Raw genomic sequence first — 72,089 nt, 5'->3', positions numbered from 1 at the left:
TTATACTAAGTAGTTCAGCTGATTTTATAGGAGTACAATTTAGTGGCAAAGGTGAAAGTTTTTTGGTCAAACTGCGCGTTGCTGCCTTGAGCGGAAGATATAGGGGTAATCGTGAAATGTAAACAACTTTCTTTTGCCGAAGAACTAAATACAGCGCTATAAAAACGTCATATTGCTGAAAGAACTAGTCTGGCGACCACCTGAGTGGCCACGTGAGTTGTCGCCCGGAGGGAAATCTTGCCTATTCTATTTAGTATATTCAGTACATTCAACTGTGGAAGTCAATTGTAAACAAGTACATGGTTGCGGAAAATGGGGCGAAAAGCGAAGGCTTATTTTAAAAAGAGAAATCAACGGCAAGAGCAAGCTCCTGAAACGGTGATAAGAAAACATTGAAAGATCCACCTGACGAATTAAAATGATGTCTTGACCTATGGAATACTGAACAAAGACTGGGGCATCTTAAATCCGCAAAATAGGCAGGTGTTCTGGAAATCCCTCAGGAATGATACCTGATTTCTTGTCTCCAGATGTGTACCGCAGTTTCTGACTTGTGCAGATGCTCAGCTCTGTCATCCTTGGCGAGGTATGAGAGACCTTTAGATTCGAGGACGATCGAGATTTGATTTAGTTTTGGCCGCGAAGACATCAGTCTAGTCCGGAAAGTCACATTGTACTTTTTTTCACCAGAAAATTTAGCACGGTTATTTTTATTGGAGGTTAAGCGCTCACCTGATCGCAAAATGATAAAACTTCCAAAATGAGATAGCTTGTTTCTGGCATAACTTCAAAATGCTACTAATGGCCCTTAAGAAACGATCCAGCGACGGTGACGACGCACGGCGAATACGTCGCTCAAAAGTGAGTTCGCTTTTGTTCAATGTTCGTCGCGATTATTGTAACTCACTTATTCACTTTTTTTGCCAATTCATTGGAATTCTTCTGGAGGTGGAGGCTTAAGAGCCATTTCCAAATTCAGAATCTCCTCCATAAAACGTAAAATAAAACATTTTCAGGTCATAGTTGTGCAGTAACGACAAAGAGATGACGAAGTGCCGCACGTGCAGACGCTTTTTTGACGTTCTCTTCGCCGTCGTCATCTTCGGATCGCGTCACAAGAAAATCGTCCTCGCAGTCGCCTCTTAGCCATGCTTGATTCGCCAAACGTCGCGCAATTTGTACCACTCGTGCAAGACAAATAGTTTCGTCTCAGATTTTCAGAATAGGCTGATTTAGTAACAGAACGGGAACGTGAGTTGACGACTGTGCCCGCAAATTAAAAAACTGGCTTGACCAATGGCAGAGCGGCAAATTGGGCACCTGAAGTCGAGTTATTACAGTCCTTTCTGCGCGCTTTCTCGTCGTCAAATGACGTTCCCGTTCTGTTGCTATATAGACCTTGTCACGGTTTTCGAGGCCATCTTGACGAGTAGGCAAGCGCGTGAGAAATTACAGTGTTTGTATGAGAATCTAATGTCGAATAATTTCCTTGGAACGACTGTTCTGAAAAAAATATGATTTGTAAACTAAAGCTTCACTCCTAAGGATTCTCCTGAAAACTTTTGAGGGCGTTACATGCACTAGAAGACCTAGAACCCCTTTTTAAAATTTTCCATACATTTGTCTGTAAGAAAGTCCTGGGAAAATTACAGACAAATATATGGAAAATCTAAAGAAAGCCTCTGGAGAAATTTAAGCACAGGGACGCCCCCAAATTGTTTTAGGACAATCCTTTGCTTTGTAGCTTTAGTTTACGATTGATATTTTGTTCAGAACAGCCGTTTTACGGAAATTATTCGACATTAGATTCTCATACAAACACTGTAATTTCTCACGCGTTTGCCTACTCGTCAAGATGGCGTCGAAAACCGTGACAAGGTCTATTTCATACGAATTATTTTAAACTCTTGACTTCCTATCTACTAAATTCCTTCTTTGAGAAATTGTCCTCTGATGTTTGCCGCAAACGTGATTCTAAATCCCTCCAGTTGTAGGGAGCAGTCAAATCTCTGATTCCCCAGTCAAGGAGCTGATGTCTGTGATGTCAACTTTTCTTTCGTGTCATCGCTTAACAAATTATCCCAGGGGTATGTCTCCACCGCAGGTGAGGCTGAAAGGGGCTTTTCATTTCGGAGAATTTGTTTTGTGGAGAGAAGTGATGACTGTAATTAGAGCGGGAAGAACTTGACAGTTTCAAGAAAAACTGATAAACCGGTGGCCCTCAATTGAGGCTGGTAGACAGTGCACCGTGTGCTAGTAAGTCTGCTAGAGTCTTTAGGTTGACGTGCCTGCGCAGTCTTTTTACGCAGAAGAAATCCGTAAGTAATGGAGATCGAGGGGGAAATAGCATAGCTTTCAATAGGACAGTCTCGAATAGGCCATTTCTGAGTTGCAAAATCCCTCACTTTCCAACCGAGGCCAAGTGCAAAATCTCTCTTTTTAAAATGAGTTTTTTTTTGCACGAAAGTAAAAATAAAATCTTTTTTTTATTATTTTTATATCACTGGCCTCGCACTTAGCCTCGCTTTGGAAGAGAAGCATCATGAGGATCCACAAGCGATTTTTTTTTGCGATCAACATGATTTCGCGGGTGACATGACTCGCGGGTGCCCAACAGGTTTTAAGGGATCCGGGATAAGGCTTACTGTGGGTCGGGATCCCGTGTGTTAGGGGAAAAGGGGTGCGAGATTTAGGAAGTAATATTATGAGAAGGGGAAACAGGATCTTGCGATATTATGTCGCGGAATTTAGGAATAATGTTTCATCAACCGAAATTCGGTAAGGAAAGTGAACTGGCTTTTGTTATTGCTGCGGAGCGACCGAAGGGAGCGAGCAGCAACATAATCAGGATTTAAAGGAAATATATAAGGGGCGACGAATTCTCGAATTCAACACTTTTTACCACAATGCATTGCATTTAACCACACTTTTTACCACAATGCATTGCATTTAACCAGAGTGTATTGCGCCACGAACAACTCAAAGAAAAACACGGGGAAGTTCGGTGGGTGAGAGAGTGCATCGTTCGCTTCTCAGATTTAGAGTTTTCTTTGTGGCAAATTTTCTACAGCACGGTTAGAGGTCTTACCAAATTTTAAGACACGCAGGAGTCTTTTAGATGAGTACGATGGTTAACTTGGGGATTGGATTTCAATTCAAGAGCCTTTGACTCGTGTGTTAAACCTGACGAGACGATGAGCATTTGCTCTTCGACTCCGCACACGGGGGATATACAAATTCCAGCTTGCTAGAAGGTGATGTGAAAGTTAGAAAATGTCATGCAGTGCTATTCTTAAGAAACTGTATGAGCCGAAAATGGATGTGATTTTGACCAATCGCTTCAAAATAACAGCGAAAATCGAGATAACAAAACATATGTTTTGTGTCCTACTTTGCAGACGAGGACGTGTATCGGCGTTTTGAAAAGCATAATTATGTTCTTTCATTCATTCATTGCCATGGAATATGCGTTTACATTGTTTTTTCACTGTTAATAGCTCGGTTAATGCGGCTGGCGATCATCTTGCCGGCGGAAGTTTCATGGAAAAGGAATAAAATCAAGACTTTTCCTACAACTTACGTAATCAGCCTCTGTTGCGTAGCGGATAGGTGTAGTCGCGTCGAGCCGAAGGTGCAGGGTTCGAGTCCTACCGAATTCCTTATTCCTTCATTCTTTTTTTTTTCCGTTTTTTGTGTTGTTGTTTTCTATAAATGTATAGCTAAATAACTGTTACTTGATAAAGTGCAACAAACAGCAAAAAAAGTATTGTGTTTCCAGAGAAAATATCGTGCACCGTATATTAAATATGTGGATAAACAATCTGAATTTCTATTATTTCCTACAATTTACTGTGGGAAAACCAGAGTTATAACCACTTGATCATTTTCTAAACAACGTTCCCACGAGTTCTTTCTATAGACTGATAGTAAATATTCTAGTACTTTCCAACATGTGAATAGGACATTCAATGTCATTTTCGATTCTTTTAAGTCTCACTGCCTAACTAATGCCAGTATCAACAGAATGTGCCGCAGCATTACTATCTTTTAGATACCCTAGTATTTATTTACGAACTGGAAAAAAAATAACTTATTAATTTTGTTTAACACAAGTTTTGCTCAGTTTATTCGATCGTATTACTCGGCGACGTACAATTTACTCTGCAACTGGTCTCCTGATAAAATAATTCGAGCCATCCTACGTTAGGGATCGGGATCAGCAATCGCTTTATTGAGGGAAATTTTGGTAATACATGTAAAGTCTAGAATCTGTAGCTCTAAAAGGAGGTCGATCGGACAGTACCTCATGCCGCGGAGTCTTTGAACACTTAGTCTTCAAGACCAGACCTAGTTCAGCTGAATTCAATATTGTTACCCTGTACTAGCTAGACTCATGAGCCCCATTCACACCAACGCTTAGCTAACGCTTTTTTAAAAGCTGTTTCATTAAACACAGTTAAGCTGATTTGTTTTCTTTATAAAAGTTGCTTACTGTACTTTTATTGATAACAAACTTCGTTATAATTAATAACCAATTATATAAAATGTTAAATTTCATTTGAATTCTTTGTTAAAGCCTGTGCATGCCCCAGAATATGTTTGAAACGGGTTTCTTGCTTTCTGATTGACTGTATTCTTTATGACACGTGATAGATGGTAGTACCGCCCCAGGCCTCGTCACTAGGAACAACGCGTGTATTCCAAACTGAGTACAATGTTGATCACGCGTACGCGCTAAACAAGGAACAACAAACACGTTTTCTTTTATCGTCTAACTCATTTTTAATTAAGTACTTGTCTCTATTACCGGTCTAAAAAGTAACTAGGCCCATTTAATTCTCTAATACGCAAAGCACTCCACTGAATAGGATTACTTGTATTAAACTCAGCCTGTTTAATTATCTATTAGCTTATTAGCCAAAATCCATCATGCAAAAATACATGTAGGCGTGTCAAGAGATTACCAGGCGACATGATCTTACATTCCATCCACGTACGCTACGATCGCGGCTCAACTAAATCCCAAGGAAATTGTATTCTAAACGTTCCTCTTCTGGTATATATTTGTCACACTTCCCTAAAACAATTCCCCTACTTCCCCTAAAAAGCTTGAAATGTGCCTGAAAAATTGGGGTAAAATAGTTAGATATCATAGAATTGAAATAAAAAGGAAAAGTTATGCAGTAGCACACAGGTGCAACGCCGCGCTAAACGTAATTTTGTCGGACTTGGATGATACGCACTCAACAAGAAATAAAAGTGTTGTTTGTAATTCCCTCACGCAAAATTAATTCACAATAGCAAAAACACTTTTTATCGTTTCCAAAAACTAGTTCTCGTGAAATTTAATACTCATTACCCGTCCGGAAAATTAAACTGCAGCGAAAGTCTTAGGGCACCACAAGTCGTAATTCTATTCAAGACTATTCAAGAGCCATAATTGCTCAAATATAATTCCAGGAATTTTGTTTCTAAAAAGCAGGAAATCAGCATTCTTTTATGATTATTTTTCATCAAGGTAGAAGGTTCTCAAAAAATAAACCAGGAATCCTTCCAGGTCTTCCAGGGAGTTTCTGTCGAGGTGGGAGCAGGCTAGAAATTCTTCCACTGAAAGTTGGCTCTAAAAATTACTTCACTCTCTTTATTTCATTTGATCTCTACTTTTACAACTTTGAGGTCCTGACAAAAAAACGTCTACTTAAATGACAATACCATATCATACAGCTTTTATTTTGCCTTAAAATTTTCCCCGTTAACATTAACTATATCATTTAAGTAAAATTATAACACTCGCATCACTAACTACTATTATCACTATTTTTTTACTATACAAAGGTGCAAATCTTTTACTACCTACTATGTCTTTTCAATGTAAGACTTATTAAAATCTCTTTCTAATATTCTAAGATCGGAGAACAAAATTGTTTTCAAGTTGATAAACTCTATAAAGCACTAAATGTCCAAACCTCAGTCACAGTAGTGATTTCTGCAAGCTATATTCATGATCTAATATCAGATGTCCTGTAATTATACAGCGTTGCCTGCCCTATCCCGTGAAAGGTACGTACTTCTTGTCAACGGTTTAAAACTTACTTTTGCGTTCAGTTTGTTCTTACAACAATTAATGCTGCAGCCAGATATTTACCCTGAAGGTGCCAAACCAGTATGCAAGGTGATCGTCTATATTACAGCAAACTAAAAAAAATCTTTACTTAAAACGAAACTTTTTGACTGTCTCTCTGTCTTGTTAAAGGCCAATATCCCATATTTGCTACAGTCAAATGAGAGGCGTTATAGCCTAATGAGAGTTTGTATTTCATTCTCGATACTGTGTTGCATCATCAAGTTGTGCATTGTCTCTCTACGTCTTTGTAAAAGCCTTGAATCGCTGTTTTCTTGCGGATGAGCACATGAATGCCTGCGGATGGATATTTCTGATTTCTTGCAAAATTTATCGGACGACATCTCACTATTGTGATCATTCTCGCGGTCGGCGGGAATATGTTCCATTCGTTGCACATTTGCTTCCTTTTCTGGTTTGACATAGTCATCCGAGGTCGAACTACAAAAAGCTGAAGATGGAAGGCTGAGTCTTTTTCTTAGCTCGAGTGGATGGGGCTTTGACGAGTGGCTCGTTCCTTCATAAGATCTGCTGCGTCGCACAGGACTCTTCTGCAATCCTGCATTTGGGCGTGGTCTAGATATAGGTTCCAAACTTCCTTGCTCGAAAAGCTGGACTTTAAATTGTTTGGACAGAGTCTCCCGTTTTCTAAACATTTGTATCTTCACAGCTTCTTGTTTTCTCGACAGCTGTCCGAGAGCCAATCTTTTCTCTATGTCAATCTTTTTGAGAGCAAGTGAAAGGTCTCCTTCATGTTTGGCATTTCTTTCAATGGCCTTTCTCATGTCAATAGTTGGGAGGAGGTGTTTATCAAGCTGATTCCTCATGGTTTGTTTAATGCACAGGGACCGAATCGGTGTTAACTGCGAATGAGACCGAAGGTATAAGATGCAGGCTTTTTTATCTTCTCACTTTTGTGCCAAAATGCAGGCAGTCGCGTATTGTTTACACGTACAATGGCTTTGTGAATGTGTAATTACACCGCCAAATGCATGGGATGTATGAATGAAATTCACTCATTTACTTTGGCAGTGAATCGTTATAGAAAAGTTGTTGCTGAAAAAAAAAAAACAAGGTAAAAGTCACTTAGTATTAAATAAGATTCATCTATTTGAACTAGCCATTTACACCTCAGCTTATCACTGATTCTACAATCTTACGTAATTTTATTACCTACGGATAATCCGCAAATCTTATTAAATGGTTAAGTACCGAGCTCGACTATACAAGATCAGCACACGTTAAACAATACCACCTTACAAAACCGATCACGAAATAATTTAAAGAAGACCGCTAAAATATTTGCAAATAATGGTAATTGTAGGTAATTATCTTTTGCACAACGACTGAGTGGTTAAGAAACATATAATTATCCCGTCTCATAAATTCAAATTACGCTGTGGTTAGTTTACTTTCTTCCTATTTTGAAGAGTGCTCCACATAAAAATTGAATGAGTACCAGTAAGTTGCTCTTGGAACTGAACATAAGTTCAGTTCCTTAAATACCGTCTAATCAATATTTCGATTGTTGAATTAAGTCTTAAAAAAATTATATACCCAAATAATCTCTCCATAGGATCGCTACGCGGATATCGCTGACAAGAATTTATGAAATCATCGAAACGATCACCGGGCATAAATTGCTGCGATTGCTCAACACTTTTTACCGGTCGCTCAACATTTTTTACCGAGTTTAGCTGTTATGATTATCAAACCAGGCTGAATATTTCCAAAATGAACGGTCATAAAGAAGTGATGCGTGTCAAACGTGCGTAAGGCGACAGAGGGCCAAAAGCACGTGAGAGCAGAGAGTAAAAAGGGAAAAGTTAATCCCATCACCCGTATTGTGCCAAAAGCCTGTAGCGAATAATATATACTTAGTACTATTTGCTTTGTAATGTATCATGCGATAATTACATAGACTATAACGTGCGTGACGGATGGTGTGTGTATTTTAGGCCTGGATCAGGCATTCTCACGTATTATTGGAGGGTCTCAATGGGGTTAACCGCTAGGTCCGTTAGCCGTAAAGCAGCTAAGCATTTTAACCGTTAGGCGTAAAAAATGAAAAATTTTAACCATTTGTCGTAAAAAGGAGTACACTGTAAAGCTTTTCCTAGTCATGTCAGGGTGCCAGTTTCCGTGTCCTGTTTGGTCTTGTTTGGTGGCTGATGGCCCTTTTCGCCACAGAAAGGTGGTAAAGGGCTTAAACCGATGGCAACTTTTGAAATTTTTTGCAAAACAATCGACTTTTTTCTTCAAATGTCTTTCTAAGGTAATGGAGAGAATTTAACCGTTAACCGTAGAAAAGCCAGAATATTTAGCGACAATCGTAAAATTCTTTTTGACTTTTTGTGATTCTCTTATCCCGCGAATCAGGGGTATAGGTGTGTCCCTGCGCAATGCCTAACACGCAAGCCGCCGTAGGCTATAAAGCAGGCGTAATGTGGGTCTGAGAAGTATAATATCGGAAATGCCGGCCAAAGAGTTGAGGCTACACCTTAAATCTCTAACTGACCAGAAGAACGGCTGGCTGCAAGACACCGCAGCTTTGCTTTTGTTTTGTTTTGCACAAAGCAAATCACATAAAGACTGGATAGTAAAGCTGAGTCAAAAGACAACTGTGCTGAATTTTCTCATCAATTTCTTTAAAATTCTATATGAAAACTTTTAAGGTTTAGCTTGCAGTCTCCATTTGACCGTGAGAGAGAGAGAGAGAGAGAGAGAGAGAGAGAGAGAGAGAGAGAGAGAAGGACTCAGTTTAGCCATCGAGCCAAAAAAAAGAGCGCGCTTCACGCATGAGTTATAGGGACGCGCTTCGCGCAAGACGACAGTGTCTTTAATTTCTCCGCCGCGCTCTACTAAATGACGCTTAGTTATGCGGCCACTAGTATAGGAATAGCTTTTATCAATAGACATGTTGTTAGTCGCTACTCTTTGTGGACGTTCAAAGGTTTTTTTGGTCTTGCCTTTTTCATTTCTGTTTAGATACTCACTACTAGTAAGTTGAAGGAACTTAACTGATGCTGTAAGTCGTAATTATCATGAAGTAAAATCGTTCGAGAGGTTAAATTAATAATTTACGACACTATAATTGCCCTGCCAGTGACAGCCTCTAAGAATAACGTAGTTGTGCTTATTATTATGATAAATAACCCAACCACACCCTTCCCCGCGGTTGAGATATATCTGGTATCTAAATCGCATTTTGCACAAAAGTATATAAGGTTGGTCCTATGAGACCCATAACACCAATTATATCGCTTCGGCTCTTCTCATTCCTGCTTTCGAGCGGCAGCGCAGTAGCAAAGAAAGATGGCCTACAAATCAAGAGATCAATTGGTTACGACAAGTCCAATTTATTTCGTAAAAGCTTAATGTAAGCCAACACAGTACAAAAAGGCATTACACCGAACAAAACACGACAAAGTCCAATATATTTTTATGGCCGATTTTTTGATGTAAAAGATCTCTAAAAACCTCTGAACCCCTACTCTGTTGAAGGACAGTACTGAGTTTGTCTGGTTACGGATTCTACATCTCAGAAACCGTAGTGCATGTGTTACTGGAAGACAAACTAGGTAGTGTGATTCTTCGTGCCTGTAGCGGCTTTCGGTTCCACAAATTTGGGGCCGGGATTGTTGAGTGTCTTCGGATAGTATTTTGAACTTTGCCACAGTCTTGAGATTTATTTTTGCATGGGCGTAGGCGTATATCTTTGCAATCATCGTTCGCAGGACTTTTCTTCCACCGCCAGCTGTCCATTCACAATCTTAAAATCGCAGGTTATAGTAGCGTTCTTGCGTCGAGGCGACATCCTTTCAAGGCACCTTGCCTTGTGGTGTATATCAATGCAATCATCGTTTCCAGACTTTTCTTTCATCTCCAGCTGTCCATTCACGAGGTTGAAGTCACTGGTTATTGTAGCGTTCTTGCGTCGAGGCGACTTCATTTTGAGGCCCCCTGTCTTATCGCTCAAATCTCGGCTGACGACTGGTACAGGTGAACTAGGATGACTATGCCTCTTGTTTATCAAATGTGGCAGTTGACAGATAGATGAAGGACTGCGGATGTCTCCAACAGAAAAAGCTCTTCGATGCCGCATTTCAACCAGATTGTTTGCTCCAGGGCGTGGCTGACCTGTGTCCGCCACGTTGTAGGAAAGCCGGGCTTTTAAATTGGACAAACTTTCCCGGCGTTTGATCATCTCCTTCTTGAAATTATCTTTTTTCATCGAAAGTTGTTCAATTACCATTTTCCTCTCCTTATCAAGTTGCTTGGTAAAACTGAACAGATCCTTGTCTTGTTTCGCATTTCTGTCGACAGCTTTTCGCATGTCGTTCGTTGGGCGGAGAAATTTAGGTAGCTGGTCCCTCATACTCAGGCTGGAGTTATCAAAAGTCGGAGGCAAGAGATGGGGCAAAATCGGCGTCTCTCAGTTCCAGCAAAAATGTAGCTTTCAAGCACTTGGAGGTCGCTCTTGTAATGAAAGCAAACAAAAAGGATTTTCATGAAAACAATCGCGCTATTGTTTTTATTGTACTGTTCAAGATTATGAGGGATTGATTAATGATTACTTGTCCAATGTTTGTTTTATTTTTGGGTAAGCTTTTATGGCGCTAGTTATATATATACATTTTTCGTGCACCTTTCTTTAGTTTTTTTTTGACTAAAAATAACCTATTCACAGATGCACGAGAAATTGTATTTCAAATTTCCAGGAAGAAGACTTACAGTTGTTGACTTTTCCATTCTTTCGCAATCAATATAATCCCATTATAAAGTTTTCTGACTTGCTTTATTAGCTTATGGACAATTAAATCATGTAGAATGACGACCGCGAGCCCGGGGGGGGGGAGGTACTCCCTTATAAGGGCTTAGTGGGGACGTGCGGCCAGCCAGGGTATGTTTTTCGGGATTTTTGTCTTAAACAGGGTATCGAATTTATCATTTTTTGTCTTAACCAGGGCATCGATTTATCAATTTTTGTCTTAAACAGGATAAATGTCTTAAACAGGGTATCAAAAATCGGAATTCTGTCTTAAACAGGGTAGGAAAATCAGCGATATTTGTCTTAAACAGGGTCAGGGTATGAGGGGCCGCGCCGCACCTCCCCACCCAGGGATATATCGAGTATCCCCCCCGGGACCCCGAGAAGCGAAAAGACATGTTTGCTTATTGTTTAAGGTACAAACCGTGACGTGAGTGATAATTACATGCTTCTCTGTTAATAACTACTGAAAAAAAATAAAGAAGCTTTATTTGTTATAGGGCGAAACAAGAAAGAGTACGGACTGGATAACGGTTACTTGATCGGCCATATTTTCATTTCGATTCAACGATGGATATCATTCTCAAAACGATAGTAACGAGGGGACGTGTGGTAAGAGGGTTTCGAGAAACGCGTGATGTAAGGAACATCTTAAGCATGTGACGCGTGCCGTAAACAACTCGGTGGAGCACAAACATAACCAAAGGACTGGGAAATTTTGTCCCTTATATGTCGAACGCGGGTAAGTGACATTTGCCATGCGATTTATGGCAATAAGGGAAAGGAATTTTCAAATTGAGGCTAAACTCAAAGAAGGTGGACTATATGAATGTTCATCAAAGTCAAAATTGATAGAGTTAAGCTACTGATGATCTTTATTTTCCTTAAAATCAGTGTAAAATCTAAGTAGCATAATTTCGGTGACAGAGAGCATAATTTTCAGAAAGTAGCATAATTTTGGCATAATTTCTAAAAAATATGAGCACTGCTAAAAGCATAATATGCTTTTTTTTCGAGCACAATCTACCAAAGCCTAATCTCGAAATCTCGGATGCGTTTTTGATAAGTCTCGAAGTCTCGTTTTTGCATGGTTTGTCTTTACTTTTTTTGAGTCTCGAAGCTTTTTACCAAAGAGTCTCGGGCTCGGATTTCTAACTGGGGTCTCGGCGTCTCGGCCGGCGAGTCTCGGATTTTACCATTCGCCACCCCTATTATTACTACGGAGTAAGATGCCACGACGGGGCAAAATAGTAATAGATTGGCAAAACAACAAATGAGCACCTCGTGAAACACATGTTTTTGTAAATTTTTTTGGCATCCCGGCATTGCACGACAACGACGTGAAATTGCCTAATTTCACTTTTTATTGAAAACGTAAACAAACGACGACGAATTTCTCTTTCTCTTTTTGAACTTGAATATTTTTCTTACGTTCAATTCAAATTCAGCCTAACCTGAGATCAGGATCTGTAGCCGTTACAGAGAATGTATGAGAACCGCTCAAACTGGGCCTGATCTTAGGTTAAATTCAGCCAAGCTTGGTTGCAAAGTAACCGTGACCCCGCCAATAGCCTGCAGAATAGGCGCTATTTTCTCGCGTTGTTTCTGGACCTTCCTGATTTTTGTCTTGAATTGAGAATCATAGTGCAAAAGGTGCTCTTTCAAGCATTTGTGTCATAGTAGCACATAGTCATGCCGTAAGGATTGGTTATTGGTAGCATTTAACGAAAAGTGGAGCAAATCCGATTGATATACGGCTAGGCTAGGTTTTTTGTTTGTTATTGTTGTCCCTTTTTTGTTTTAGTTTTTATTGAGGTCTATTCTTGTTTCTGCGATATCATGACCAATTTTTGTTCCCATCGATGGGAATAAAAATTGGTATATCGCAGAAACAAGAATAGAACCTAGCCGTATAAAAGTGTCAGCATCATGCTGACACTTTTATACGGCTAAGTTAAGTTATCCATGTCAAAGATCAATAAGCGCCTGATTATTATTCAGTTAAGTCAGTTAAGTGCGGGGCTTATCGGGGAAACCTTCTATTCGAGGGCGGTGCTCTTTCCACTAAATACGGTACTTAGACCTAGTTAAGGTCATTTGGACTAATTTGCGAAACTGTACCAGAGCAGATTTTTTTTCCACAACTGTGAAAGTTGGCCTAAGATGGTTGGAGTTCACTTGCCCTTTTCTGGTGATGTTAAAACTGATAAACGAAGTTACGTGGAAACTATTCGCACTTTCTACATATAAAACACGAATAAAGGGATTTTAGTCTTATGTTATTGCGTAAGTGCTGCGAAAAAGTACTTGGAAGTAAATGCGAGAGGAATTATTTTCTAGAATACACTTTTTTGCTCAATCACTTTTACACACCGCACCTCTCGCTGTAAAAGACATTTTATGCACAGTAAAATTGTTAACTACGTGAAGGGAAATGTCGTTCAAAGTCAATGCCGATGCAAGGTACGACCTTTGAAATGACGACAAAGGCGCCCGACAAGCAGCTCCTTCATTCAGTCCATTTTTATTTGATTGGGAGTCCTTGTCTCTCAGTTGTATTTACTTGAAAACTTAGTTATTAGGTAAGCCCGAATATTTTAAGTTCAATCAACGTTAAAATCTCCATAAATGAAATACTAACTTCCCACATTCACAATGGAAACAAAGGATTGTTGTCAGTTGGAGCTTTACTTTAACGAATTAATTACTATCTTTATTTCACCTACAATGGACATTCTTCTTGCGATAGTATTGATTAGAGTCTGAAAGACGATCCAACCTAGCGCTGTTACGAAGAGCTGAGAAGTGCGGCATATTGACAGACTCGCGCGGGAGAAAGTCTGATTCAAAAGCTGGAATACTTTCTCAAAGTTTATCAGATATCGGATCAACTCAAGGTGGTTATTTTCTAATTTTAGTATTAAACGCGAGGGCTTTTTAAGCAGACGGTGTTTGAGTTTGCCGCTTTCAAAAGACAGCCAAAATTAGCCTCTTTGAAGGGTGTGTGTGGTAATCTTGTGTTCGTGATGCAATTTAAGGACAAGGCCAACATCAAGATAACCATTTCCACTTGAAACTTTTAGCGCGCAGAAGTATGCCAGCGCAAGAAAAGAGGAGTCAGCTTCCCAGCATCAAACTTAGTCAGAATATTAGGAAGGCCATTGAGAAAAATGTTGGCTGTGAAGAAGACCTCATCAAAACACTGCAAGATGTCGAAATCAAGAAACGGGCTGCTCTTAACGAAATTCTCTTGAAGAAGAGTGCCTTCTTGAGACAGCAGAGAAGAAGGCGGGAAAGTTTACCGGACGTGTTGGGACGAAATGGTGAGAACAATCGTTTGATACTGAACAGAAAGAAAGTGAGCGATGATTTAAAGTTTTCGTCCGGGACACATTCATTCACAGCTCGTGGTACAGCCGCTTTGTTGTGTCGCTCTACTTTTAAATTACCAAGCTTGGCAACTTCGACTGTTCGTAACACAACACAAATTGAATCAGGAAATGAAGAAGAGATTTGCGAACTTTCAGAGGGTCAGGATAGTAATGGAAAGACAGGCAACACAGTGAACCATTTACAAGAAGTATCATCAATGCAATCTGTAAATGAAAGAAACGCAGCGAGTGAGAGAAATGCGATGTTAAAAGAAAGCAGCGGTGTTGAGTCTGTTTTAGGAGCGCATTCATGGCCACCAAGCCCTCATGTTCACCTTGAACAAAAGTCCATTCTAAAGAGAAGAAATTCGGTGGCGGACATTGTGCACAGTAACAACAGAGCAGGCTGCAGCGAGTCCATAACAAGACCAGCGTGGCTGCGACGCCAGTCGCTGCATCAAGTAAGTTTCAGCAGCCAAACCACGCCCCAAACTACTAGCAGCATTTCTGATCCTTCGCTCCTTCAATCGAATGCAGAGTTTTTTCTAGAGGATTCCACATCATCACGATACAGAAAGGTGTTGAACAGAAGGAGATCTTTGCAAGCTCCAGTCTTTAACCGATCAAGCTTTTCGCTGAACGGTGGATTACCTGAAGGTAACGTGGACAGCTTTCAAGACTGTCACTTTCATTGTCCGAAAAACCAAGACCGTTGACGAGTTTCATTTCAAGATTCCTCCTCGTCAGTCTAATAAAAAAAGTTAAATATGTTCATAGATAGGTAGTTTATTTATTCATTATAATTATTTTTTACAAAAGAAACAAACAAACCATCTCAAAAAGTAGGTTGCACAATATTTTAATTGTTCAGAAGAGGATGGTTTTGGAAGGATCGGAGACTGTATTTGAGTTAAGGCAAATATAGTGCGAGCTGAAACCGGCACCTAGCGGAGTTGGTCCCCATTCTCTTTGACACCCTGTGAGCCGGATACCTCAGAAACGGACATTTAAGGAGAGTACAATAGAGTCTTTAGATGTGACTGTAATTCTTTAAACTAGTATGTTAAATGCGTGTCCCCAAATAGAGTTGTCCGCGTAGTTAACGCCGGGTTCCTTTTGCAGCTGAAAATATGAGAAAAAGGTCCCTCTTCAGTACGTTTAGTTCAAGCTTCATTGAAATGATTTTTCTTCAACGTTAGCGCACAGATATGGCCCTTAAAACATTAAATGTCTTTAAACCTGAATAAAAATAAAATTGATCAAAAAACGACTTTGGGAGGCACGTTTCTAAAGCTCCCCAATTAAACTTTAACCTTTATCCTTTATCAGTTTTTTTCGCTCGTCAAGTTATAAGTGGGATACTAATTTAGCTCAGGTGGGGAAAAAAGACCAATTTTCACGATAAATAATGAAATTGTACTTTCAGATCCTGAAGTTAAAATCTTCCAAATCTTGAAATGCACCGAGACCGGTACGTTCTGCTTGGTTCTGTGAGCTCTTGCGAAAGTCAAGTTATGAAGTGGGTCACGTTTTCTTCCTGGATCCGCCTGAATGACGGTTTTTTTATTAGTCGACTCTCGATATTTAATTACAGTACTTTTCATTATTTGGCATTGTTATTTCAATTGGCATAAGCTGAGGTGAATCTCCGCCCCTTGCCCCTCCCCCCTGCAGACTCCCGCAACTCTGGATCGAAGACACGTGATGACGGAACGTTTTTCCATGTGGTGCGTGAGCCGAAATATCTAGTGGTGGCTAATTTGTGCTTCAATGTTATCCTTGGTTGAATTTAATTCCTGTTTCCCATTGTTTCAAACTCATTATCATATATTACCATTCCCAAAAACAAAGGAAAATAAAACTTAAACCAAGGATTACTGAACTACAACAGCTATATCTTTTTTTTATTATTTCCAGGCTCTCCAGCCTAAATTTCTCCATTTCTTTTTTTCTCGGGGCCTGTTGAAAAAAATATGTACTTTGATATTAAAAAAATACAGGCCTTTTTTTACAAAAGTTAATATCTACTTTAATTTCTTCGAAGAAATCTCCTTCTGATAACCCTCAACCTAGCCTACGCGGCAGACAAAACCCAGAACGGCTCTTGACTAAACTAAACTCTGTTTAAGTCCGTCTGCGAAACAGCGCCGAAATCCTTGTTCTTGGCCCCCACCTGACTGTGTACCAGGACTTGAGTACACGCCATGATTGGCCTGTTAACAATGCCATTGTCGATTTGCTAATCAAAACGAAAGGAAATTCGAAACGCACTTCCGTTGAGTCCGTTAGGGGCCCAGAGCAAGGATAACGGAAGTTAAATTAGGTCTGCGACACAGGCTGCCATCATTCAACTATCAAAAGCCCTTACCATCAACCTAGTCAGTCACATGACCTCACGACATGTCCGTCCGCCTCGCAACGAAACCAGGATGATATGACACACTTACTCAGTCGATTTTTTTTATCGTTTAAGGACTTCGATTACAAAATACAACTAACGTCGAGGGAGCGATGTTTTTTTTTAATGGTATTGTCTGTTGTAGCGTGTAAAGTCGAACCTCTCCACAACGGCCACCTTGGGGACAGAAGAAAGTGGCCATTATGGGGGGGTAGGGTGGTAATATGACAAAGGTTTTTAGGGGAGTAAAACATGTTTATTGTGCCAAGTTCATGTATTCCATAATGGCTATCCAAGCATAAATTATAATAAATAGAGGCAAAATACACAATTTTGAAAATGAGGGCAAGACTATTTTTCAAGTTTCGGGATTGAGCGAAGGAAGCGTCCAACAAAGTTCAGAAGAACTGCTTGGCGTTTAAAAAGAAAAGAAACCATCCTCAATAAGTCTGAGTTCAGGAGAGGATAGGAACAGATTCTAGAAACTTAGCTTTATCTAACTAGTCTGAGGCCTTGTCCACACGAGTGCGTTTTCGTTGTCATCGAAAGCGCACCAGATCGATTCGTGTCCACACTACTGTTTTGATGCGTTCTCGACTGTCTACACTAAAACTTTCGAAAGGGATAGAATTGTACGTTGTGGCGTAAGTTGAACTCTTCGTGCATGCTACGAACACATCCGCCTGCGATACTTTCAGTCATCCCTTTTTTTTTTGTCGACCGTCCACACTTATACATGATATGTATGCGTTTTCGTTTTGATCCACTTACAAGAGCGTTTTCAAATCGATTCGTTTTCGCTGAAAACGCTCAGTGTATTGACGTGGACGGAAGGCCTTAACCGGCATCGAAATGTATGCGTTTTGGGGGAACAAGGGTGGCGCAGTGGTGAGAGCACTCGCTCCCACCACTGTGGCCTGGGTTCAAATCCTGGCGCCGACGTCATGTGTGGGCTGAAATTGTTATTGGTTCTCTCCCTTGCTCTGAGAGGTTTTTCACCGGATACTCCGGTTTTCCCCTCTCCTTAAAAACCTACTCTTCTTATTCTGATTCGATCTGGAACGCACGGACACGTTTCAACGAGTTCTCATGAACTCCTAAGTGCTCCGTGGGTAACAAATTACAATTACTATAATCGGAAACGCATTAGGATGGAAGCAGAAGCGTTCGAATTTCCTGCCTCTGAATTTTCCGGGCCACTAGAGAATGAAGAATTTCTAAGCACATGCTTGCCGATGTTCTAGGGAATTTTCAGAAACTTTTTTCAGCAACGCCTTGTGGGTGTTTTCTTGTGACCTTTGTATTAACACTTCTGTCTCTTAAGGAAACTGTAGGGTCACGCGTCTTGAGGGATTTAGTGAGACCCTTGCATGGTCATGTTTGTTGCTTGACTGGCCGTCGTTATGTTTGTGTTGTCATCGTTTGGTTGCTGAGGGGCTCTGGAAGAATGACCTAATGCTACTTAAATGAGCAATCAGAACTGACAATAGCATCAATCTACCTGCAAAAAGGGATGAAGCCATTTCCTTTGAATCACTATGCTTTAAAAGGACGGCACATACAGTGTAATTCAGTCAGTTAATTGACAAAAACGGTTGTTACACGAAAAATGTTATACCCAAACTTGATAACTTGACTTAAACCGACCCAGGCCAACCTCAGATTGTTAAACAATTAAGTAAGCCAATCAAAACTGTAAACAATGCATTTACCTGGCGTTTGGTTAAAACATTATCGACTTCATCTCTAGCAAGGTTCGAACACAGACTGGTTTTTTATTCTTCTCAACGGAACACCCATCTTGTAAGTTTTTCTAAGGCGCTAGAATGTGTCCTACTAGTACGATGTCTTACAGTGTTGAGCTGAACAATGATGACATTATAAAACAATGTATTTTGTTGAATTCAAAAATTCATTACCAGATAGCTTAATCCGCTTGATTGATCAATAAAATGAAAGCAAACGGCAATCAAGTAGGTAAACAAAAGACCCCCGAAAGACTCAGTAGTCAAAACAAAATGTATTGAAAGAAAATTTACATGCCGAGAAATTAATTAGTGACACAAGTCTATCAAGTGCTAAAGTTTTAGCTTCATTGAGCAAACGTTTGTCCTGTCTATTAAGATGTTGTCAGAAATACCGGCTTTGTGATTTTAAATTTGAGATGCATTCTCACGATGGATTACGTAAGAGCCTACGGGGCGTATGGTACAACTGATGGTATCTGCAAGAACTGTAGTCAAGGAGGCGAAGTGAACCCTCCTAAAATGTAATTAGCTATTTTCAGTTGAACTCTCAGTGTTCGTAAAGGGTTTTGAAAGAATAAAGGGCGATGGAAGAACTATTAGAAAAAGATATGATATGCCACTACAGTCGCAACTTAAAGAAGGCCATGGTGAGAAACTCGTACCACGGTGGAAGCCTGCAAAAAGATCTAAAGCACATACAAAGACAACGAAATCAACTGGTGCACTCGTGGGAAATGAAAAAACAGACGTTTGCGCAGCGTGCCAAATGCACTAAGCTGCCCTCAACGTGGCACAGCCAAGATGACAAGGAGAAAAAGGATTCAACAGAACAACTTTCTGATAGGCTTGGGGGTAAAGAAAGTAGTGCTATTCACATAAAAACCGATAGGGATGTCCTCGGAAGAAATGAGTTGGTATCTCGGCAGAGTTTTGTTGACAAAGTGGTCTTCCACAGGCTCAAAAGTAACGATACACACCCAGCTAGCACGGCTCTAACAGTCAAGGATATTCATTCAAAAATGTCTTCTGATAATAACAGCTTGTCATTTAACACCCCTGACGTTCAATGCCCTTCCCCGAGTATTTCGAGATTTAGTTACCAATTGAACAACTTGCATATAAGTCCAGAAAGAACCATCGCAACGAGAAATCCCAGCTCTTTGAGTCCGTGTCCTCCGAGACCCCCAATACAGTATTTACAGAAAAGACCACAACGCGCTCGCTCTTTGGATCCCAAAGAACTGAACAAAGTCATTTCCTCCTCTCCTCATGATGTTACACAACGTAAACGGGCATCTACCTGGAAAGGGAAGCAAAATAAACCCTCTACAGTCCTAGGAATTCCACAAGGCGATAGCGCGTCTGAGAAATCGAAATGGGTAAGTGAAACCTTAAGACTGTTGTGTCCACACGGGTCCGTTTAAGAATTGTGAACGCATAGAAACATACGTCCATAAACGGATTCTGTCCACACGTTAATGATGTAAACATACCAGTCTCTACAACTAGTATTGTTAAACAGAAGAATGTCATTTTCGTGTAAACGCATATTAAGTTCTTGTGCATTTTAACAAATTCAGACGGACACGGCTTGTGTCGATGAATAAGCACAAGTTAAAGGCTACGACGAAAGGTGAAACTATTAACACAAACTCTAGATCTAAAACGATGAGTTCAGCCAGGCCGCCGTAACACTGAGTCCAGCTTGAAAGGAAATTGTTGTTTCAGTTGCGGCAATTGTAAAACAACGTCCTTGGGACTTAAAAGGACCTCAAACCGTTCTGCTACATGGCCGATAGGACCCCCACAGACTCAGTGCTAGCTTGCAGGCTAGTCAAAACAATACAGAAATGTACACAGCTAATTTGTCTTTTACACCGCATTGATGCTGAGAAAATCCTGGAAACAGGTCGAAATTTCGTTGGAGGTTTTTTTTTTCGAAATTTAAGACATAAGTAGGACAATGGAATGTGAGTTTAACGTCTTCTTTTCCTCGTAATTTTTGTTCCTTTTTAGGACCTCGAGGAAAAAAATGATGTTGCTATTCAAGGATTAACGACCTCCTCACGGACGGCAGGAATGCATGATTCGGCGGGTGCTCTCAAGTCGAGAAAAATATCAGTAAAAAATCTGTTCTTTCCGAACTGATATAGATTTGGGTGTGGTATAAAATTTTAAATTTTCGATCGAGAAGATTCCGATCTCCGTCACTTTCCGTCTGTCCATCTGCCCGCCTGTCTCGTTCCCTGGATGGGCAGAGCCGGGGGGATACTCCCATATATAGATATGTACCTTCCGATAGAGTATAGCCGGCACTGTATTCCCGGTATGATCTTTATATCAGGCTACCGTTATTATATCAGCTAAAATTCAAGAGCGTAAATGGAAAACAAATCATCTGTTAATACTTAACAGGAGCCCATAGTTAGAGGCTCCTGAACTAAACTATCCCGTAGATTATTAGAAAAACGATTTAATAAAGGTTTAGGTGTGGCCACCTGAGCTAAACCTAATTCCAATTAAAGCCGACCCAAATTATTTAGACCGGCCGAATTGATTCAGACGCTCGGATCTTAATTCCAGCCGGACTAAATTCAAAAGGAGAAAAATGCTCATTTCGGTCAAACTGCTTGCTTGCAAAATACGTTGATTTATGCGTTGGGTTGGGCACATGAAAAGTTCGGCGACTGAATCACAACCGTTCCAATGTCGTTCCACAGTCGATCGAAATTCCCGCCCGTACTAGGCCAAAGGAACAGCTGAGCTGTTCCAAATTGAAATAGGCGTTCCTAATTGATTAAGACTCCGAACGTTTTGTGTACGTAATTCAATGTATGAAGTTCGGCTCATGAAAAGTTCGGCGTCTGAACCGGGCCTTAGTTTTTGTTTTTACCTTAAAGAGGGTGTCATTTTTCGGGTAGGGCCAAAGATAGTTTATCAATATTCGTTTGTCTCTACCTTAAATAGGGTCAAGGTATGAGACCCTCAGCGGCACACACCTATCCTGATGAGAGTGTACCCTTGGTGGATTCGATCGTTCATTCATCCATTTCATAAATTTTTATTTATTCACTCATAAACCCATTCATCCGCTCGTCTTTTCATTTTCGTCCTTATATTTACCACAGTTAGTTATTGAAGAGGTTACTGAACAAAGCGGAAACTGTAGCACGCTCAGACGAGCTATATTTTAATATTGAGTCTCGTAAATCAACAATAATTCCGTTGGTCAACCCCAGCAATCCTAAAAGCATTGAACAATTGAGATCTCGAAGCAGATATACGTAGCCAGCCAGTTAGCCGGCGAAGCTGAAACTAGAGACTGGAATGTTTTACGGTTTCATTCAAACTTCTAATCAGTTTCATCAACCTATTTTTTCAAGTCTCATCCAGGGTAAAAAAGAAATTGAACTACGTTTCATGGTTTTCTACGCTTTAGGGCTTGTTATCTAAACAGAGTTCAAACGGTGTTTAACAAAACCGAAATCTAAGCCATTTTCAGTTTCCCCAACGCTTTTATCTAAACACCAATAAATCACTGTGAGAATCCAGTTTCATATAGAGTAGACGAGAAAAGCACAATATTTTGTATTCTTAAAATAAACCACTGAACAGTGGCGGATCCAGACCTTCAGATAAGGGGGGGACCGGCCTCTAAAAAAAGTTGTTTCGTCCCTTCGGGCCTCATTTTCGTCTAAACGTAAGGAGGGGACCGGGCCCCCCGGGCCCTCCGCTGGATCCGCCATTGCTGAAGAAAGGGGTCAAAGATTTCTTAACCTGCAGCCTAGAGTATAAGGGCGCTTTCCATTTGTCAGAACTGGCCGGTCGGACTATTGCCGGACCAATCATTTTGACAATGAAATTAGGATTTAGGATTTGACTGATCTGGCTGGATAGTTTTGATTAATAGGAAAAGTGAAATTCTCATTACGACGGGAAGGATCTGGCCGCCGGATCAGTCTGACAAATGAAAAGCGCGCTAAGTTAGATTTCGTTGAAATAACCGACCCTTAAAAGTTGTTTCAAAAAGAGAGTACAGTCTTCGTGCTTATATCAAACGGAATGAATATTTGGGGGCTCGAGCAAACTAAATAAAATACATCATGGTTTGAAATCAGGTAACTTCTGTTTACCTTTATTTACACCTGCAGTTTTCAAATGCTTATACAGTAATCACTTAGTTCATTGTGTCTTTGAATTATGCTTCCGGAAACGCGAATAAATAAATGAAAATTCTTGAATTGCCCATTCCTGACCAGTTTATTTTTAGCTACCATGCATAAGGGCTTATTTTATCAGTTGCTCATGGGCTTAAAAAATGGGACATGTCGCAGTGGCGGATCCAGAAAAAAGGTTTGCTGGAGGGCAAACAACGCAGAGGGATCTTGAAAAGAGATTATGAGCTTTTTGAATGATGTGATCTTTTTGTTTTTCTTGACTCATTGTGTCGTTTGTCATCCAGCAAGGGGCATGTTTTTGTCCCATGTCACCGTTTCTGTACAAAGGGCCCATTCTACTTGCTTCTACTAATTTTTTGAGTAATCAAGGTCAATTTCTTTGTCTTCAAAGTCCCCGTTTTCTGTTTTCACTTTCTGTGACTCCTTAACATCATCTCCAGTCTTGGAACTGTCTTTCTCTTCAACGTTATTCTGTTCATCTTCACCTTCATCTTCTTCTTCGTCTTGGTTAGAAGACACAGTTTCGTAAGGTAACCTTGTGTGCCCGACAATGATGGATGACGAAAGCAAATTTAGCGGAACCTTTCCCATCTTTGGCAGCCAGTGATTCGGAGATTTCATACGCAGGTAACGGGTGTATTGAATCTCTTCCATGGAGTGAATCTTCTTTTCATTAAATTGAAAAGTGAACGGGTTTTCTTCGTTTTCGCCTTCGTCACTGCCACTCGCCTCCTGATCATCATCATTGGTATACCACCCAAATTGACCATCACCTTGTACTACTGACGTTTCAACAAATTCTGCTTCTTCTTTAGCAAAATCAGTTTTTGTAGATCGTCCGTCGAAATACTCCTTTCCCACGACACCGGCAGGATGATGCTGCCTTTCCACAAGTTTGGGTGAAATATTTGGATGGCTTAGTGCTTCCTTCCGAGGAGATAACTCGATCGCAAATTTTTCTGGGGCCATGCCGTAAATTCGACGTTTCTGCCTTTCTTGTCCTTCTCTCGATGATCCCGGTAGAGATCCCCGTGAGTCTTGAAGCCTTGGTAAGCGGGGCTCGAGTGAAACATCTTGAGAACCTTCTGACTGGCCAGCTCCTGTACCATGAAAAGATGCCAGCCGCAACTGTCTTATCCGAGGTGACAGAGGGGCTCGCGGTGACATCAACGAATTGTTTGCCTCCTTTAATGCAAAAAATAATAATTAATAAGTGGCCAAGTTAAGAAATAATTCAGTATTTATCAAACATTTAGTCATCATAATTGCTTTGCTCCTCATATAAATCCGGGGGCTTCGTAGCGGAAATGTTGTTTTTGATTTTTTGTGGCAACTTAAAGGTTTAACGCAGAGCCACCATCAGAAGACAGCCAGGCCTAGTCTCCATACCCCCTGCTCTAGGCGCGCGCCACACTAGAACAGCTTAGGCCATAGAGAAAATCAAAGATGGTTAAGCCACTGTTTCGCTGAATGCTCTTTCCCTATACAACGCTTTTCCAGGCCTTCACTGTCGATAAATTTCGGTGACGAAACGCCGGCAAAGGCCACGCGAAATAATTAATGAGGCCAAAGGAACTTTCGTTTACTCAGCAAGTGCATCTTCCGCAAATTTCACGTTAGACCGAATGACGTCATGTTAAGAGACTACCCAGAAAGCTCATGATGCTGGCTATAAAAATCTTTAAAGGAGAACTTTGGTAGGATCTGATTTTTTTTTAGAAAGTTCAAACATCGGCCAGTAACCAAACAAATGGGCAACTTTTTATCCGTGAAAATAGTCTGAAATGCCAGCCTTCCCCACACTGTAAGGGGGTGGAAGACTATGTAGAAATGTTTTCTTACGGGTTTGACACCATTGAAGCTAAATAACAGCCCTTTTGATGGTTTACTAGCTGTTTTTATTTGTATTACGGGCAATGCCCCGAGCGAGGTAATCGAGAGGTAGGTGGAAAATTAACTGAACCTCAATTCAAGTTTTAAAAAACATGCTCTTCTGATGGATAGCACTGAATTAAAGGAAACATCTTACTAAACGAATTAAGGAAGCTGTAAGCTGATGTAATAACAATCGTTTTGTACAATACTCTAATAAATATTCCAAAACTGAGATGCCCTCATTTTTTGGCTTTATAACATGAAACAGTTAAATTTTAGGCATTTTAACCAACAGTAAAAAATTGTTCGAAAATGTTAATTTGTTCCAGAAAAAAGCAAAAACGGCTCCAAAAAGACCAATATTATCTTGTTTAGTATATCAAGAGTTTTCGGCCATTTGACAACAATTTATTTCTGATTTCCAAAGGCTACCGAAGATTGTCGAAGATTTCCGAAGACTAACGAAGAGGTCCGACCACTGCCGAAGATGTCCGAAGAACCCTCCAAACACTTACCAGTATTTTCTTCAGAAACAGTAAACATTAAAAAAATTGGCCAATTTAACAGCAAACACTAAAACTTTGGGGCAAATAACACTAAACACTAAACTCCATTCACACCCTCCTCATTCTTTTACTGACACAATTGATTGGTGATAGGAATTCGTATCGCACAATTCCAGGCAAAGGTTTTAAACAGGGCACGTAAATTGACATTTAAACGCATTATACTCGCCTGATTACTCGCTGAATTGTACGACAAGAAGATAACACCAGCGTTTTCGCTCAGTGACGAATGTCTGCTAAGATCAGACAATTTTAACCCGTCATGATCTAATCATGTTGCCTTTAGCCTTCCAGTTGATGCATAAACTTCAGTCCTGTCCTTCTGTTTGTTCTCTGGTAAGAGTCAGAGCTTTCTCACAAAAAAGACTTACCTCAAAATCGGGAGGTGTCGATTCGGCGCGAGGCCTTGGATCTCGTAACGGTGTAGACTGTGAGCGCTCTACAGGCTTCTTCAGGTTATCAAAACTCTTAGCATGAAACAAGTTTCTTGGAGTGTCCAACGTGTTAGCCCGTCGCCTGCCACAAGGTGAGCCGGGAAGCGAACGACACCGTTCTAGATCTGTTTGTTCAAGCGAACGAAAATATAGTGAATGAGGTGAGGGTGATGAACGTTGAGGCGGATAATCTAAAGACGGCGAGTTAGTTCGATCGGTGGCAGAGCCTTTGTTTTCCGCGTCTTTTGAGAGCCAGGCAATCCGTGGTTGGTCTAAGGAACCATTCCTTTTTATTGTAGAACCACTTTCGGAAAGAACGCTCTTTTCACGAAGAAATGAGTTCATATCTTTGCTGGAGGCCGAGCTGCTGCATCTTAATTCCGATACTGGGGAGTCGGCACGCCGTTTTAAAGCGTCCTTTGACCACACATCACAACAAAACTCGGCAATTTTTGTCTGCGCATTTTCTCTTTCACGACCAGATTGAGCAAGGCGGATAGATGGCAGTTTGCATTTCCTTTTTACGAAATCGAGCTTCTCCTTGCTCAAGGTATTAATAAAACTCCTTCGCTCTTTCTGTAGACACGACAACGATTTCTTTAGTTCAATATCATAGGTTGAATTTTTATCCAAGGCTTTCTTTACTTTATCAATGTATATCGCGTCTTTTTTAGCTAGCTCTTGAAAGGAATAACCGTGAGCCATGACGAACTTTTGCCGGGTCTCGTGGTTACATGGATCCACACATTTATGCTTCGTGGCTAATTTATTGCAGCAAATAACTCTAGTCGAATTGTTTATATGAGGTATATAAGCATAGATCAGAAGTCATTAAGACTTAGGTTTTAAGTCTGCTTTTGTTACCAGAACAATAGTGTCAAAATCGGCAAAACAACCTTTGAGTGAGTGTACAATGGATTGAAGATATGAATTATCTTTATGAATGATTATTCACTTTATTCAGAGTAAGTTCTTAAATTTCTTATGTAAACTTTTCCTATTGAATGTACAAAAATGTGTTGTCTCTAATTTGTCTTTATTGCTGCAAAATTTTCTGGATGAAAAAGCTTCAAATCTAAAAAAGCCCGCTAAAATCAATTAATTTTGTTTTTCAAATCATAAAATAAAATATGGAGAAAAATGCACTCTAAGTTTGGAGTCTGTGGACATTTCTTACTGGTGAATACGTATCATTTCAAATGAATCTTCTCTTAGTCAGAACTTTCACACGGTGCTAGTTTGTTTTTTTTTCGAGATTCTGACTTTTGACGTACCTGATATTTTGTTTGAAGTGTATAAGGGTTAAACTCGTGCTCGAATTTTTGATATCAAGTAGTGTCCAAGCAAAATTTTCAACACGATTGGAGTTATTCGAATAATCATTATAATCATTGTCGGCTAGAACTGGGTTTGTGCTCATAAGTTCACTTCATCATCATCCTTTAACGGGTTTATAACGAACCAATTCGATCAACAACCTGCTCCCAGCTGGCTTGTTAGCTTAACTGGTAAAGCGCAGCACCGGTATCGCAGAAATAAGGGTGCGAATCCCGTACAAGTCTGAATTTTTTTCAGGCTTTCTTTTTGCAACTGCAAAAGTTGAGTATCTAACTGCCATGACAATCCTTCATTTAATTATTCACTCCGCAGTTCACATATATAAATGATTTTTTTTTTGTAACCACACTGTTACAAACTTAAATGTTTCCAGCAGTCCACAAGACATTCACGATGCAAATCCCTTTGCAAACCTATCTGCTCTGGAGACCTTTTACCATGATCCTCAGAGCGGAAGCTGTAAACGCTTTAGATTCAAAAACTTACAAACTTATTTTGACCCGTGTTCAATGCAAATCATGATCAACATGCAATTGATGCTTCAAAGAAGCCTCTTCAATACGTAAAAAGTATACACTCAGCGCGCGCGCGGGGTGGCTGGAGGGTACGCTTGTAAAAGTTTATTCCATGCCAAACTATAGTGCTGCTTAGTAACCAAACAACCGCCGTTGGGTGTTTGTGGAAGGGCATAGAGTATCGTTCATTACTGAGTTATGAGACACCCAGCCATATCTGAGAAGTAAGGTGGCACCAGGCAGCAAGGTGTACTGTACTCCACAAAAGTAAAACTATTTTAAGAAGCCAAGCATTTAAGTGGTAGAATTTTAAGCAGCGGACCTGTCCAATAGAACAAACAACATCTCGCCACTTTTAGAAACGTTTAGGACTATAAACCAAAAATTTCAAGTAAAAACCATGTTATAACGCAGAGCTACTGTTAAAAAAGCAATCCCATTTGAACTGTTATGCATGTATGCAAATTTTTGCTGACTTGACATGGATTACAGGGAGGACGTATGTCGTTTGGAACAAAATCACTCATTGAACTGGCGAAGGCTGCAAAGACCCATCACCGTGGAGTCGAACCGGATTTAAAAGCACACCAGAAAGAAATCGGCTTCCAAATTGAGCTCATCTGAATTCTTCAAGGAATTTTTTAGACAGGATCAAGAAGCCGCCGTTTTGGGGATATGCGTTCTTAATATTCCGTTACAAATGTTAAACAACTTACTTTACCACTGGGTTTGCAAATTCCATTCTTCAAGGCGTTCACTGCAGCATCCTCGGATCTCGCGGGTTGGCTCATACACAGTTCTGCGCCGGACACATCCTTCTGTCCTTGAATTGACTCGACTAAATTTAACTGTCCAAAACTAGACTCAATCCGTTTTTGTCCAGCTATAGAGGTTTCCTCACTGTTAATACCCAATGAACGTAGTCTCCCCAGTTCTGCACGCACTTCTTTCCACTGTTGATTTTCTGGGTTCCACGTCTGAGCACGGCGCCGACGAAAACAAGGCGAACCGGGCAACGATACACTCTGCTGCTGCTGTCCTAGATCAGTAGGATCCAAAGACATGGAACGCTGCTTTCTCTGCAAGAGAGGCGAGTGAGGGAGCTGTGTTCCCAGAGAGACAAACGGTGCAGAAACCATCAGATTTCGCCGGGCACCCACTTCTGAAATGCGCGGGACATTCTGACCACCAGTCATACCATCGCTAAGGCTATGACCTGATTCGACAGCTGTATTCAATGATTCTGGCAACGATAGCTGTCGATCTAACAAGATTCTTCGCGTTTGCGGTGACTTGGTCAAAATGGCGTGGGATTCTAAGGAAACAGTCCCAAGGTTATTGGCTTCTCGCCCGCTTCCAAGCCTCTTTAAAGCGCTGCCGTCTGGTGTTACTGTAAAAGATGTTGTCAAACATGGTATAGAAAACCTTTTCTCTGCAGCTAATCGTTTTTCATGAAGCTCGCTCAGAGTCGAATCATCTAGAGAGAGATGTCGAGAAACTGCTGCAGGACTTTTAGCTATGTTTTCCTCGGTCGCATTACGCAGCGGAAGACGAAGTTTTGGTAGTGACGATACTTTATGTATGAATTTCAACTTCTTTTCCCTCTGCGAACGGATAAAACGATTCCTTTGGCCTTCGATGTCATCCAAGTTCTTCTGTAAGTTTCCTTCGAAAGCATTGTTTCTGCCTACGGCTTTCTTATACTCTCTGCTACTCATCATATGTACAGTGTTCGAACATAAAAATATGCCTCAATGTTTTGAAAAAAACGCTCGATAATCACTGAATACAACGACACCTTATTTAAGTATAACGAAAATTACCATTCAAAGTTTGTCTTTCTTTGTAAAGAACAAACCTCAGTGGCGCCCGGCTTAAATGACATGTATTTAACAAATCCCTCCCATTTTAATCGGCTCACGAATAAAAGTCTTTAGTTCACAACTAAGGATGCCCAGAAGGCGTCATGCCGGTCTTTAATACAAAGCAAAAGCTCTTTTCCTTCTATCTGGTTAAAGAAAACAAAATTTGATGTTTTCTGATCAAACTTTTACATCTGGGAATCGATATCCTAAATGGGCTAGAGTACCATTATTGTTTGGCGGAGGTAACGAGCAAACGTTTAAGTGTCAAATCTATCAGCTTCTATTCTTGCAAAAGTACGCACCTATGCTTATAATTGTTAAAACAGTTAAACTATGTAATCCTAAAGCAAATTTTAAGAGAGTGAGAAGAGATCTGTGTTGGTGATCATTGCTCATTAGGAGTTTTCCTGGAAAACAAAAGACATCTATTAGCTTTAAACGGATTAGCGCTATGTTGAGAACGTTAAATGGTGGCTCCCGAAGGAAACTTGTACCACGGAACAAAGAACTGGGATTAAAAAGGAATTAATCATTTAGGACTGGCCATTAATGCCGTTTATCTCAATTTGTCAACCCCTAACTTTTTTTCTTATCTGATTCGTTAGGGAAAAATCATTTTTTTCTAACTCCTTGACTTTGCAACGCCTCTGGCACGGCAATCTAGGTCCATTACCTATCACTTAGTACTGGATTCGGCTTTCGTACGATCTCAAAACTTAGGCAGATCGAGGGGGGTGTTATGAAGAATTACCTGTGGATTTGAGCTTATCAGAAAAAAAGAAATATTTTATTTTGAATGAATTATAATAATCGCCTTTACTCGTTGTTGATCTTACTTGTGGATGACAAATCACAGCTTCGTGGCAAAAAAAGGAAAGATGTCTCCTCAACATTACATTTAAAGTTACAAACAACGGGCGACTCGCAATTTTGAAAGAACCACGGTTACCTGTTTTAGCGACCCGGCTTTAGCGCTGAAACAATTAAAACCCTGAGTTTAAGTACACAATAAATCATTATTGCGGAGGTTGTCAAAAGGATAGGTTTATGGAAACGGAAGTTCTCGAACACAAAGCCGACAGAAGAGCGTTTGAAAACGGAGCTCTAGCGTTTTGGAGGGGCAAAAAGGAAGGTCTTCCAAAACGCTGACCTCATACTGGCCCCGCTCGGCTAAGACCCTGGGGCGTGTTGTTCAAGACCAGTTGGGTTGTTATAGTTGCTAATCGTGAATTCGCGCCAATCGTCTTTCGAACAGTTCGCCCTGTGGGAGCCCTCTCTTCTTCTTCTTAGGCCGGGAATCATCCCCAGCCATCCTGACAAAATCTTCCCACACGGCCTGATCGAGCATGGTGTCTCTTATTTCTGTCGTTATCACCAGTCCAATGTCATCCTTGATGGTGTCAATGTATGAAGTTATTGCTCTATCTCGATCTGGGTGACCATGTTGGGATTCCCCCCAAAACACTGTACTTTTTTAAGCAGTTTCGAGCTTCTTTGTGACAGGAGCAATGGCTGCGTATTCTTAATCTCCTCGCACCAATTGTTTCACTGACTCTTAGGAGGCTCCAGTTTAGTTCCCGATTATTCATTTGTTGTTGCCAGTGTACATTCAGGGCAGTTCACAACATTCTGGTGTGGCATCCATTGACACTTTTCCCCAGCTTCTTTGCTAAGGTCCACGTTTCACTTCCATAGAGTAAGACAGCTTCCTGTTCAGTCAATTTTGTATACTCTGGTACTTAAGCTTAAATAAAATTTTTAAAAAAATTGTTTTTCATTCATATTGAAATCCAATATAACGTTTTTAGAAGCTTCCCCTCAGTCTTGTGGCATGAGGCTTAGTGGCAGTCAACGACGATGCGCATTAGAGTGGATTAAAGGGGCTGTGTCACGGCAGTCCAGTTCATTTTGTTTAATTTTGCCAATTACCCGCCCTCAATCGCTATGGAACTTAAAGTAAGCAAAGAAATTACATGTAAATGACAAAATCAGAGACCCGAGACGAACATATATGTCTCCTGAGCATTATTCTTGAAGCTGCCAGCCGCAGGGATCAACTTTGAAAAACTGTTAGGCTGAATAGTTTTCAAAAATCCTAATTTCAATCCGTTTCAATCTTTCTTCAGTTTTGCCCATCCGTGACATCTGTCGTTTCTGCTATGTTATTTTAACCTTCCTTTAACGTTTTAAGCGGTTATTTTTGTGTTTCTCTTAATTTAACGGGCGTTTTGTAATTTCCTAATTTGGCTGAATTTCGTGACACAGCTCCTTTAAACAAACAAAACAGGGCCACGCAACGGTCGAATGTTTCCAAATACGTCAGAGGTACATCAAGAGGTTTTCCTTATGCTTTAGAAGCTTGCTTGGTTAAAGCTCAGTGCCCTAAAAGACTATATATCTGATCGGAAGTCTCAGGGGAACTTTAGTCGTCTCGAAGGTTTTTGATGATTTTTCGTCTCATCCGTAACTTTTAGCTTCCTTGATGCATGGGTCCGGTCGAAAGTTCGAGGACGTGGAGCGAGTAGCGGTACTTTCATCAGCAATAAGTTCAATGCAACCAGCTTTCTTTATCAGGATAAATTACACACCATTAAAAGTTTCGCAGATAAAGAACTTTTCATTGGGTTGCCTTTTTCCAACTGAAGGTCTTTGTTGCTTCCTGTAGCCAAATAAAACCCAAGAGGCTTTAGGTCTTACGCGTTTGGTTCATTTGAAAAGGCTGAATATTCATAGTCTTACGAAGATACACTAGGATAACTCATGCAGCCCCGTTTTAACGGGAGAAAGCAATTTGTACTCGTTGTACTAACGAGCAACCGAGTTGCATTGGCGAAATTTTCACAAGGCGGAAAACAAGTTATAGCTGTTCTGTTTGAAACTGCAGACAACTGGAAGCTTTGTACAATTTTAAATAAACATATGAATGCTCGTGTGACAGAACTTCGGAAATAAAATAAGATGAAGAAATCCGTATTTATCATTCATTTGACTCAACCGTTTAATTAGTGATCCTGAAAAAAAAAAAAAACTAACAACAAAAAAGACAATTCCTTGAAGGATATTTAGCTTACAATCTCGTCTGTCAATTCATCGCCAGAAAAGTTCGTTCCCATTTAACACTTTCGCGCGGTTCATGTGCTGAATAGCGAAAGCAAATCGACGCAAAAAAATTTTACTGGACCGTACGTATGTTAGGTCAAAGAGACCTCGGACTCATTCAAAAAGGTGTCATCCAATTTGTAGAAACAGCGTCAAGCGCCACCCACCCGAACCATAAGGCCTGTAGTGTTTAATAATTAAAATTATAGCTTTAATGTAAAACTACTGAAACACCAAAAAGGGAAACAGCTCATAATCTACTCATGCAGTGTTATTCCAAAATTCAAGACCGTCAGATTCTTTGCACTTGTTTCAGAAACAAAAATCAGTCTGCTGAAGAAAACATATTCCGATTCATAGATGATTTCTACACTTTGTTTAACTTACAAAAATCGCGTTAACGTTCTCATTAGTACCGAGAAAAGTTAATTACGATGTGTTAATGACCTCAATTATCACAGAAAACCATAGAGAACCATCAGGTTTTCAAACTAGAATTCTAATGTCCACAAACTTATGGCCTTCATTCTATTCGGAGCTCATATATAAAACCAGAGTCCGGTAAGTCTAATGGAAAACGTGACGTTCGTGTATGCTTTAGCCACGGAACAGGAAAGACAAACCGAAGCACTAAAAAACCAGCAACAAAATCAGCTCGAGAAATATCGCCATGTTATCCAGAGGCAGAAAGAGAAAGAGAGAGCTTTCCTGTCTTTTAAGAAAGTTGAATTTCTTTCTAGACAAGAAACAAAACTGAATGTATTGAGGCCTTCTTCCGCTCGAGCAAGAATGGATGACAAGCTACCGGAGGTAACGAGAAAAGGTAGAGAGACTGCTCTTAAAAGAGGACTGCTTGCTACAGGAAATGAATTTATGAACGTGTTACCATTGTACCGTCAAAAAACACACATTGGGTCCGGGTTTGTTTCTTCCTGGCAAAGCGGGATCAGCTCAAACCCATCAGTAATGCAGAGAAAACCTTTAACTATACAAGGAGGTAATCGTCATCAAGCTAGAATGATGGTAAATCAAAAGAGACGAAACGGCAATTGTCACCATGGAGAGAAAACAGCAATAAGCCGCTCAGTGACAAAGAAAATCCCAGGAGTTGGTGTTGACCATGGATCGCTGGGAAAATTAAAGACAAATTCACCTAAACACGACGGGGTACGTCACGTGGCGTCAGGATTACAGAGTTGGAAGTTTTCGGACGACTGTAGCAATCAAGAAAAAGACGAAAACAATACACAAAGGTCCAACAAAGGCCAAAAATTACAGAGTGTTGATACAACGGTGAAAATGGCAACAGAGGAAACTGAAGCAGGCTGTCAGGTCAGCTGGGCCGTGGTAGCGCGACTAATTGGATTGAAAATGAAGTTTAAAAGACGACAATTTCACGGTACATTTCAGGCACCCGAGTTAGAGGTGTTAGACCCATCATTAAAGAGTGAGAGAAAAGTTGAGCAAGGACCTTCCAGTGATCCATTAAAAGGAGTAAGAGGCTGTAGATATCTGAGAATACCAGACATGACATAAAAAAAAAAAACTCAAGTTGTTCGCAACTGTCATGGAGAATGTGACGACACATTTATTCACAATGCGTTGAACTGTTTGTCGGTGATCCAAAACTGGAATACAGAGAAAGTCCTCTAATGAGATGCTACGTACACCTGGACACCGTTTCTCACATAAAGAGATGAGATAATACAGTACAATTAGGCCAAAAATGGGCACTCTAGTGAAAAAACGTTTGAAGGACGTTCCCCATCGTATGCACTGAAAAGGACACACTGAAAATCTTAGGGCACTTTCCTAAAGTCAGAACTGGCTGCCCCGACTCCGGCCAGACCGGTCAGTTTGTAATTACATAGGCTTGTTCCAAGAGTTTTTACTAGAAAAACATCTCCTTCGTGGAAACGTTTACTATTTAGGACCTGACTGATCTGGCTGGATAGTTTTGAAATTTACATTTTTCAACGGGAATGGTCTGGGTGGTCAGTTCTGATAAATTGAAAGAGCCCTTAGTTACTTTGTTACTGCTTCGTGCTAAACAATTTAAAACATTAATAAAGCAAACAACCGCGAGTAAGAACCTGCAGTTTCCCAAGCCAACCAAAACAGGTTCTAACATACAGGGCTGTAACTAAGATTTCAAGTTGCCGGGTAAATACTTTAACAAGAAGATGGGGAATCAAGCATGCAGCTAGGGATTTCCTTTGGTACTATTTTTCTTCTATTTTTCTATGTAAGTAGCCGGGACTCACATTCATGGTAGCCAGAGGACATTCCAGGCACGCCCTAAGAGTGATCAGCATCAAATTTCTCCTTGTAATATGACTGCTTTCTAAAACAGAGTGGTCGTGAGAGTTAAGGACATGATCACACAGAATGACTCCAAATGAGACTTCAACAAATTCTCCCCACTACTTCTATTAAAAACGTGAAGGGATAACACATGAGAATTTGAATTTTGATGTTAGGGGTTAAAGGGTTAATAACAGCCCTGTTAACATAACTGGTAACTGGCAGAAGGTTAAGCTTTACAGGTTCTTCAAAGGTTCTTATTTTCTGAAGAAAAAAGTTACATTGTAGCTAACAGAATTTAGTAGTATTCAGCCTTATCCTTATATAAAATCTGCAAACCAAATAAGTATTTATGTGAAAATGAATATAAAAATAACTGAAGCATCGATTGCATGAATTTTGAAGTCCTTCTTTAATATCATATATGTTTTTATCTTAGAAGATAGGAACTGTTCAAAAGTTTAAGGCTCAAAAGGTTTTTGTATATAAGTGATCTATCTGGAAAATTTCGCCTATCAGGTCTACGGTGTTTATTAGGCATCAGAGATCAGAGAATTCTGCTACCGTTCGGTAGACTATGACTATAGGCGTGGAGCCTCTTTCAAAAATAATCTTCGGTAAGGCTGCACCTTTCACCTACTACTAGAATTTTAAATGAAAACCCTACAGGCTCTTAAAAACAAGGCTGTTACTTGCAGTGTTAACTGTATTTCATGCAACATGTTGCACGGACAACAGGACAGGGTTTTTTAAAAATAAAAATGGTAATGAAAACAAAAGGAGACTATTACCAGAAACATGCACCTTATTGAAATCCTACTTATACAACATAATGACAAGTATCAACAAGAAAACTACTTCTAAGCAAACAAACAAAATGAGTTTCAATAATTTTGCTGCTTTTAAGTATGTTAACACAAAAAGGCCATCCTTGGATGATGCTACATATGCACGCTTTCATTAATATACCCTTCAACCGTTTTTTGTTTCCACTTGACTTTTGTTAGAGGGCAGCAAGCAAATATCCATTGATACTGCTGGGAAGGGCACCTTAAAATTGGGAAACTTACCAAGCTTGAAGGTGATACATCCACAGAGAGTGAGGATATTGCACCACAAAGTAAATTTTAACCCTTAAAGTCCCAATAGTGATCAACATCAATTTTCTCCTAGCAATATCCATACATTGGCAAGAGAATAGGTTATGAGAGTTAATAAAATGATCACAAAAGAGAAAATACCTTGATCTTTTATCAAATTCTCTCAACTAAATCTTTACGGAAATGTATAGAGATCAGTTTGGAGAATTTGTATGTGGATATTGGGGCTTAAAGGGTTAAAGACGTCTGTAATTGGCCCCCACTGTGCAAATGTCTGTGACATACAGCTATATCCTTGGTAGTTTTCAACAAATAACTTTCAAACTTGGCAACTTTGCTGATTTTTTAAGGCATTTTTTCCAGCTGTGTTGATGGATTTTCACTACCTGGTCCCTGTCAAACTGTGGAAGGGTCAGGTCTACTCTGCAGCAGTTGTGAAAGCTGTTCATGCACTGCTTATTAGTTTTTCATTTACAAAGTAAAAAAAGGTTTATGCTCCTTATAATACAAAAGTCATCAGTAGAAGAACTCGTAATATCCTCGAGAGCCGTATTCTGTAGCAGGTTTGTTACGATCTTCATATCCTCTGTGACGATCATCTCGATAGCGTCCACCATATCTGGACCAAATAACAAAGGAAATCATTATGACTGTTTTTTTGTTCGGTGCATTTATACTGAAATACTAATATGGTTGAACCTCTAACTGTGAACAACTCTCATAAGCACCCCCTTCCCATAAGTGACCTCTTATCCAGAACATAGTTGGAACTTCTAGTAAATGGCCAACTCTCATTAACCACCACAGCCTCTTTTTAGAACAACTGTTTTAGAATTTTCCATAGCTTTTAACCACTTCTAAGTAACCAATTATTGATAAAATGGCTGGCCTTTGCGTTCGCTGTATGTATATTGCTATTCAGAGTATAGAAAGAACTTTTAGAAACAAAATGGATTAATGAATATTATTTAAAACTGAATCATTGGATAATGCAATTTGCCCTCTTGCAACCAACAATTCATACTTGCTTGCCAGTTGGTGCGGATATCAAAAAGTTAACTTCCGACCCTGACATTTTGTGGGCAATTTTAATACAAAAATTATTCCACTAGCAGTTGATGGATACAAGACAATTATAGCCATCTCAGCGCTACATGCCTTGTTTAACATCTCATATCCAACGTGCACTCAGGGAATAATTTATTATTACCACTAATTATAACCTAAAAATTTCATGCAATACATTCTCTCCAAAAAAGTAGTTGGTCAGGGCTTCGCTTCCTAAAACACTTCCTGCAGTCCAACTCTTATAAGCAGTGTTCTCCTTAAATTTTAGCTCAGCAGGTAAGGGACCATTCATGGCCGGTAAGGAAAAAAATATGTGCCAGAGACACACTTTCCTGGGGAGAGGGGAGTAGGGGAGTGAGGGACATGACTTCAACCTCACTGTGAAATTTAGGAGCTAAGTTCTCTGAAACGTAATTCCCTAATTTTAAGACCTATTTTACGCAAATCAGCAGTTGTTATCTTTAGACAACAATTTAAAACGTTTGATTCCAATGATGTCTTCAATGCTCTCTTTCCAAAATGCATGGCCCATGAAAAGAGAAGCTGTGTATACTTTAGTACACTTCCATATATTCATTCACTACCTTAATCGGATCGGATCACAACTTGCATATTTTTTAAAACAACTTATTCAATGTTAGTAAACCTTCAAGCGGTTCCAGGCGGTAAGAAGTGCTGTTTCGATGGTAAATTTTACCGCTTACCGCTTGATAAGGAGAACACTGTATAAGTGACCACCTCCCCTACACCATCAGTAACTCTTCGCATTTGCGTAGTGGTCACTTATGGAATGTTTGACCAAAATAACAATATTTATTTTAGTATAATCAGCCTCCTAACTTTGAAAATAACTGGTAAAATGGTAACAATCATCATGTATAAAATTATTATAATAAAAATTTACTACCGCATGTTTGGCAAGTTTGATCAGATAGTATGGAAAACAAGAAATAATCAAAATAATAAAATCTTTGGCTTGACTTAACACCAACAATACATGTACTTTATCTGGAAATATGACATTTCAGGAGGCAATTAAATTAACTGTCACACAATAATGTTAATACCTATCATCTCTATGCCGAGATCTGTCATCATGTCTGTCTCCGTGGTCCCCATATCGCCTGCCATAGTCTCGCCCACTATCATGTCTTGATCTTTCATAGCCCCTGCTATCCCCTCTGCCCTCATGGCGACTAAATCATGAAAGAAAAATATGTGAAGGGAAACTTTACTTATAATACAAAAAAAGATTGACCTTTGTTGGAAGTAAAATCAAAATTCCAATATTTTCCCAACAAGTCCAAGTAAGACTTAAAGAAAAAAAAAACGAGATAAGAAGATTAAAAAAAACGTTATTTATCTACATGTCAATGTTCTTAGCACAAAAGTACTAAAATGTATCTAGGATCGCACTATTTTTATGTCTCCTGCCAGAGAAAAGACCCCCTTTCAATTTTGTCATGTGAAGTATGTGAAGGTCCAGCAATTTGATCTTCAAATCCATGTAATTTTTAGACCCCGAGTGCTGGTCTGGCCTTGTGGATTGAACCGATGACCTGCTACTGCTCTGTAGTTGAGCACTCTGCTAACTGGTGTCAGAGTAAATGGATATGAATTGAAATAAAAGAAATGAATAATTATTTTGAACTGTGAATAAAGATACGAAAGTAATCATGATCTTCCTAGCAAAATGAACAACCTAAGCACAGTGTTCCAGATATGTGACAGGTTTCGGGTCAATGACCTGACAAAGAAGGCTTCCTGACCCAACAGATGACATATAAGTGTCAAGTTAAATATAACAAAAAAATAAGCACATGGTCTTGGTGACCCCTCAGATGGTCTACATGACCCCCTGCCTAAAAGAATTAACTGGAACACTGTAAGCGGTTGAAAAAGAACTTGAAAATATTAAGGCTTGACCAGAAGTCAAACCCTGACCTTTGCAATGACTGGATGCAATGCTCTATTCATTGAGCTTATCAAGCCAACTGAAGAGAAGGCCATTGTGAGTTCATAAGATATCCATTGGTGGAAATGACTTGAATTAAAATATATAAAACGAATAATATTTTGAACTGTGGATAAAGATATGAAAGTGACCATTGCAGTAGAGTGAATAACCTAAGTGCTCGAAAAAGAACCTGAAAAATTTCAGGCTTGATGTATGTGATGACCAGGCACAACGCTCTATCCATTGAGTTTAACAAGCCAACTGGAGAGCAGGTCATTGTGAGTTCGTAATATGCCTGATAGTGGAAATGGCAGAAGATTTTAGGGTACCAGGTTAGGTGTGCAAAAACAGCATTTCTGCACATTTCTTTCACACACAGTGAAATAAATTAACTGAGAAAACCTGGAACACACCATAAGACATATAAACAAACCAAATGAAAACAGATAAACGAACAACCAGAAGGAGAATTATTAATATTTTTAAGATAAGAGCCAGGGTTTCTGGTTGTAATTTGCACTTCACTCATTGTACGTTTTTTTCGGGATATTCCGGGTTTCATGTCCACTTCCAGTGTCACTACAACATGTATTATTGCTTCTTGACACCTACAATGTATTCAGGCATAAGCAACGAAGTGAGAAGGCATTGTAAAATTGTTCCATGACTCATATTACCTGTCTCTGTAGCCTGTGTTTATCCAATCCGTAAGGCAGGGAGGAGAAGCCTGAGGCTTGTTCACTGTCTTCATGTATTCCTCATCTTCGCCCGTAAATCGTTTAGAAAACATCTCCTCGTATTGTGAGACTATTTCCTCAGTTGTTGCCATATTGAGTAACAAGTACAAAGCTAAGTAAGAGGAAAGACTTAATTACACCAGCAGAGTTCAGTACAACTGATCAAGAGAATGGACGAGATAATGAAACCTCGTGGAAAAAACGTGGTTACTAAGCTGGGCCTGGAGGCCGGGCTGCTCGGTGCTATACCATAGTAATCCACTGGTGAAACGCGGGCTCGTGGTGGCCATCTCGTTGTGCGCAGTATAAAACAAGAGAATCAGCTTAAGTTCGTAACGAAAATGTGAAATCAACTAGGCAACGAAGCTACGTGCAAAGAGTGTTAGTTGTATTACTATAATAGTCAAGCCAACTAAAGGCACATTATCTTTATAAAGTCGTTGTTGTCGTTGTCGTTATTTTATACGTCTACTTTTCATTTTTGCTGATCAGGTCTTTATAGATCCTACGTTCTTCGGCATATTCGTTTGTGGTCCTTTGCAGTCCTTTGTGGTTAATAGTGAGTTTACGCAACAGGACGGCAGGAAGAAGAAGACGGCAGAACGCTCGTGTGTGACAAACGTGACAAGGCTGTTTCGTACGTGTTTTGTCGTGATCTTCACTTAACATCAATGTTTTCTGGTCCTTTACCAAAAGATCTGTTTAAAGGAAAGTGAATTTTGGCGAAAAGTTATTTCAAACAAAATTATTGTCACGCTTGTCACACAAGGTTTGCCGTCTTCTTCCCTCTCCCGTCCTGTTGCGTAAGTCCACTAATGTTTGTACTTTATGTATTCTGGAGCTGTAGATCTTTTATAGATCCGATATGCCGTAATTCTTGCATGGTTTTGTCCATGCTTTATAGCTAGGTTGGTTTTGGCCAATTTTTTATTTTCTCTGCAAAACATCAACTTGACACTTGGACTCTTGCCCTCCAGAAGACACGTGGTACGGCGTGATTCCGTTGGTTTTGAGAGTTCTACATCAGGGCTTAAATCAGAGTGCGCGGATATTTTTCACCAGAGTTTTCTGTGTTGTTACGCCATACTGACTAGCCCCAAAGAGGGCGAAACAGCTGTCTATGGCTACAATCCCGCTCTGTTTTTTTGAGTTCTTTCGGTGTCGTGTTGATGTCATGCAGAGTTAATTTTCACGTAGTACGATCCGCATACGTTTTTAGGGGAGTTCGCTTTTCATCCCTACCCACAAACTGTTTGTTTTTCATCCCCAGTTTGTGGGAAGGGATGAAAGACGAGCTCCCCTAAAAACGCCTGCGTGGGAGGCTAGTTATAGCCCCGGATAGCAGTTCATTTCCAGTCACCGATTATGAATGTTTATGGCCTTGCGTATCTTGCGTGAAAGCAGGTGGTTTTCCTGGCCAACAATGTTGACACTGGTCCAGTCGATAGAGTGGCCTGCGTCATTGGCGTGTTCAGCAGACGTTCATTTAGCCCGAGTACCCAGTTTCCTTGTTGTTTCACCGATGTGAGCTCTGCCTGCATCACAATCCTTGCATTTGATATTGTAAATGACTCTGATGACTCCACATTTCTCCTTAACCGCGATCTCATCTTTTAATGTTACCAGGCGTTCACGAAGACAGATGACCGGAAGCTGCGAATAACAGCAAACGTCATCACTGATGAAGGGATCCGTATGGGTTCCGAAAGCTTTGCTAAACTTTCAACAAATTGTTGGTGTTGAAAAATGAGGGGGACATTGAGGGGTACCCAATACCGCAATGCCGTACGGAAAATTGGCAAATACCGAAATACCGTGCCGAAAATGGACGAAATACCGACACCGCATTTATGATCGGCGACGCTTACTTAACGTTGTATCCATCTCGCGTGTTTTTTATTTTTATTTATTTTTATTTTTTTATCTCAAGCATGTATACACCAGGAATCAACCTCAGCCTTTGCGACGTGAGAAGATCTCGAATTGATCGGTACAAAGATCGAAAAGCCAGTTCATTGGATGTCCTACCACATCATAGAGTAACTGTCAGAAATTGTGTATTCATTTACGGTTAAGTCTAAAGTCCTCCAAAAATTGACCTTCATTAGACAGGAGAGGCCAAATGAACAGTACCGCAATACCGTCAAGGATCTTCAATTTTTTACCGAACAACGTTAGCCAGAAGGATGAAAAACCGCATACCGCACGGCTGGATGATACCGCAATACCGCACATTAAATTCAAAATTACCGAAATACCGCTTGAAAAAGAGCTCAATACCGCAATACCGTAAACCCCCATGTCCCCCTCAAGAATATGTTTTGTAATAAGTTGTATGCCTTGGCCCTTGAGGTTTGATTGACGTCGCCGAAAAACCCAAAATCCTTTACTTTTTTTACATTGGTCGCGGGTTATCTAAAAAAAGCTGTAACTTGAGAGATTCGCAAAGTTTGGAGAGATGTGTATTTCTTGAGGTAGTTCTAGTTTTAGCGATATTTATTTACCTACTCACCGACAACTTGACGCAACGTAGTCGTTGCGTTACGCAAATTGGAGGTGGGGTTGGGGGATGGTTGGGGGTGTGTACACTTATGACGTCACGCACTCCGCGTGCGCGCGCACGTGGTTTCCTTCGCCACGCTACGCGGGTGAGTTTACAGTGATTGCGTAGGTTAACGATTTTTGCCATTGAACAAGAAAAGTTCTTTCTTATGGAGGTTCGGAAATGTTTGAAATCTCCTGAAACATTGGATGATGTCGTGAAAGGTCTTCATGTTCTTTTTGAGGACGACCATGTGAATGTTGAAGAGGTTATTTCGTTTTTATCATCGTATCGTTCAAACCCCGCGGATTGGGCGAAGTACGCAAATTATGATCCTCACAGGTGGGGCGATGACATTATGTTGATCATTTGTGTGTTTATTAAGTCTTAATCGAAGTCTATAATCTAAAAGTGTTTTGATGGTGTGATTAAAAAATTCTCCAGGTACACAAGGAACTTGGTAGACGAAGGAAATGGCAAATTTAACTTGATCGTGTTGTGCTGGGGAGAAGGTCAAGGCAGGTTAGTCCAATTACGATTTACCTGCCAAATGTAAGCTCATCTTTTTTCAAGAATCTTTGCCTTCGTTAAAATGATAGAAATATAAAAAACCGAGTGACCAAATTGTTTAGGAAGTTGTGCGATACACACTTATTTGAGCTATAATTATGTAATATGCAAATTGCTACAAATTAATGACGCAACCGCGGAATTCGAAGTTCCCGCTAATTAGAACAGTTTGCCTCGGAAACTTTGCGCTTACGGAGATATTATAAGCTTAAGTATTTCACTTTTTATTAGTTTATCGTTTAGACATTAGATCCAAGTTTATGGCCAAACCACAACAATCTCTTGATCACTAATGATTTTTCTTGTGCACAAGTGAACTGGGAAGTAATATTGTTTTGTTGAAGAGTCCTGTCCACTCAAGGGAGTCAGTAACGTAACCAGCATTAAAGTCAAACCGGGAAAACCATGAGCACCAGAAATAATTCTGGAAAGTCATTTTGTTGCAAGAAAAAACCAATCAGTGGTGAGAAAACTAAACCACAAGCAAGAAGTAATTAATGCATGGTTTTGTTGCAAGCTCATGTGTCCTTATCTTTTGTCATAACACAATGAACATTATTTTCTGAAATATTTGGTAAGATTTCTATCTAACCCCATACATTTATTATGCATGCAACAATTTCATACTTTTTCTCACAAAAATAGTTAATGTGGATGGATTCGAAACATGCAAGGGTAATAAATCTATGGGTTCACGGTTTTTGACGGTTTGACTGTGAGTTATGGAAACATTTTACTTGGGTTAGAGACTAATGTGAGTGCTTAACCTGCACTTGCTGAAGTATGAATGGGTAATATCCGCTATTGACCAAGTGTGTGGTCAAGATGGATAGATATTGGCCAATGTGTTTGTCCTTCCTTAAAACTGCAAAAAATAGAAGGAAGCCAATATCAGTAAATTTGTTAAAAATAAACATGGTGAGACCTGAGACTCATCTTGTGATAAATCATGAGTCCCAGTCCAGAACCAATGAGTTAAAAAAGTGCCTGAAATCAAAATGCTTGGGCCTTTATGTAACCAGACAGTTATAATCTGAAGACAGACTTCAAAACTCAGTATTACAGTGTACTGAATAAATTAAAATATAGTCCTTCTATTTTAAAGCACAACAAAGACTAAAAGAAATATTCATTGTTAAACAGTATCCCTAATAGCGGCCTCAGAACTTACACAAACAGGTCGGATATTTCTACAAATGCAGATATTCAGATCAATTGATTGATCTTTGCGTCCTACGAGATGCATGTCATGAATAAATTATTTTGCATCTTTGGGGATTTTTATGCATCAGAGACACAAGACAAAGAGGCAGAGGTTTCAATAAATATTGAAGTAGGCAGCAGGTTTGAATAGAGTAACCGACTGTATCAAAAAGGGGCTGTTGGACCCCGTTTATTAAGGGGGGGGGGGTCTGGGTGCCTTCTGCCCCAGAAAAACTTTGAAATTCCAAAGCCCTAAAATGCGATTTTCAGCATTCTGGGGACTAAGTTTAAGGACAAAAGAGCGTGTTTTTCATTAAAGAAAAAGTAGCTTTCAATTTATCAGTCAAATTAATTCCTAGAGGCAATGGACAAATGATGGAAATTAAATTAAGTACTTTTCCACGTAAACAAATTCTGCGTAAACCTATAAAGAAACTTGTGAAAAAATGACTGAATTATAGCATTCACGTGACTAAAGCATAATGTCACACCAGTGGGCCTTTCGGAAAACAAATCATGACTACGTTTTCATTCAGATTTTGATATATTTTTGTTTACAACGTTATTCAAACTAGTTGCTTCTTCTTTCCAGAAAAAAGTAGCCGACCTTAATGTGTAAAGTTGCCGACTCGTTTCGTCGGCAGTGGTTGCTTATTGAAACCCTAGAAGAGGTAACAAAATCACTGCAATATAAAGAATTTACAGCCACCTTGACAGAACAAGCTTGGTCAATATTAAGAATTTACTATTTCACATTTATCAGTATCCTTTAAGACCATAACAAGACAATGGCATTTGCTGTCATGAAACAACATTCACAGGGTCTGCTTTCCCTTGGCTATTGCTGGAATGGTTTTCTTACATACTGTCTCAGAGCCTTTGCACTGATTGCTGGTTTCTGCTATCCATTGTACTCTCACATTTCATTGGCTCAGACAAACTGTTCCATTTGTCTTAAATAGTCCAGTTTCAATTTCATCACGGCTGCTGAATAGAAGCACTTAAGACCCATTTATACAGCGTTAGCCTCACCATAAAGTAAAATATTCACAAATTCCCAGCAAGGAGGTGCCTTAATGTGAGTTTAAAATGATATACACAGCTGTACGCAGGTCTTCTTCTGACTGGAATTTGTGAATATATTACCTTAGGTTGATGCTAACCGTGTATAAATGAGTCTACAGTGCTTCTATTCAGCAGCCACGACCAGTTTGAAACACTGGTAGGAGTCTCAACAAAAGCTCTGTCTGGTTCTCTCAGACAAGTAGATTTTCTTGCTGGGCAGGTATATTTTTAAGCTCACAGGCAACAAGTAATCTTTTAACTAAAGTAATTAGCTAAGACAAGCAAGCAATGGCCCTAGGCAAGCAAACTGTGAGGGCTGATTGTCCAAAGAAAACGTTGGAATTAATTTTTTTTAAGCTCTTGCATTTCAAAAGTAATGTCTTAGGAAACTACCCAAATTATTGGACAGTTTTCCAAAATGGAAGGGTAACCACTTTTATTGGATTAATTAACGGACCATCATACAGGTTTTAGTCACCCAAAAATATGTTTCCTTTTTTTTTACAGCTCCATTCATGATCATTCTGATGCTCACTGCTTTCTAAAAGTACTTGATGGAAGACTCAAGGAAACTCAGTTTGCTTGGCCTTCAGAATCTGATCCTGAAAAACCTCTGGAACCAATTGCAACAAGGTTTCAGGAGACAAACGAAGTTGCATACATTAATGGTATGATAAATTGTCATTTGTGCACAAAACAACAGCAAGCTGACAAAAATGTTAAATCCCATTGACACATCATATCATTTCTAGCAAAAAAAAGAGAAACTGTCTAAACTTTATACCGTAAATGCTCGAATTAGTTCCCTCCTTCAAAAAGGTGAGGCTAACAATTTTAGTTAAGCTCCCCTTCAAATATGCATCCCCAACCCTCCCCTAACAGAGATAAAATTACTGAGTGCATTATTAAATTAGAAGGAGGTCAATATCTTGAACTCAAGAGGACAGGTTGTTAGAGGAAACAGGATTTGGAGTGTGAGATTAGGCCTATGCGGTTACAGAAATAATATTGTTAGCCCACTCCTCGGAAAACAAAATGAATGCCTCCTTTGGATTAGTGTCCCTCTCTTGACTCAAAAAATTAAATGTGCCTACGCACAAATATTAGTGTTTAGTGACTGTAATAATCAAAGTAACAAATTGTTAGTATAGGTAATAGCATGATTTGTAGTGATATTTGCCATAAATACCACGAGTGATATTTCAAAACTGTTATACGTATTTTCACTTGCCTAATTTGAGACAATATTATTTTGAAATATCTGCATGAGTGGTATTTATGCCAAATATCACGTACAAATCATGCTATTATTTGTTTATACTACTACCCGCAAAAGGTTTGTAATTTTCACATGTAGGTATTAATAGTTTTATTCTTGTAGATGTACCTGTATGCAAACAAATTATTGGGATACTTCTGCTTATTTTTTGTTTTTTGCTGACAGACAGCATAGGTCTTCATCGTGTGGAGAATGTTAGTCATACAAACACAGCTGCGACCCTTCATGTATATATCCCAGCTTTTGACATGTGTCAGTCTTTTGACCAGCGCACAGGTCATAAACGCAAATGTCAAGTGACGTTCTGGAGCAAGTATGGTGTCAGAACACCTTATGTAAGTTTCTCTAAGTCAGATCTTGACTCTGGTCAGTTCTAAAAGACACTGTCATCAAAGCCTCGTAGTCTGCAAATACATTAGTCTCTCCTCACCCCTCACAGCTAGAGGTTTCCGCAAAAGGCATTACATGGCAAGGAGCGAGGAGAGATGGCTGTATATATAGGCTATGTCATTAACAGATCTACATTAAGTATTTGAAAATGTTTTCATAAACATCTGCTTTCTCTTAAGATTATTGAACAAGCTGCAGAATATACTGTAAGGTATCAGTGCTGTGTTGTAATGTTCCATGGTACTTGTCTTGTTTAGCTCAAAATGAACGTTTGAGCACTGTTGCTTTAGGTAATGTTAACTCTTTTGAGCAGAATATCTTGATCTTTCAATGATTTACAGCTGTAATCTTGTATCTTGTCTTAGAAACCAAGTTCTTGTTCATAAAGATCCACGAGAAAGAAGGGTGCATTGGAGAATACAGGGTGTTTCATGATGTATATTTTTCCTGTGACGTGGAACTCTAAATACTAAACACAGCTACCGCTTTCATTCAAAGGAGTATGTATTATAACAGTCTTCAACTGCATGTATATTTTCGTATGACCGTGGCATGTTTCAAGTGCCTAATTTTATTGTTCACAGTACAGCCTATTGTATTGCTCTGTATAATAGATAACGAAAAGCCACATTAAAAAACAAAACTTGGATCTGTCTGGCTTGGCCAGGAGTGGTAAAAAGAGTACTTTTTTAAGGGAGAGACGATAACAATGCTTGTCGATAAATCTGTTTTTTCAGAGCCAGTTATATTTCTGGCAATTGCAACTTGACACAACTCTAAGGGATCATGTGATCATGTTGGTCATGAATTAGTTAAGGCAGGTGTAAGAAGGGATTATGCCGATTTCGCCCCGTTTGAGTGCGCTCCATGACTTATCCTTCAGAGTGACAAACCCAACAATAAAATGAAGTGTAGCCATTATGAGTCAGTTTTTTTTGTAACCCATGTCTCGATCGTAATCGAGGGTCGAACTCTAGCACGGAGAACGCGAAGGGAGCGAAACAGGCTGTTTGCTAAGGTAGAAAACTTGGAACTTGAAAACTTAAGAAGAAAACTTGGTCTTGTATTACCGTATTTATTCGAATAAGCGCCCAACCTCGAATTAGCGCCCACCTCGAATAAGCGCCCATCCTAAAGGCAGAAAAAGTTAATAAGCGCCCAGCCTCGAATAAGCGCCCACCCCACCTCCCTCCCACTCCCACTTAGACTCAAATAAGCGACCACCCCCCCAAAAATTGAATAAGTACTAATAAGAAACTTCACCGAAGACGGAGTTTTCTTCAAAGTATTTTACAGGAACCTTGCTTTGTTTACATCTTCGCGTTTTGTCTTTACCATTTATTGTTTTGTTGCAAAATAAACATACTACACTTGCTGAAAATTTAATATAAGGGCCCACCTCGAATAAGCGCCCACTTTCAAGGTCCAAAAATTTAATAAGCGTCCAGGGCGGTTAATCGAATAAATACGGTAAGCCCTTCTGAACCGCCACCCAGTTAGCTTAGATACGTGCTGATCTGCTGAGCGGGAAGCCGTTGGTTTAATTTGCCAACGGTTGATCTGTCCAGTCTTCTCAGGAAAGGACGATGAACCGTAGGCTCTGCCTTACAACCCTCGCACGTGTAATAAATTCTTTGGGAGAACCCAACATTTGTCGCTGGGGACATACCCAGTGTGGTGGTCTATCTCCCCTTCAAATTCACGTTAGGGGAATTGATAACTCATTACTTCATCAAAGTGTAAACTGCACCATATTTAAGCAGGCTGGCAAAAGTTTCCCAATCGTGGTTTTACATTTAAGTTATCCCTGTAAAGCTATGAGGGAAGTAGCCGTATAGTAATATCCAGTCGAGTCGAACCTCCCGTATAATCGACCACCCAAAAAAGTGGTCGCTCACGAGAATTTCTTTGGGGATGAGTTTCAGACATTTCGCGGGGAACAACTAGCGGTGGCGTCGCGTAATGTTGGCTGTTTTCTTAAGCTACATGCAACATATGGATTCTCTACCAAGAGTCAGATTGTGTGTTGCTGCATATTTAGCCTGTTTAGACTTTCTGATAACGAGAATGCTGATTTTAGATAGCTATGTCGGCACAGTATCACTGGTTTCTTCCCCACCATGCTCAACGAACTAGGGTTCTCAGGTGTGCAAGTCGGAGAAACTTCAAACTGTAGTGGTGAAAAGGGGATACAAAAAATTCATCGAAACCAGCATTCAAGCTGGACCACTGTGTCAGAGAAGGATTTTTCATAAGTCAGCGATAATCAAATCACGTCATGGTAGAAGAAGTTCAGTGCGCTTACCCCCAGCGGCCGTATACGTAGTGTACGGTAAAAGATGGCTGCTGTGCATTTTACCACAATTCCTTTCGAAGCTAACACGGCTAATTACACATAAAGTCATATTTTGGTTGGGGTGGGGGGCGAAATTCGTCCCTGTGATAGCAACATTGCCTATCCTAGGTTTGAAGTTTAAAAAACTTTTCTGTGCGTTTTTATGAGCAATTTTAAGGTTTTCATCATCGCTAAGAACTGTGGGTTAAATTACCAGTCGCCGTCTTTTTAGGTACGGTGGAATGAAATTGTACCACTGCACGTCAGCGAAATCATAGCTAGGCCGGACGGAATAATAAAACTAGGCGTAGGCAGTGAAGGCGCTAGGTGGAAAAAATATACACACCAGACTACCTTTGGACCGGAATTAAGTATCTGTCTTGAGGAGGTGACAGGCTCATAAAGAGTGAAATGTGAAGAACGGCATGGACCTACTCTAGGTGTCCATCGTAGGGAGTGGTACGCCTCATAAAGGCGTCCCTAGGAAAGATCAGAGTTGACTGTACTTTCGTAGATCGTAGAGTACTGACAGCGCAATGATGTAAACTCTTTCGGAAGCTCCGGAGATGTCCGTCTCAATCGGGAAAGAAGACCACCTGGCGCGGCCAGGAAACGGGGGAATTAAGCGTGCGAGCTCCCAACACTTGCATACCAAGTAGCATACCAAGTAGCGTGGCTGGCTAGTGACAGTCTTGCAGCAACAGATAGAGCCCTTTTTTCACATGAAGAGGTGTCCACAGTGAGGTGCCAGCTTTAAAACAGTCGTTGGACAGTCTAGAAGGAAAAGATAAAAAGCGGTAACGGCTTGCTCTTCTGGCAATGGTGACTTTCAGCCCGGGATAAGCCACCTGGACGACATGTAGAATTTGTACGAAAGTTATGGAATTAAGGGAATGCTTTGCTTTTCAGCTTTAAATACAAAAAGGGATCTTACTCGTTAATCTTACACTGCGGGCAGAGGCCGCTCGATCTTCCAGGGTAGTTTAAACTCTGCATGCTTTGACGGAAAACTGTCAGGGCGTACAATGCAAGTCATGCGAAGGCTCCTGTAATGCAAGAGGAATTTTTCTAGAGAATTCTAAAAGCAAACCAGTTTCAGTACTGAAAGATTTTCTTTGCAACCACTTAGTACTTCCAAGGGCGTTGTTACACCAACCAATGCACAAGGGTATACTGAGGCACCGAGGCACCCAACTTGTCTTACTCAAACAATTAATCTTTTTTCACCTTTCTGTCGACTTTTATCTTTAACTGAAGGTAAAAAAAGCGGCGAGTGGATGTATTAAAACGAGAACTGAAACTTGGTTAATACAGGTGGTGCGTCCTGGCGGGTGCTCCTTTGGGCAATCGGCCCCTGCTTTTGGGTTTGAACTGAACGCCAAAAACTATAGAGCCGCTCTATAATGCAGGCATTCACCGTTTTACTCTCCTTTCAACTGGTGTTACTAAGTTAGAATTTTCAACAGACGCTATAGCACTGACCCATAACATCGTTCCATGCATGAAGCTTGCGATCATACTAGAATAAAATCTATTGATGCAAGACGCCACGGCCTTCTCTAGCGGGAGTAGGTCTTCATTGTTGAATCTACAGTTTATGCTTTTTCTGTCTTAAACGGCCCGACTTCGGGCTGAAATGTCCTTTGCTACAAATTTCTTGAATGGATACAATCTCTATACAAATAACCCGATTATTACAAAAGTGATCTAAACAATTTACCGCGATTCGCAAGCCCTCCAAGCCCTCATAAATGAAATCAGACTTCATCTTGATTTCCTTAAGTTCATCAAATCCCTCTACTTATTTCTATGCTCATAAAAATAGGCTTTAATCTTCCGTGATAGAAAAACGCCGACTGTAAACGAAATGTGAAATGAAATTTAGTAAAGTGCTAATTATACCGGTGAAATTTTTTAAGTCAGCGTAAACAGGGGCCCTGACCGTAAAGATGAAGTTTTGATAAACACAAATTCTTATTGTTTCGCGGCTCTTTTATGCCATTTGGTGTGGAAAAAATATACTATGGCGACAAATCTTGACTTGATCTTCTAATTTCAAAGCATATGCAAGAGTAAAAGGAGCAATGCATAGGATAAAACAAAAACAGTTCCTTGCCCAACCATTTTGACTTCTGTCTGTTTAAGAGAGCAGCAAGGAATGTTTTCGCGCGTGTCCAAATTCACCAATAACAATAGACGTATTATAAGGCATCACTGAACGTGACCAATCACAATGCCCCTTTTATGGGTAGTGCGAGTGGAAGACGAAGGAGACATCTCATCTTCAAATCAATTCTTCAAAATTTGGATTGGCAGAAGGCTCGTGTAGTGTTTTGGCATTGCGTTAGGTTCTTTCTTCTGAGCCGTATATGTATTGGTAGAAACCTTAGGCGATAACTAGACAACGAGACGACAGACCCACGGGTCTTCGAAAGCGTCTTATCTCGGTGCATGAGCGAACATGTCTTCCAGGGGGTCGTTCAAAGTTCCGCGAGTTTCCAAATTCAAGCACGTATTTGGGAACCCGTACAAGAAAGAAAAATGCTATGAGGCGATCAGGTTATCAACGCATATGACAGAAGGAGGTAACCTATGTGCAGTTAATCCTAAATTCCTCGCAGTGGCGGTGGAATCGAGCGGCGGTGGGACGTTTCTAGTGCTCCCCCTCGACCAGGTAAGCTTTGTTTAGTTTTGTTGTGTACCGAATAAACGGCGTTTGAGGCCGTCTTAGATTAGCAATATTTTGTCCGTTTGCTGTTCAAATAATTTTATCATTTCCTATTTGCTGAGGGTTTTTCGATATTCTGTTAGTTCTGTTATCAGCGTGGCAAAATGCCTGTAAAATGTCATGATCATTTGCAAAGAATTACCAGCGTAAAAATACTAATTAGCTCTTGCCTAGCCACGCGAAACCGGTATATAAGCCAAATGCTGGGAATTTTCTAGAATTAAGTGAAGCTTGGAGAATACAGCGTTTTAGCTTGTTTTGTGCAAGCTGTGTTGTTAGTGTTGTGACGCAAAGATGCTCATTACTTGGGAATTGTGACTTAATCGACAACACGAAAAAAGTTAAAACAGATGTGCACTGCGTCAAACACAATTAAAAAACTGATTCCTTTTTCATGTAAATTGTCACTTGCTTCTGGTTTTAGAAAATGTGTGATCACGGCGTGTTCGATACATGACTTGCAAGCATTTAATTATACGTTTCCAAAGTCTTTAATGCTAAGATAGTTTCATTGTTCGCTACGGTCACCAAATAGTTTACCTTTGTTGTAAATGCAAATTTAGATTCTTGAATGCATGTAAGCTTATTTTTATTTTAGTCGTGACATTTTCAAGTTATTCAAGCATGCAACTTGGGAAAATTTAATACTGCATCTTGCAGGAACTTTTCAGCACAAAACTAAACAAACTTTGTTGAGCTTGATTAAGCTGTTTCGTCGGTAGCAAAATATTTTCGGTTGGTCTGAAATAACTTCTGCTAAGTTTACCGACACCAGTGTAATTAATGCACGTTTCTGATGCATCTATTATTTGAACAAATAGAGCTTCATAGTTTGACACGTACCTTGTAGGTTACTTTGTTTTTCCAAATGTGTTAGTTTGATAACAAGATAAAATTTTCTGAGGAATCTCTCTACAGATCTGACTTGTAGGAGACAAGAATCCAGTATTCAAGTGGCAGAATGTTTTGATTTCATGTTATCCCATGCATGTCATTATTTTGCATTAGGAGCAGGATATAAAATTGTGGTTTAGCGCTTGTGACCAAAAGTTGGGAAATATAATCCATTTTTAATATGATCGTCTGGTATTTTTCATTGTTCGACATTAAAATTATTATTTTGAATATGCTAAAAAGTCACAAAACAGAACTGATTAATTCAACTACAGGAAGGTCAAACAAAAGGTCTCTATTTCTAGTGAGTATGAATATTTAAAAATCTGTTAGACACAAAAAAACCTGTGGCTGGTTCCTTCTAAGTTTCTATTATTCACATTTACTCATATAACCAATAGGGTACCCTAGATGGACAAGATGAAAAGGGTTTACAGGTGGCCATAATTTGCAAGATTACTTTAAGTGTCCGCAAATCTTTAAGCTAAAATCCTGGCACAGTCGCATACAGAACAAATTATTAATTGAATAGCCAAAGGTAAATTTTCTTGTATGAAGACAACAGATGTCCTCAGGCACTAAAATCTTTGATTTTGGTAAAAATCATGATGATCAAGTACCCATGACACAAAGTTTAGTTATTGCTTGGCAAAAATAAAGTTTATAATAGTCTTGTACAGTCAATTCTTTCTAATTAACGGATGCCTTTCTAAGACCGACACCTGGTGTTGGTCCCTGCCATTTTTCAGTCTTTTTACTGTAGTTATACTCTCTATAAGACGGACACCTCTCTAAGACAGGCAACAGACACTTTTGAGACCATCAACAGACAATAACAGAAGTGCTTTATGTAGTGAAAAATACCTTTTTTAAAATGAAAATGTAGGTGCTGTACTTCACGGTAAATTGCAAAATGTTAGATATTTTGTAATCTTGTTCCAGTTCACAGTGTTTATGCTGGTACATTTTTAGACCAGGGAGCCATGAACGTTTGATTGCATAATGAGAAAATAATTTTCTTTTCTCTCCTAAAATTCAATTTACACTGTTCCTGTTTTAGCCGTATTATACAAATTATACAAACAGACAGGTCTTCATTGCCCCAATAGGTTCAGGGTTAAACTCACTGGTGTCATGTTACCTCGACAGTCGGGGCCAGTCCCAAAGGTGTCCGTCTTAGAGAGAGTTGACTGTAATCTGTAAAAAATTAATTTACTTAAAATAGCCTCTGTTTAGATAATAACACAAGTTCCAGGTGTTGAAACTGGTATATTTGACACTTAATTGTTCACGACAAACATTTTAAGTTGAAGTAGAATAATTCAGAGAACTTGCATGTAATCATCAGAAGCAAATTATTCAAATTCTTGGTGTCTAGTCCCAGGGTCTGATCTCTCCATGAACAAAATACAAATGTGACGTTTCCTCCTCATCCCCCATGCACATAGGCAGGGAACATACATGTACATGTTCAGCAAATCTTGTCCCATGTGTGGCTTTAGTTGCCCCAGAGTCAACCTCTGAGGGAAGCCACTGACTTCTGAGTTGTGTGTCAGTAAATGCTGTAAATGAAATTAAATGCAGTTAAACAGCAAGAAATACCAGTCAGTCAGTTAACGGTCAGGTTGGTGTTGCAAATGCGGCCAACCTTGCAAATATGAGCTCCATGTGCTTGGTGCAGTGTTCCACGCAGCCACTGGGTTTTGTTCAGCCTTTGAATCCTTCATTTACCCCCACCCTTCCTAGCTTATTCTCCGCTGAATAGTCAATTTGATGGGGGAGTGGTTCTGTTGGCATGGGGCTCATGGCTGGGAGGGTCTGATTCACCAGCCATGGGGATATATACTATCTAGGAGCTGGTAGTGCCAAAAGTGAAAGTCCCTGGACATCCCAGGTACCTTCTCCATTAAGCAATGCAGTTTTTTATGGAAGTAACAATACATGATACCTTTTGAAAAGTACATTTAAAACATTTTTTTTAAATTCTGTCTATTACAGGTGGGACGAGTACCTATAGATGCTCCAAAAGTAACAGGTCATGGACGACCTGTGTTAGATATTGAATGGAATCCTTTCAATGATCAAGAAATAGCATCTAGTTCGGAAGATGGGTCAATCAAAATATGGCATATCCCTGAAGATGGGCTTTCCATGGACCTTGATGAATACTTAGTTGACTTAAGGGGTCACACTCGGAAAGTCAACATAATTAGATGGCATCCCTGCGCAGAAGGAGTTATAGCCAGTGCAGCTTATGATAGTGAAGTGAGAATATGGGACATTGTTGATGATAGAGAAGCTGCAACAATTCTTAAGGGTCATCCTGAAACAATTTTCTCATTGTCTTTCAACTATAATGGAAGTTTACTAGCATCTACATGCAAAGACAAAAAGATAAGGGTTATAGATCCCAGAGCTGGACGTCTTGTTGCTGTGAGTATGACATGATATATTTAGTTAATTCTTTTCAGTTTATTGTTGACTGTGGTGGCATAAAATTGAACATGCTTACATCATTATTGGGCTGCCCATGAGGGAAAGGTTCAAACAAGAATTACCTTCCATCTATGTCGAAAAAAGACAAAATGGTGGACAGACCTCCCAGAAGGCTTTGTGTGTCCCATTCTTCCTTCAATAGGGCTGGTTTTTGTGGGGAGGGAACAGGTCATTTCAGGTCATCTGGCGAACACATCTGGAAGTTGATTTGAAACTAACACAAAATTATTATTGTGCGGAGTTATTAGCCCTAATTCTACGCCAAATGATTTTCTAATTACAGTTTTCAGATGAGGTAGTTAGCCTGCACGGGAGCTGAAGAAACAATGCCCTCCCATGGTCCCCACAGGAAAAGCTTCAGCATGTTGCAATCCTCTCCCTGCATGTGAAAAGTCTCTCCTTTTAATACAAGAAAGGAGTGTGCTATTTGTCGGTCGCTCCGTCAGTAGAAACATATTCACATGGATAGTTAGAAGGGCTTTAAATGCAATAAACTGAAACATGTACAGTCATTGACTGAACAGTTTACTCAGTGTATTAAGGATTGTTGTCACTGATGTGCATGCCTATAAGAATAATATTTTAGTCATGTCTTTAATGTCTTTTTTCTTAATTTGCACTATTTAGCATGGAGTTGGGCATCCTGGCAACAAAGGTTCCCATGTAGTCTTTCTAGGAGACATGAACATGCTTTTTTCAACAGGATTCTCAAGAATGAATGAGAGACAGTTAGCTATCTGGGATGTGGTAAGACTATGGCTTAATCCATATTTCTTCTATTTTTTTTATTATTAACCCTTTAATTTTTTAGATTTGTGGTGAAGTAATTGTCATAATTTGTAACTTTCTCATTTGTGCAAGAAATCAGATTGCTTTGTTATCATTCAACTCAGGGTGCAAAGAAAGTCAGTTTTACAGCCTGTCATTCGGGCAAGCTGTAGCTAGCATGTACTCGCCCACAAGTCATTTCAACTAGCCCCAAAACCCTTTTTGATTAGCAGGATTGATTACAATCCCTCTGTAATTTGAATTTTCCCAAAAACAGCACTTGCCTGTGAGGCAAGTTAAGAGCAAAAATCACTAGCCTGATGGCGAAATCCACTAGCCCTGGGCTATCGGACACTACTTTCTTTGCACACTGCAACTGGACTAAAAAATCGTGAAAGGCATGAAGGATGGTTAGTGTTCCGGACTTCAGACCTGATAGTTCGAGTTTGAGTATGTTGCGTCCTTAGAAAAAACAACTTTGTTCCATACTGCATTCTAATAATTTCCTATTTTATTCGACAGAGAAACCTTAAGAAAGCTGTAAAGATGGACACCCTCGATTCATCATCAGGAATTTTGCTTCCATATTATGATCATGATACAAAGATTGTTTTCCTCGCTGGAAAAGTACGTGATAGTACCTCTTAACTCTTTAAACCCTAGGATCAAAATTTGAATTCTCATTTGTTTCCTCTATTCATTTCCTACAGAAGTAGTGGGGAGAAGTTGATAAAATATCAAGCAAATTCATCTTGTGTGATCATGTCCGTAATTCTCATGACCACTCTGTTTTACAAAGCATTGATATTACAGGGAGAAATTTGATGCTCGTGACTCTTAGGGCTTAAAGGGTTAAGGTTAACAAATTGTATTTAGGTATAAATATGCATTATTGATCAAGTGGAGGTAAATAGTAAATGGTAAATAGTGTGAAATAAAATAAACCTTAGGTGGTGTTTCATGTAGATTTCATAGAATCCCTTGGTTTTTTTCTCTCTGCCATCATTTTTCTTTCTGGCAAAGTTTAGAAACATGATACTGCTAAGATATGTTAATTCTAGAGAGACAGCTTGCATCCTATTTACTGGTGGTGGAGGGTAACAAAATATTACCCCCTCAATATAAAGCTCATGTGCATGCAGAATGTCTGTTGTCAGTGATGGCAAATGGGTATGATGGGTAATCAATTTTTTTTCTTTTCATTACTTAGGGTGATGGTAACATCAGATACTATGAAGTCTCTGAGTCTGAGCCATACTTCACTTTTCTCAATGAATATCGCAGTTCTTCCCCACAGCGTGGACTTGGTGTCATGCCCAAGAGAGGCCTTGATGTGACCACATGTGAGATTTTTCGGTTTTACAAACTACACAATAACAACTTTGTGGAGCCCCTCGCTATGACTGTTCCTAGAAGAGTAAGTCTATTATATAAGTTTTCCAATAATTAAGCAATTTCTCATGCCCATGAATTGTTGTTGGCTAAAAGCTATCCTCTTTTGGCAGGCCTGCAAATAATTTTTTTTTCTTCTGACCAAGGTCACCATATTAATTAGTTGGACAAACCACTAGAGTTGTTGGACATACATTAGGTTGACTTTTAGTTTATTAAATTATTACTATGCAGATCACAGGGCACAGAGGAGTTATTTGTGACCTTGATTGTTGATTGTACTTAAATTTTACAGTTGTTACCGTGCATTGTTTTTATGCTGTTGAATCAAGCAAACCATCATTCAATTGTCTTAAATATAAACCAGGTAAAATATTATCCAATGCTCCGGAAAACTGCTGAAGGTAATGAATGTGGATGAATAACAGCAGCTAAGATATTGTAAAGAGACTATAGGGATGAAACTAATTTAGGCCAATTTTCAGCCTGCCATAAATTGTCAGTCCCTGGATAAATCTGCACCATTTTCCTTAGCTGATGCTAAAACAACATTCTTTTTTTCAGAGAAAATTATTTTGATTATAGACTTCGTTTCAACTGACTTTTCAGGGGCACATTTTTTAGCATTGAAAGCTCGCTTTTGTACAGTATGGACTGGAGGATACTAGTGATGGAAGTACATCATCAGTTACATAACAAACCAGAAACAATGATAGGAAATAAAGTGTGGACAGGCCAAACACGACTCATAAGGTTGTGATTTTGTGAAATGCGACCCAAGGGTTTGCTCGAACAACAAATATTTTCTTCTTTCTCTCTCTAGCAGGTAGACTATACAGTGCATGGAGCATTCTAAAGTTTAAGCCGCTGGTCTTGCTTTGAGAGACTGTTTTATGCATAATTATTGATTACCGTATTACATTATTTCCTATGGTTTACAAAATTAATGTATGTTTCTGTGGATCTTGGAGGTGTTGTAGACAGAATTTGGTTTCTGCATGCTTTCTGCGCCTTCAAAGCATTAAGTTTTTTATTGCGACTAGAAAAAGATTGCAGTTTTGTTTAGTTTTCTTCAAAATGTTTGGACCTGACTAACAATACATTAAGTTTTTTTGTTTGTAAATGTGATGATTTCCTGCTATGCTCAGCATGACAGCAAACCCTCACTTTCGTTTCCATCACCAGTAACTTGGGGTCCACATTGAACGAGTCACAAATCACTCTATCAACCGTAAAATTTAATGGTAATCAAGGTCACAAATAACTCCGCTGCACCCTGTGTGCAAATCGTCAGGTACAAGGTGATAGTCTTTGGTATTTGATTTGTCTGGTCATCATGTCTGGCAGCAAGAGGGGTTTTGTCAGTTGGACATTATCTAATGACTGACTGTTATTTGCAGCTCTGATAAGACTACAGACAAATGAAATTGAGAAAATGATGGCACAGTACTTTTTCTCTGTCATGCTAGAATGTAGTTGTCTGTAAAACATTACTAGCATTAAGAGTTCATATATAGATTGTAGAAATGACATTGAAATGTTGCAAAACCTTGAGGTGAAACCATGTACCCTTGAAAAGTATGATCTATAAGCGTGAAAATCATGGAAAACTATTGTTGTTGATTTTTAAAAATCAGTACTTGCATAACTTGTGAATTATTGCTGCCAGTTTTGTGTTTTTTGGACTATTGTGGTTGATTTCCTGTGACACAGTAACAGATCCTTTTTCCTTGTTCTAGCAATCAGGCGTGATTCAGCGAGACTTGTACCCATTAACACCTTCCAATGTACCTTCCATGAAAGCAAGGGAGTGGATTGATCAGGGATTGAACAGAAACCCTAACCTGATAGACTTACTAGTGGACTTCCCTCTTCAAGATGGTGAGGTTGAAACACGAGACATGAGATCAAAAGAAGAGAGAGAGGCCTCTAGTCCGAGACCAGTGGCTGTGAGGTGAGCAGTCCTAAGAGTAATCAGCATCAAATTTCTCCTTGTAATATGAATGTTTTGTGAAAAAGAGTGGTTAAGAGAATTACAGACATGATCACACAAGACAAATTTTCTTGATATTGTATCAACTTCTCCCCACTACTTCTGTAGGAAGTGAATTGGGGCAACAAATGAGAATTCAAAATTTGATCTTAAGGTTTAGAGTTAATTAAAAACCTGTCTACATAAATATTAGGGTTGTCATATACAGTGGAACTTCAATATAATGAACGGTCAAGAGACTAGCAAAATGTGTTGCTATATCGAGGTTTCTTAATCATGACTGCTGACTGCTAGTGCATGTTGTTTAACTTCCTTGTTTTTCTTTGTAGCAAATCACATAATCATACTGGGCCAAAAATGTTAGTTTTGTTTTCCTCAGACCTGAGTCATTAAGTCAATAATTTTTTGTCAGAAGCCCAACTTCAGAGTCACCGCCAAAATCACCTGTGAGAGTTAGTAGCAGAAATGAGGAACAGCGTCCTGCGGCTCCAATGGAGTCAAACCACTTTTCTTCCCGCAGCCAGAATGGAGAAAGTGATATTCAGTATGTTAAGGCCACAGAGGTATCAAGTATGCCAGAAAGCAAGCGCAGGGATCCAATTCAGGTATGCACTGCTGCTTGTGCTAATAGACTTGTGTTGAAAATATTTTTAATCTTTTGGATAATACCAGCACAGGCAATACATGTACAAAACCACTTCTGTAAGAACTAAGACTTATTGAGCAGATTTAGGGCTTGAAACTGTGAATTTAATATTGCTCGGAAGGCTGATTGTATCGCTGGTACATCCATTCCTCGTGAAACGTATTGGGAATTCATTGGAACTAATGTGCAGCATAATTTTTTTATTCTTGGTGACTGTGCATGTATGGCAGAAGGTGTTTGCTGTTATGATAGATAGTTATACATAATTGCACCATGCCTTATGCTGTCAACTCCCACTCAAACTTAGAAATTTAAAAGGCTTCATTTTTCTACCCAGAGGTGCAATTTTGCTCTTTTTGGGGAAAGATGGTGACCTGAAAATGACTAGACTAACCTCCTATGCCATTGCTTGCAGAAATATCACAGAGTGAATGGCTTAATCTTGAAAATTTTCCATTTGTTTAAATTCTTTGTTTTGTTATGTTTTGCATGTGTAGGTAACAGCTAAGGCTGTATCAAGCCGTAGAATTAGCTCATCTTCAGAAAAACGGAGATCTGGAGGAGACAGGCGTTCAGGAGATTTTTCAAGCTGGGACATTGATACTGTAAGTCGTTAAAGATTGTCAATGATATAAAAAGTTGTCCAAGATGTTGTCCAAGATGTCAACTTAAAAACTGAAAAAAATCCTTACAACTAAGTACAATGCCTCAACCATACAGAGAACGCCTTGGACCTTCTTTCCATTAGGCTGAAACTTGCTGACAATGGTGAACAGAGCATTTTCCATAATACCTTTCAGGATTACATACACATTTACACTTTTACTATTTGTAATGTTTTGAAAAAGTCACCAATTGTATATTATTAGTGTCCCTATTCTCCAACTTGTTAGTGTGGTCCATGAAACTTGCTTGAGTGACTTAAGTGGGGTTTCTACAATTTGTACAATGACTTATCTATCACTGCATTTTGAACAATGTTTGTCTTGTTGAAAGAGGCCGAGAAAAGGAGGCTCTGCCTGAATTGCGTCAAGTCTTTGAATTCGCCGCAGACTGACTGACTTTATTAATGTGTCGAAGCCGTATAGCTTGGAAAAACCCCATACTAATTTGGGGATACATCCTGGGTATTGTTTATTCTAGTTAAGACTTGCCTACAGTGATCAGCGAGATGAAATCCTCTTCCTACAAACCCAGATAAGAGCAAAAGATGCAAAAATATTCCAACTTGAAAAAGATCTGGAGTATTTGCGTGAAAAGTGGCAAAGGTATGTACAAGAACTTTTGTTCCATTTTCCTTACTTCCTGTGCTCGCTCACAGTCCCCTTTCCTTCATATTTTAGATGAGTGGATCAAGAGACTCGATTAGTAGGAAGTTGCTTTCCTGGTTGACTTTTATCTAATATACAGTCTTTTCGAATTTATGCCCAAATGAAATCCTTGAATAAAGCGTCAATGTGGAAATCGCCTTCTTTTCATTAAATCGTGTTTTCTAAATAAAATCGTGAATAACATGTCAGTGTTTGGTCGTTGTTCTCATTGAACGATTATTTTCAATAATGCAATTTGTTTATCCATTGTGTTCTCAGGCGTTAGTAAGTCAAAGAAAGAAGAAGTTATATAGAGAAGCAAGAGAATTTTGTGGAATACCTTAAACCCCTGAGAGTAGTCAACATTTATTTTCTCCTTAAATCAACACTGCTCAATCAAACATAGAGGTCGTGATCTAAAATAGCCAGACAAGACAACCGACATTTCGTGACGCCACCAGCGGTTTACTGCAAAATGAAGTCTGAGGAATGAGCGAAGAAATTCCATACTGATGAGGCCTAACTATCTAGTGCTTCTTACTGGTTGAAAATTTCCTTTAGCCATGTAGAGGCAATCAGATCCACTACCCAGATCAGTATGGCTCCTTCCTCAGACATCATTTCTCAGGGAAACCATTGGGAGTATTATAAAATGTCGGCTGTTTTCTCAGGCTTAAGTGATCAACTTGTGAAAAAGGTCTTGAGTGTTAAACAAATTCTCCTATAGTACTATAGAAAATGTATGGAGAAGAATTCCCTACTCCGGAAACTCAAAGGAGAATGAGTACAAGCTCTGGTTGCAGTGATTTCTGGAATCATTTGGGTGGACAAGCATTGTTATGATTGGTCAATGGTATCCAAGGCGACCATTGACCAATTACAAGTAACGCTTCTCAACCCAAATGATCCAAGAAATCGTTGCGCCCCTGGAGTAGGGAATAAGTGGGAAATTTATGCTGATACTAGGGTTTAAAAGGTTAATCAATAGTTTGGCCTACTGTGCATATTTAAATTGGGCAGGTTTCCCTGAAAGTGTACAGTTAATCTCGGTGCTGTCAATCCTAGAAAATGTAGGACCAGCTTATAGTCTGGGTGTCATTTTTAAGTACAGTCAGTTAACTGTGCGGACACGGACACCTCATTATTACGGATAGTTTTCTTTGTCCCTGAGGAAAGAAAGCCCTTACATTTTCCCTAAATTCAACCCACTTATTACGGACACCCCGTTCATAAGGACACTTTCTATGGCCCTCCCAGTGTCCGTATTAACGAGGTTTGACTGTACTTATTAGCCCGCGTAGTAGGCGTTGAATGGGGTAGGGGATTAGGAGGAAGGGGTAAAGGGAGGGGAATTGAAGAGAGAGCTTTTCTCCCTCCCCCCCTCCCCCACCCTTTTGCGCCTGCCACTTAGGCTAAGTACATATTTGCTACCCTGTTAATAGAGAGGAGAATTGTGACGTCATGTTACCATGGTAGCAGAATTTCTGGATCACAACAATAGGGAGTTTAAGCAACGACGACGGCGACGGCAACGAGAACGTTTAAAAAGCAAGAGGTTTAAATTAGCAAAACAACAACTTTGCTTAGCTTTCGTTGCACGACTACGACATGACACTTCCTAATTTCACGCGCTTGCTTTATGGAGTAGGAAACACAACACAAGAATTTTCTTTGTCTTTTTCTTTTTCTAAACTTAAATACGGTTCTTTCGTATTCAACCCCGGGGAAATTGCGCCAACATTTGACAAATCAGATGAAATTGAATAAGGTCGATTAAGTTTGAAACAGTGTGAATTCACTTTGTAAGTAAATTGTCGGCTTGTTGTCATCCAGAAATTTTGCTACTATGGGAACGTGAAGCAACGACTTCTCCTCTCTATCCTTTCTACTATGTTGTATGAGCTGGTTCTAAAAATAGATTCATTTGCAGCAAGCACGTGCTCCCTAGATGTTCATTTCCCCGCCTACGAATTGCATAAAATTATGGGTATTCGGAAACTGGAAGTCTTGCTGACAGCCCTATAAAGTATGTCTATACTCAAATGAATTTTCCCACGAACATTTTATATCGGCCGTTCCTGACACAGAGAGTTAACCATTTGAATGAAACCTATTGGAAATTGAGTAGTAATTTCCCGTGGTACTGGCTAGTTTAATACTTAAAGCATGCAAAGTGTGTTTGTTACTGTTTGCTCAATTTAACCATAAACTGTTCAATCCACTCTTGATTTTAAAAGAGGAAAATCTTTCATTCTAAGACAATAAATTGCTAAGACGAAGGTGTTGGCAATGTCTTGCGCGTATTTTATTTAATGTTTTTGTGTTGTAACACTATATAGATGAGATGTACTTCTTTGCCTCTTTATTTTTACGCAAAGTAAGAGACTATAATGTGTACTCACGATGTACAAACTTAGATAATACATAATTATGCGCTAAATTAGTGATTAAAATAGTATTTTTAATTCCGCTTACTGTGTCAATCGCTTTGATGTTATAAGACTTCTTCATTGCGCGCAACCTGAGGCTTGCATAGGCCCTTTTTCAAAAATACCGACAACAACTTTATTGACTTTATCTTCGACATGAAGATTTCAGTACCAAAACAATCAATACAATTAAAAGTACCATAATACCCTTTGTTGTCCCTCCAAAATTTTGCATAAGCGTTGTTTTCAATTTCTCTTGGGCCGATTGTAAGTCCCAAGAGAAATTGAAGACAATGCTTATGCAAAATTTTGGAGGGACAACAAAGAGTATTATGGTATTTTTGAAAAAGGGCGGTGCCAAGTCCGGGAGCTTGAGGTACTGACCATTCTGTCTACGAAATGTATCGAAGCAGGGTCAACAAAGTAGCGAAGCTAGTGAACGGATTTTGTAACAAACATTACATACATTCTTTATTTCAAACTTTCTAAAAATCTTTTATTTTTTTTTTTCTTTCCTGGTTGGGACATGCCATTTAAAAGACCTCGAGACTTCGTCGGTCGCTGCGTGACCTCATGCATTGAAGCTCGCTTCGCTCACTTTCAAGAGGGGTCGACTTGTAGCAAGTCTAACTTTATTTCAACTCCCCAAAAAGGGCGTTTCAGTTTACAAGACAATTTAGCCAAAAAGAATTGAAAGAAAAAGGAGGAACTAACAGTAATGTATAAAAAATATAATACAAAATGAAAAGAATGAATCAGAGAGGACTAGCTATTTACAAATTCAATTATTGATTGGAAAGAAGTAGTTTGACAAGTCGCCCTTTAAAGATGTTATGTGAATCAGTAGATTTGACATTATTACTGATGCCATTTCCAAACTCCTAAGTGCCCTTAACCCCTCCCCCCTTCCTTCCTCAACCCCTGCACCTCGGGCTCAAACCCTGACCGCAAAAGGGAAATAAATTGAAAAAAAATATATCACGCCCTGGTTTCGATTAGTATAAATGGGTCGACTTTTCTACCTCATGGCCATTCATGAAGTACCTGGGTAGCCTTGACAGAAACCAGAACTCGCGCTAGAAAAGTCTTTGGCGCCCAGGGTATTCATGAAGTATACAATTCGAGAGTAACGTAAATTAATAGTTTTGTTTCAGTGATCAACCCATGAAACAGGATGTAACAATTAGTGCCATTCTTGACTAATACGTTGACTAACATTAACAAATAGTTCAGGTGTTATCATTAATATTAGCTTGGGCCCCGCTGTTTATTCTTTTAACAACAGTATTTTTCGATGTCATCGACAAGAATTTAGGTTTTATCATTCACAATCAATGCTGTTTTTGTAACGATCGGCCAAAAGTATCTAGGAAGAAAATCCAAACTACCAAAGTTTTCCAACATCGTGTCATCGGCTTACCCCCTCTACCTTAAATTAACTCTTGAGTAAACATGACAAGGTCGCAAAGTATTCACTTTACTTGTGTCGGTATAAAACAGCGAAATAAACGCCGCACGAGGAGAAAATAGGGAGTTTAAGATAACAGGACGGCGACGGCCGCGAAAATGTCGCTGAAAAGTGCGTTCTTTCAATCTCTATCGCGATTATTCCAATTCGCTTACTTTGTCAAATGCAACGAACTATTTTGAAGCCGAATTCCTTCTATAATATCCAAGTTCAGAAAGAGAAAGAAACTTTCGTCGTCGCTCGTTCACGTCCTCCATTAAACATGAAATTGGGCTTTTTCACGTCGTAGTCGTGCAGCGACGCCAATGAAAGAAATGTACAAAAAAGCATGATGCAAGTGAAGAGTTGTTGTTTTGCCTATTCAATCTATTCCTTTTTTGACGTTCTCGTTGCCGTCGCCGTTGTGGCGTCTTAAAGTCCCCAATAGTGGATTTGAATATCCCTGAAACACCTACATTCTTGCATCGATCAATCACTGTATATTACTTAACCACCTGAGGTAGTATTAAATTATTAATATATAATAATCTTGTCCGAGAGAAACGATTCAAGTCTACAGTTATCCTTGCAACGATTTGGACGCACGTTGAGTGAAAAAATGACTAATTAAGAAGAATGAAGATTTTCAACTTTACATTCTTAGCCTGCATAATTCAGGTTAGTATTTTATTTCCCCTTTTGCTTTCAGTTTTATAAATCCTAATCTTTTATAAAAGAAGCAAGCCTGTTAGCGTCTTTAAACTTGAATATTATTTATCTTGTGTTAATGAAGCAGATGTTCTCAACTTTGACGGAAACATTTTTTCAGCTATCTGTGCCGTTTATCCGGCCTTCGCCGTTCCTGGGTGTGTGTTTTTGTTATCAGGCTCTAGTCGTTCAATCATGCTTAAATTCATGTTTTTTTGCTGTAAAAATATCATGGTTTTTAATCGTTTTGCCACTCCAAAAAGTCCAGTAGGTAGGTTATATCAAGAGTCGCCAGAAAACCAGTGAAAACTGTACCGTAACACAAAACCTTGGCACGATTAATTTTACTTTTTTTCGTATTCTAGTTTGACCTCTTTTGAGACTGAATGGACCTCAATCATACTGAGCTGCAATTCCTGTTTAAAAGATACATGAACGGGACAAATTATTATTTATAATAGCGAGACTGTTTATATTAACTTCCACTGAAAGAAAGTGACTTCTTGAAATTGTAACTCCTGAGTTAAACAACAAAATTCAACAGAAATTGAGTCCCTTTAAGATTTCTTCGCTCTCGGCTCAGTGCTTTGACTCCTAACAGAACTGAGAAATTGGTTTTTGAATTAGCAGTATAATACCACTAAGGTTTATTTACTTTATGTAAAGCAAATTATTTCATTGTATCAACAATGAAATCCCAGTTTTTACAGACACACATGCCGTGATCTCGGAACCTATCCGATTAGGGATCTTCTTCTCTGAAATAAAATCATGTCCTTTCTTGTAAGTTTTCAAACACCTGCCTTCTACCCGGCTTGAGCATTTGCGTAGGTTTGACAACTTAACAGGAGGAAGCAATTTTTGGCTACATTTTATGCTCTGTCTTAATAATTTAGAACCTATCTTAAACTTACCTAGTAAAATGGAAAAAAAAGCGTTACTGAAAAGATCGTTCTTCTGCACTGGCGAAGACATAAAAGAAACGACAAATTCTGTGCCGAAGTCAGAGAAAAAAAAAGGTTGACAAATTTCGAATATGTCCTATCTGTCGCACTTCAAATAGTGGATTTCTCTCTTGGTTACGTAACTATTATAGTTGTCAGTACGAATTTCGCCAATTCAATCAAGTGTTATCCAAAGCTAGAAGAAAGCTGATATATTCCGGCTTGCGGACTGTGCTGTTTGAATTCTTTGAAGCTAAAAATTTACTGAGTCTAAGAGCAACCTTAGTCTAGTTTTTGTGCCGGCCGGCCTTCCACGTCATTCGCCTGAGTCTACCTTTAAGTGACTTGCCGCGCCGGAGTGTTTTCAAATGGGTCTCAAATACATTTTTTTTTACATTTTCAGATACTAGTTAAATTGCCCAAACTGTTTTTCGAGTCCCTTCTTGCTGCCATGTTTCCCAGCTTTTTATTTATTTATTTTTTTGTTTTTGCAGTTACTCCAGGTCCCAGGGCAAGCGGGTAAGCATATTTTCTTATTTACTCAGTAAGTTGTAGGTTGTATTGGCTGAAAATTCTGACGCACCTGGCATTCTCAGCCAACCAATCAGTAAAAACCGTGACAATCATAACTTGTTTGCAAGAATTTTCGCGTACTTTGACGATAAGATATTGTAAAAAACCGAATCATTGGAAATTGCAATTCTAGAGTTTTGATTGATTTAGCCATCATAGCCGGTATACAACAGCTCATATACCATGCTTTCCAAACATGGTCCGTTTACGCGTCAGTTCAAGACTAGTGAGTCTAGTGAGAGAACTAAAAAAAATTATTCACGGAGGAAGGGCTCCTGACGAAAATTGTTTTAATATTACAACGCTTGAAAATACAATTTCAAAGGAAGACACGGGGAAAAAATACAAAGTATGTGGAGTGATAGAATGAAGTTTTCCTGAAAAGACATTGAAAAAAACACATGAAAACACACACACAAAAAAAACACTTTGACCAGCTACGAAAGATGATGAGCATCGGCTCTTTCTGATTGCAAAGTTACTCGCCGAAAAATGTTCATACAGGCTTGCAGATATATATATTCGATAATATTTTACTAGTGTCATTGGCCAAGACAACTTTGCTGACTCCGCGGTTTGATTTCGGGTGACACATTCCTTCATTCGGCTCCCTCCTGGTTGAAGACAATTGACACCCGCTGAAGTCTTTATGTTTCACTTTAACCTTCCCGATAGACTTGCCACAAATCAACTTTTTTAAAGAGACGAAGTCGCTGAAGTGAGCAGCAAACGTCGAAAAGAGAAGTATCGCCCTTGGTATAACCTTCCACGAAGACGTTCTCAGGGCTTCGTCACGCGTTCCTACCCCACGAACGAGGCAGTAACGTGTTCCTACCCCACGAATGGAGCAGTAACGCGTGACGAAGCCCAAAGAACGTCTGCATTGGAGGCCACCCTTGGATTCTGATTTCCGTGCAGTGGATCCTGGATTCCTTGTGAGTGGAACTTGGATTCCAGATTCCAAACGTTAGCAGATTCCTTGAGCTTAATTACGGATCTAAAGCGGATTCCACGAGCAAACATTTCCCGTTCCCGATTCCACAAGCCTAAATTTCCCCGCTTCCGGAATCCGCGTTACTTTTCATGAGGCGAGATGTATGACCCAACAAAGACGGCAAAATGAGAAAAGCTAGCCAAATTCGCGCCATTGCCAATAACGGCTGTGTAGACTAGACATCTCACTTTATCTAAATTAAATGTCATGCTGTTTCAGTCGTGCGCTTAGTGGGAGACAGTAGAAATTACATTGGACGCGTCGAGTTCTACCATGAGGGCAAATGGGGAACAATTTGTGAAAAACGCTGGGACACGCTGGATGGCACAGTGGTGTGCAGACTATTGGGATTTGCTGCTGCAAAACAAGTATTCAAAGGGGCACACTTTGGTGGAGGTAATGGTACGATATGGCTGACGAAGCTTGGTTGCTATGGTAATGAAAGTTCGTTGTTGGATTGCAAAAATGCAAAGGCGAACCTGGGAAAGTCAGACTGTACTCATCAACAGGACGCTGGTGTGGAGTGTGACCAAACGCCTGTTGGTAAGCTTTGCTAACTACAAGCTCACGGGCTGAAATTTATAAAAAATTGTCGGCGCCCGCTATTTTCCTCAAGGATCATACTCGACCTCAGAGCTCTTCTCTATTGCGCATGACTGCGAATCCGAAGGCTCTGGTGACGAGATTGCCTCAAGGGTAGAAAATAGTGCGAAATACGCATGCGCGTGTGAAAATTGCCACAAGCGGAGAACACGACTTGGGGCGGTGTTTTTCTCGCGCGTACGCTATACTTTGCTCGAGCTAGCTTAGCAGCTGTAACAAGGCCTCACAAGATTGGTGGAAAAAGACTGACCGAACAAAGTTAACAATGGAACTGAGCCCTAAAACAAAAGAGCTGCGACATATTATAGGGGCCCAATGAAATTGGACGTTTTACTTTGTAAAGAGGTGCGAGGCTACTGGAACGAAATAGAAGTGGCTACACGTACTGAAAGAATACATTATTAGCAATAATAGGAGAGATGCATAGCTAGACGTAGGTCAAGAAGTGGGCTCCAAATTACTTTTTCTTTGCAAGACGTCAATTTACACCGACCGAAAAAACTTTTTGTAACTACGGTAAAACCCCGCTTAAGGAGGGATGGGGGGGGGAGGAGTGTAACCCAACCCCCTCTCCCTTTTTTGCTCCTTCCTTCTTTTCTTTCTCCCCCCCCCCCCCCCCCACACCCCTTTAACGCCTGCTACGCAGGCTAAACCCCGCTTTACGGACATCCGCTTAATACGGACACCTCATTATCCCTGGGGAAAGAAAGCCCCTACATTTTCTTTAAATTCAACCCGCTTAATATGGACATCCGTCAATACGGACACTTTCTCTAAGGCCCCCTCTTTGACTGCACTAGATTAGCCAGGGAAATTTCACGTCGTCTCGTTTTGCAATTGTGTCTGTTATGTACCACAATGCTTTTAAGGCTTGGTTACTATTGATACTATTTGTAAGTGTGTGTGAACTTAAAGTGACGTTTTAATTTCATGTCAATTGGTACTAAATCTTGCATGGTACGACTGTTCCTAATATGCTGTGGCCTTAAAATTTCTTACAGGCATCGGTTGACATTTCATTAACTTGTTAATTCTTTTTCCCCCTTTACGACAGACCATTATTGTAATTATGGAATTCCAAAGTTGCTGACGAAAGTCGGATCATTTCATTCTCCAAAGTACCCCGACAGCTATCCTAATAAGGTAACATGCCGCTGGACTATTCAAATTCCACAGGACATCATCGAAGAAGAAAACATCATCAAGCTTACATTTGTAGACTTCAAACTGGAATTTCACTCTACTTGTCGCTACGACAGTGTGGTGATTTATAATGGCGACGAAGGCAGTAACAGCTCCATGTTGGGTAAATTTTGCGGTGAAATTCTACCCTCTCCAGTCTACGCGAGCAAAGGGAAGATGACTCTTACGTTCATCAGCGACGAAACGATACCCGCCTCAGGTTTCAATGCAACGTTTGAATTTTCTTCAGACTTGGGTTAGTTTTGTTTAGTTTTTTAGTACTTTGACTTTGGCTGTAACAACTTTTGTCAGTCATTAAATGTCAGGAGATTTAATTATTTTGCGTTCCTTCAACTAAAACGACCGTGTTACCTTTTCTGGTGAAAAAAAATATACAATGAAGCTTTCCGGGGTGTCGATTTTACAAAAATACGTGAAAAAAACCTTAAAATTTGATCTCGTCCTCGTAATTGTCCTCTTCCTCGAATCTGAAGGCCTCAACGCATATTACATTACGAAACTGATTAACCCTTTACGTCCTAATATCCACCTACAAATTCTCCAAACTAATCTCCATACACTTCCTTGAAGAATTAGTTGAGAGAATTTGGTAAAAGATCAAATATTTTTCTTTTTGTGATCATTTTGTTAATTCTCATAGACTTTGCTCATGATAGTCTATGGATATCGTTAGGAGAAAATTGATTTTGAGCACTATTGGGACTTAAAGGTTTAAATACTACACAAATACATAATTGTATTTAAAACATATTTTTCCTTTTTTTCTTTGTTTGCTGCAAAAGAGCTGATGCCCAGCGCCTCCTAGAGGACGCTGACAAAAATTCCAGGCTCCTGTCTAAGCAGAGAGCGATATACTCAATAACTGTTTTTTTTTTCGGCTGCAGAACAGACTGGTTGTTACTAACTTAGAAGTGTGTATAACACTAATAACATAGTTACGACACCTACTTGACAGAACAATTTTCTAGTCTCCCCGATTGTCTCTTCCCGTCCAGCCAGCTACGCTTGAGATTTTGTGGAACACCATCATTGTGTGCCTCCTGAATAAAGCTGAAATGTTAGCAAAGTAAGGCCAAGAGCCGCTGGATTCTGAAGCAAGTAGAATTTCTGCACTTCCCTTCCCTACTAGGGCAGCATTTGTAGCTGACGATATTCTGGTTGGCCATGGACTCCAACAGTTACTGAGCTTTTGATTCAGTCTATACAGTAAAGGCTACTCTTTCCAATGTGTGTAATAAATGCTGCATGATTTGTGAAGACTTTCCTTTACTTTTATTGGTCACTCTTCTATTTGCTGTTTCATGACATTCCTGTTTCATTCTTTATAGTTGAGCCAGAAATCCAGTCCATTACCACTGACCAGTCAGTACTGAGAGGCTCAAGCGTGAAACTACGCTGCTCAGCTAACGGGGTTCCCGCTCCGACTGTTGTGTGGACAAAAAGAGGATCCGATGTCGTGTTGATAAAAGAAGAAAGCACTGCAATCCTGTTCCTGAAAAATGTAACCAAACAGCATCATGAGGGTGTGTATCACTGTGCAATTAACAACACTGAGGGAAGTGACGACGCTGACGTCAATATCAAAGTTGTAGGTAAGTTTACAATTGCCCCTGAGAAGTGATTACAATGTGAAAGGGTCGGAACAGCCTGCGTCGCAAACGTAATTTAACCTTGGTTAGTAACGTCTGCGAAGCAGCGCCAAGATTTTCGTTCCCCCCAACGGACTCAACCAATTACCGGAAATCAGTTGGGGGGGAGGGATACGTATCAGGTCTGAATTTCGAAACCCGTCGTTTCCTGTTTTGAGGAGGAAGCCCTGCCTGTGTTTGTATTTAACCACTGTATTTGCACTTGGTTTCGTCACTGCAATGCCACATGCACAGTTTCAATTCATCTTTGTGTCTTTTGTCACCATTTCAAAAAATGTGGTTGTGGTGGAGGGAAAACAATAGAAATGTGGTGGTGGTGGTGGTGGAGGGAAAACAATAGAAATGTGGAGAAGCAAAAAAGGGAGGAGACAAAGTTAAAAAGTTATTTGTCGTGGTAAAAAGAGCTAGTTTGCCTTCTTCCTCATTAAATATGCACGGTTTGCTCGCCAAGAATAGTGAACCAAAAATGGAACAATACTTTAA

General features: G+C 39.7%; 3 protein-coding genes across 4 annotated transcripts; 2 read left to right on the top strand and 1 right to left on the bottom strand.

Moving 5' to 3' along the window:
- Positions 1-34,976: 34,976 nt before the first annotated feature.
- LOC140935704 (uncharacterized) lies at positions 34,977-39,590 on the bottom strand. The gene is made up of 3 exons (XM_073385277.1): positions 39,386-39,590; positions 37,819-37,947; positions 34,977-36,302 (listed from the first exon to the last, which is right to left on the bottom strand). Exons 1-3 carry the CDS (start codon positions 39,535-39,537, stop codon positions 36,200-36,202), a joined length of 384 nt encoding a protein of 127 aa, XP_073241378.1. The 5' UTR covers positions 39,538-39,590; the 3' UTR covers positions 34,977-36,199.
- A 2,478-nt stretch (positions 39,591-42,068) lies between these two features.
- On the top strand, positions 42,069-47,412 carry LOC140935703 (cysteine dioxygenase type 1-like). The gene is made up of 5 exons (XM_073385276.1): positions 42,069-42,329; positions 42,432-42,509; positions 45,333-45,493; positions 46,270-46,439; positions 46,860-47,412. The coding sequence occupies exons 1-5, from the start codon at positions 42,157-42,159 to the stop codon at positions 46,878-46,880; spliced, it is 603 nt and encodes a 200-aa protein (XP_073241377.1). The 5' UTR covers positions 42,069-42,156; the 3' UTR covers positions 46,881-47,412.
- Positions 47,413-51,112: 3,700 nt separating this feature from the next.
- LOC140933564 (coronin-1B-like) lies at positions 51,113-63,525 on the top strand. Of its 2 annotated transcripts, none has more exons than XM_073383169.1 (10): positions 51,113-51,503; positions 54,450-54,884; positions 55,575-55,694; positions 56,238-56,342; positions 56,926-57,132; positions 58,847-59,061; positions 59,516-59,705; positions 60,244-60,351; positions 60,890-61,014; positions 61,336-63,525. In XM_073383169.1, exons 1-10 carry the CDS (start codon positions 51,291-51,293, stop codon positions 61,340-61,342), a joined length of 1,725 nt encoding a protein of 574 aa, XP_073239270.1. In that variant the 5' UTR covers positions 51,113-51,290; the 3' UTR covers positions 61,343-63,525. The 2 variants fall into 2 exon arrangements, with proteins under 2 accessions (XP_073239270.1, XP_073239269.1); XM_073383168.1 differs by having other exon boundaries at positions 59,513-59,705.
- Positions 63,526-72,089: the final 8,564 nt, after the last annotated feature.

This window comes from Porites lutea, chromosome 4 (assembly GCF_958299795.1).
Source record: "Porites lutea chromosome 4, jaPorLute2.1, whole genome shotgun sequence".
In the NCBI taxonomy this organism is placed as follows: domain Eukaryota; kingdom Metazoa; phylum Cnidaria; class Anthozoa; order Scleractinia; family Poritidae; genus Porites; species Porites lutea.
The sequence above is the reverse complement of the archived record's forward strand: the minus strand, read 5'-3'. Positions and strand labels throughout refer to the sequence as shown.

Bases quoted from the DNA above. Each gene is read 5' to 3' on its own strand.
- LOC140935704 (XM_073385277.1), bottom strand. From the start codon at position 39,537: ATGGCAACAACTGAGGAAATAGTCTCACAATACGAGGAGATGTTTTCT. The intron at 37,948-39,385 runs GTAATATGAGTC...TTCATGATTTAG, and splicing joins AACACAGGCTACAGAGACAG to TCGCCATGAGGGCAGAGGGG. The intron at 36,303-37,818 runs GTATTAACATTA...TATTTGGTCCAG, and splicing joins TCTCGGCATAGAGATGATAG to ATATGGTGGACGCTATCGAG.
- LOC140935703 (XM_073385276.1), top strand. From the start codon at position 42,157: ATGGAGGTTCGGAAATGTTTGAAATCTCCTGAAACATTGGATGATGTC. The intron at 45,494-46,269 runs GTATGATAAATT...TTTTGCTGACAG, and splicing joins CGAAGTTGCATACATTAATG to ACAGCATAGGTCTTCATCGT. The intron at 46,440-46,859 runs GTAAGTTTCTCT...ATCTTGTCTTAG, and splicing joins ATGGTGTCAGAACACCTTAT to AAACCAAGTTCTTGTTCATA.
- LOC140933564 (XM_073383168.1), top strand. From the start codon at position 51,291: ATGTCTTCCAGGGGGTCGTTCAAAGTTCCGCGAGTTTCCAAATTCAAG. The intron at 55,695-56,237 runs GTAAGACTATGG...TTTATTCGACAG, and splicing joins AGTTAGCTATCTGGGATGTG to AGAAACCTTAAGAAAGCTGT. The intron at 60,352-60,889 runs GTAAGTCGTTAA...TGTTTATTCTAG, and splicing joins CAAGCTGGGACATTGATACT to TTAAGACTTGCCTACAGTGA.